The sequence below is a fragment of the Amblyomma maculatum genome, chromosome 5 (assembly GCF_055883805.1).
Source record: "Amblyomma maculatum isolate TAMU_Amacu chromosome 5, ASM5588380v1, whole genome shotgun sequence".
In the NCBI taxonomy this organism is placed as follows: Eukaryota; Metazoa; Arthropoda; class Arachnida; order Ixodida; family Ixodidae; genus Amblyomma; species Amblyomma maculatum.
Window position 1 is genome coordinate 59951449 of NC_139348.1, and position 69836 is coordinate 60021284.

The 69836-nt window shown below is 46.6% G+C and overlaps 1 protein-coding gene across 1 annotated transcript; it reads right to left on the reverse strand.

Moving 5' to 3' along the window:
- Window positions 1-38851: 38851 nt before the first annotated feature.
- LOC146188393 (uncharacterized) lies at window positions 38852-40836 on the reverse strand. Its single transcript, XM_084603759.1, has 2 exons — window positions 40606-40836; window positions 38852-39266 (listed from the first exon to the last, which is right to left on the reverse strand). The coding sequence occupies exon 2, from the start codon at window positions 39251-39253 to the stop codon at window positions 38876-38878; it is 378 nt and encodes a 125-aa protein (XP_084459885.1). The 5' UTR covers window positions 39254-39266; window positions 40606-40836; the 3' UTR covers window positions 38852-38875.
- Window positions 40837-69836: the final 29000 nt, after the last annotated feature.

The following is a 69836-nucleotide window of genomic DNA, read 5'->3' on the forward strand; positions in this document are numbered from 1 at the left end:
ACAACTGAGTAGAAATATTTGCTTCTGACTTGTAGCGACGAATATGTCTACAGAGATTACAATTGATTACAAATCACTAAAATATTTAGTAATAGTAGTAATGACTAAAATGACTCTCAATGACACCTGCTACTACTACTAGGCTTTCGGTGTTCACGTATTAAGAAGTTCCTTAAAAGACACTGTAATTTATTCTTCTTGTGATCTTGTAATATATACAAGGAGGAGAGGATAACAAGTGGGCCGAGTAGTTATATAGGGGCAAGTGCAGTGAGTTAAGCCAATTACAACGGCATTGTGATGTGCAGATATGAATGATCATATACTTTCTACGCTGTGTACAGTGCATGCTTTGGGTGTAGAGTGACTGCTGGAATGCCAACGATATATAAATTTGAAAGACGAAGGGAGTGGTGTACTGAGCAAAGCTTTAGTGAAAAATGCCGTTTTGACAATGATTGAGCAGCATCGAGCGCACTTTCTCTTGAGTAGTAAACTTTATAAGATTATGCTCAAGCGGACAAAAATGGCGTCATTAGATGTAGCTGCGCCGTTTGAAATGCGATGATTTGAAAGATAAATTGTTCACCCAGATTATCTGATAATATTCCTTTCTAGACAAATAGTTTTCATATCGCGAATATTACAGGAAGCTAAAGTTTACGCAATTCATTTTTATTTTTTAGCTGAATATTTTATGTGCTCATATCATTGCATTCAGAGATTCTGGCTGATTTGACTGGATAATTTTTCTCTATATTGTAAAGAGGCCAATATGCATCTGTTTTATTTCAAGCTGCAGGACTGTGCTTGTAAATAGAAATAATGACTTCGTTTCGTGGAATCCACAACTGCAGTACCAACACCTTGTTATATATTTCTTAAAAAAATTTTTTTTAAATCCAGTACCTCAAAGCTGGGTGCAAAAAATTTAGGGTTTGTTACAAACTAATTAGAAGAACAGTTGAAAGCGGACAGTTCAAAATTGAACCTCACGCATTTAAGTTTGGAACAAATCCTCACGTCTAACGTTTTGAGAGGAAATGAGTTGTAAATGAAGTGCAATGAAGGGCTAATTGGCGGTTTTTTTGCACAGTGTAGCATCGAAGCTTCTCTTTGTGCATGTCATTGCGTTGTTTCATGATTATGCACAACGAACTTTTGTGTCACTACTTTCTGTCAGCGACCGCAGCGCTGTGACGGCTCATTTGCTTTTAGAAATGTTTATATTCATAACAACATTTACTGTGAAATCTACCTTTTCTTGTTGATATCACTGATGCACCTTCCTTATCCCTTGTGGAAAAATTGTAATTTGAATTCTCTTCTCAAGTCTGTAGAAGCATGGGATGTGATGTTATGGTGAAATGAGTAGCGTTATAGGCATTGCACGAGATTGTCAGTATGGCGTGGTTTCAAGCTTTTTGTGTTTTTTGTGCGACATACCTTAAAATTTAAATGGAAAATGGACAGTGCTTTTGAGATTTTGCTTGAGAATAGTACTGTTTATTGGAGTCATATTTTGTTGCGCCTAATAATGTTTTTTTTTGACAGTTTCTAGACACATTCTATTATATTTTTAATTTCTCTAGAATTGCTGCAAAGTAATAACTGCAATCTCCATCCCCTTTATCTTGTTGGAGCATTGAGAAACCTTGATGAGTGTTTATCAGAACTTGGCTGCGATTTTTAATGCATCTGTACCTTATGAGTAATGTCAAAACCAAGATAATGTAAGTACAGCGGTAAATACATGTTCTCAACTATCCGTGAAGATGTTTCTTACACTTGGCGTAGTTCAATGCACAAATAGTTGAGAAGAAATCAGAAACAGCAGCAAACTTTAAGAATAGATACATAAATTCAAAGTGCAAAATGCATATGCTTCAGGAATATATCTGCTTTTGCACGTATTCGAAACTGTTTATGCAAGTTGGGTAGACAATCTTCTACCGTGCATTAGTTGTAGAAGTTTTCAATTAAGTACCTCAGAGCCTTCGGCAAAACAGCGACACAGGATGAATCCCTCGCGTACGCCCCAGGGATGTCAATGAAGGTGCGCCGTACTACTTAATGCGTTACAAAGAACTGTAGTTAGTAATCAATGACCTTTACTTGCGTTTAACGTGCTTTCTAAGTAAGGATTACTTTTCCTGCATTTCATTTCTAGCAATCGATTAGTTTTTTCTCCAAAAATAATTTTTAATTTATAGTACGGCTGTGAGAATGTGAACTCGGCGTTAAACACTAGTGCTGATTTTTCGTTCCGGTAACAAGGAACGAATCAGCCGCATTTGATCAAAAGGCGCGATAACATTCCCGCGCCTGGTTCTTTCCCCGCTATCTCTGCAGCTGTTCCCATTCCGAGAAATAGAGCGCGCAGGAGTCGTCAGAAAACACATCAGCTTGCCTCTAACTCGGCTGCTTATATATGAAGCATCTGTACGCGCATAAATGACAAGGGGCGCGCTAAACATTCTGTTAAAAAAACAGCATAGCATTAGCGTCTAGGTAAATTGTAGCATATACGAAGAAACTCCCCACGAATACTCAACAGAAAGGTTTTAGCATGCATTGTGCCCTATAGTAGCTACCTATATCAGCGCATATTACCGCGAACCATTCACATGCACCGAGGCGATGCCTTTTTATAAAGGGAGACTACGCCGCGAGCCATTCAAACCTTTTTTTCTTTTTGGACAGCCACCAGCCTGTGGTCTTATCACCGTGATCATAGCGCAAATAATAACTATGTGCTCTTTGTGTGTTCATGCTCGATGTCGCGACACGCAACTTTATCACTTTCTTTATCACGGAAGCTTCGCCGAAATGTATCTACAATGATTCTAGGCACTTGCGCTCGTTCCCACAACATTTCGGGTTATGCTAGTCATCGTTCGGGGTTTTCGGTAGATGGGTTTTCGCAGATGTTAAATTGAGCGCTGACTAGTGCAACGGAAATTGGCAATTCGACTACCGCCGAGCACAATAGCTGCTGTCACCGCAGCAGAGTTGCTGTAATACTTCTGAGGGTGCAACTCAGAACAATACTTCCTTCGGGGCACTACCATGCAGACTCCAGATTTGTTGACATCGGGCTTGTCACCACCAGGTGACAATACATATCTATGTAACCTCAGGCTGTCCATGTTGTCTGAAGAGGTGCCACTATTGCTTTGTAAATTATGCAGCAAATTTGATGGCGGTACACCAGACAGTTTAAAAGCAATCGTCGTCATATTCACTTGTGGGTCTATCTGTACATAGATGGTTGTGGTTCTGGTCATTTTTGTGTCTCTGTTGGTGCTAATGAAAAAAAAAATGCTGGTAAAAGTTTGGGCTTCTAAGGTGTTATTAAGGAGACTGTTAGAGATCGCGAACTTCAAATTAACATGAACTTTTGAATTGTACTCGTTTGTGAAAATCTATATGCGATGAAACCGTTTTCTTCATTATTGAAGAGAATAACTACTAAGAATATATTTCATGTTTATCAGTGGGACCTTTAAATCAGAAGTTAGAAGCTAGTAATATTTTACATGTGAACCCTGAAGTACTTATTTTCACGTACCTTAAAAAAGTATGCATTCGGCATATGGCAATGAGTATTTCCTGCTTCTAGAGATTTAAACGAGGTAAAATAATAACGCGTAGTTATGGAAATTTGGAAGAACCGAGAAAATGTTGAAGAACGGGAAGAACCTACACCCTATTCGTCCTAATTACCAAATGGACGTTCGAAAGAGATGATTTCCGTTACAGTAGTGTGCTTATTAATTCTTTCCTTTGCTTCTTCGATTAGAGTGGTTTGCTCGCTTTTGAACAATTAAAATATTCTTAATTATTTAACTTTTAGGTACAATATAGGCATTCCAACAACGGACATAGGGCGATGTGTTTTCTGACATTTAATTTCTCTTTTCATAGTTCAAGATAAAAACGTAAACAGCAAATACTTCATTGTATGCGGTTACTAAACCATATCTAGCTGTTTTTTACGATGAAGTCATGACAGATATCGATGCGACGTTTTTTAATTAAGTATAAAACGACAAACTTGTTTACGTTGCAACTGTCAACGCTTATGATAAACGGACACCTGAACGGGGAGCTCAGATATGAACTGAAATAAACGTCGTTTTATTTTTATTACCTGTCCATATTATTAAAGTAATTAGCTATGCTTGTTGAGTTTAGAGGCAGCCCGTTAAAACCAGATATAACCGATGGTTGTTTCAAAACATGCCAAACAAAAAAAGAAAGCCTCGCATTTCCAAGATTCAAACGTGCTTTAGTTTCAGCAGTGAAGAGGGTTGTAGACACGTGGAACAGTTATTATGATTATGAGCTTTTTGGTTATTCGAATTTAAACTAATATCATTTGGGGTAGTCCCAACATAAATATATTGTGCCATGGTTATTTTAGCCTCGAAAAACAATATGAAGCAAGATATCCAATCTGAGGCACAAACTTTGCAGGAGGACTATTTTCTCTGGCTAATTTTAAAAAGTATTTTAAGCGGTATCTCTACGCAGATGGTTGCGGAGGGGTAACTGTTGGGTGGCAGCCGGCGAAGCTCTTCACGAACGACTTCGCGTACAAGGTCCCGAAGGCTGTCTCCGCTCGCTGATGCTCTGCTGTATTGGCTTGTAGTGCCGGTTGTAGTGGTCGATCACAGTGGCGCATCCGGGTGTCCATCGTCTTCTTCAAACTGGCCGCTTCGCATTCGAATGAAGCCACGGGTTTTGGCGGATTTTTGACAAGTCCTGCTTAATGCGATACTTTAACACCTCTCATAAAAATCTCACCTTCTTCCTTCCTGTCATGTTAGGGTCGGCACGGCGAAAAAGGCTCTTCATCTGCTCAACGTAAGGAACGACAGGCTCATTTGGGAGTCCAAGTCTTGAATGAAGTAGGACGTGAGCACTTTCCTTCCGGACAAAGCTTGCAAAAGCCGTCAAAGATTCACCTTGAATGTCTCCTAATCCTTCAAAAGGTGTCATGATTTTACAAACATATTCTGGTATATCCTTCCAGAGCAAAGTATACGCCCTAATTTCGCAACGTCGTTCCTGACATCGAACCCTGCTACGCTACCGCAAAAGGCCCATACAGTCTTCTGCATCTTCAATGGGCAGTCCTTGGCAGATGGGGGGGCTCCTGGGACTGCACGAAGACCAGGGGTTCTTTTAGTTCATCCGGCATATTCGAGTGTATTCCACGTTGATGAAATTGAGTACCTCCGCCCATAGAGTTCCTTACACTACCTAGAGGGAAAGCTGAGGGCGCTGCACTTCAGCCACCATGGGCGCGCTAAGAATCATGGGCCGGTGTGCTACTTGTTGCGGGACAGTCGGTTTTTCTCGGGTACGCGGAGTGGCGTTACTGCGATGTTTCTTTTTTGTCATCATAATCATCTGAAGGTGCGTACATAGACCGCGAAAGCCATAGTAGCGAAGGCGCTAAAGCAGACGTCGTCAATAAATGGTTTCTGTTTCCCGAAATTCCACTAAAAACTTTCTTAAGTGATTGTACAGCCATAAATATTTTCATAACGTTTTTTTATTTGAAAGTTTGCCTATTAAGTGCGAAATATTGGTATTTGTGCTTCTCAAAACTAAGCCAATAGGAGTAAGAGTCATCGCTTATATTGGATAAATCTCACACTGGCATTCTCTTTCTCTCTCTTTTTGTAATTTATAGTCACAATATTCAATCTTAGGACATTATTTACGGTAGAACAACGTTTATCTTTGCATTAGATTTGGCCAAAAGTTGTAGTTCTGCACTCGGTAGCTCTCCGGTAGCGCCCATGGTGGCTGAACTGGCGTCTGAAAACTCCATGTAAACTCCCATAGGCGGTGTTACATTTGGTGATCGCGAGTGCCGGGGTAGCGTACCGCTGCGGCGCGCGGCCCCTCGGTAGCGTTGGCCTGGCGGCTCCGTGGACGGCGGACGGCATCAAAGGTGCCAGCAAAGACGAGGCGTCTTCTAACGAAACAACCTTTACTGCAACATCATGAAGAAACGGGCAGTGAAGCTGACCCGGAGAGAATACCGACACTCTCACACAGCTGGTGTCTAGCGTCGTGCCAACGGCGCGTCAAAGTAGTCTCTGTCCCAGCGGAGTCGGCCGCTGCATTTTATAGGTTTTCCCGTTCACAGGGAAAGGGTAAACCCTCACAGGAAAGGGAAAGCCAAACATGTTGGTTCACGACGAATGACTCAATCGCAGGTGTTCCGACCTCATCTCCTCCACCTCCTGCAGACAGGAGAGGGCGACGCTCTCTCCCTCGAGCTCCAGGCTTGGCCAGCTTTTGCACACACACGCACGCACACACATTTGGCGCGTGGCAGGAACACGCTGAGACTTGTCGGCGGGAGGAAGCGTTGCGCGGCCGATGAACGGCGTCGAAATGGCCGATCCGCTCGCGGTTCTGCCTGTTGCTATGCGGTGGCCGCGTCAGCTGTCCCACTTCTCGGTGGAGAAACGTAACAGCGGCAGCACAGCTTTCCCTCTAGGTAAGAGTAAGAAACTCTATGCCTCCGCCAGCATTCACGTAGTGGTGAAAATGTTGTTGGCGACAAATGAAGAGGCTTGAAATTTACTGGAATAAACTCTATTTGCGGTTACATGCGCACGCAAAAGAACTAAGTAATCGGCGGCGGCGCTAGTAGCAAGCGACCTCGGCGGTCATCGATTAACGGTGACTATCGCACCCATCAGCGTTCAATTTAAAGACGGCAAAGAAACATCTAGATAAAGCTGCAAACGGTGACTAGCACAACTTGGAACATCGCAGAAACAAACGCGAGTGGCCGGAAGTTTCGAGACTCATCTCGGCGCACCTTGAGCGACAAGAAACAGAAAAAGCTCGACAAGGATCATGAACAAACAAAGGATGCAGAATTTATTCGCGCGCCATAATTTGAGTGATAAGATCGCATGCCGGCGGCTGCTCAGAAAGAACGAATAAAAGGCGAATGATTTGTGGCATTATTATGGCCACCTTCTCAAGATCGTTCTACAGGGACAGCGACGACTTCCAGCGCTGAGGCAATTTACGAGTTATGAAAAAGTCATTCATCCTAATAGCCTTTGACCTAGATTGTTTGAAAAAGTCATGATTTTAAACGCCTGTTGTAATATGGGAGTAGTTACTCATTGATGTACACTCAAGCACAGCATACCGGCTGCAAACGAAAGCTATACAGCTTCTCAAAACTTCGTAGGTAAAGAAAAATTCGTCCTGGGGATTGAATTCGTGGCAACCGCCTTCCCGAGGCACTCGCTCTACCACCTGAGCTATACAGGGCGCTCAGGAGATATACTGCACAACGGGGAATTCCCTTAATATATTCGAGTAAGCACCTTTTGTTTTGAAAGCATTCAAACAATAGAAATTCACTCTAAGACAACTCGGCATAAATTTAGTTACACTGAATGACTGAATTGTTCTTAATAATTCGGGTTAGAATTTTAAGTAACTTGTTCTTTCCGTATGCCAGTCTACATCTTAGAGTTTTTATCATTTAGGTCCTCACCTTAAAGACTTGTGACCTAAGGACTCCAAACCGAATGCTTTCACCCCTAAACACCTAATCATTGTCATTGATGATCATCACCAATATTTAGGAACGCACTTTTATTTCGACTTATACACTTATCAAGAAATAATCGGATTAGTATTTACGTTTTCGCTTTCGATTCGCTACCTATTGTGAACTGCTCTTAATATCCGGAGGTTGTTGAACACTACGTTAGTGTCCTGCATATTGATTTTCAAGCCTACCTTTCTGCTATTTCTATCTAGGTCAGCAATATTTTTTTTTCAGTTCATCTCCTGAGTTAGTCATAAAGGCAATATAATCAAAGAATCACCGATTACTGAGGTATTCTTCACCAACTCGTATCCCTGACTGCTCCTATTCCAAGTCTCTAATTACTTCTTCTAAACAAGCTGTGATATAATATCTCGGAGATCGTGTCTTCTTGTCTAACACCTTTCTTTATGAAAATTTTGTTACTTTCTTTATGCAGAACTGTACACACTGTGCAGTCTCTATTGATATCTTCCAGCACTTTCACAATTTTGCAATACCTGCATCACTGCCGAGGTTTGTACTGAGTCGAATGCTTTTTCGTAATCAATAAATACTATGTATAAAAGCTCGTTATTTTCTGATTACTTTTCAATCACCTGGTTGATAGTATGGATATAATTGACAGCAGGGTACCCTTTCCGAAACCTGCTTGATTCTTTGCTTCATTTAAATCTGTGCCTGTCCAGATTCTTTTGGTGATTACTTTAGTAAACACATTATACCTAACAAATAGTAAGCCGATTGGTCTGTAATTTTTCAAGTCCGTCCCTTTCTTATGAATTAAGATAATGCTAACTTTCTTCCATGATTCCGATACCTTTGATAGCACCAGGCATTACGTATACTGAGTGGTCAGGTTTTCTAGCATGATAACTAACCCCCCCCCCCCCTCATTACTTCAACAAATCTATAGTTACCTGATCCTCCCCAGCTTCTTTGCCCCTTTTCATAGTTTCTGAAGGTTTCAAAACCTCGTCCTGCGTCACTGGCGGTATGTCTGACTGCTTTTCACTTCTTCCTATCTTATTGCCCTGACCGCACCTTCCATTATACAGATCGGTATAGACCTCCTCGGCTATTTTGATTATCCTGTCATATTCGAGATGATATTGCCCGTCTTGTCTCTCTGCACATATATCTGATTTTTGCCTATGCCAAATTTCCTCTTCACCGCTTTAAGGTTGCCCCCATTCTTTAGAGCAGGCTCAATTTTCCCCATAACATACTTCCTTATGAAGACAATTTTACGCTTAGTGATTAGCTTTGATATCTCTACCAGTTCTGGCCTATCTGTTGGGTTGGAAGCTTTCAGACTTTGGTGTTTAATAAACAAACGTTTTGACTTTTTAAATACTTTACCAATAACCTCTCTATCTATCCTACCACATACCTCTACCGCGCATTCAATAATATCATCTCTGAAATTACTGTTTATTGCATTTACGCTAAGGTCATCGTATTTGGGTTAATCTGAATTTCTATTCAGTAGTGAGATCCCGAATTCTGCTTTCCTCCCCGTCACTGCTAGTTCTTAATGGGTGTCTTACTCAGTAATCTGTTCCATTTTCTTCTTCAGATCTAGACTAATTCGAGACATTACCATAGTGTGGTTACTGCATCGCAACTTTCAGATTAACTCTACATCCTGGATAATGCCTTTTTTAGAACGCAGTATGAGGGAATTTCATTTTTTGTCTCCCTGTTAGGACTTTTCTATGTCCACAACCGGTTCTTCTGTCCTCTGAAGAAGGTATTCGCAATTCTTAAGTTATTGCACTGAAAAGTCAACTACTAACTCCGCCCTCCCTCCGCTATTCCTAGAATCAATGCCATTATCACCCACTGCCTGGTCTGTAGCCTGTTTTTCCCTACATGTCATTGAAGCCATCCATTAATAAGGTATACTGCGTCTTTACCCCATTGCCATTTCTACATCTCCGTAGAAGCTTTCGACTGCCTGGTCACCATGACTAAATGTAGGCGCATAGGCGTGCACAACCCTCAGCCTATACCACTTATTAAGCTTAATTACGATGCCTGCCACGCTCTCATTATGCTAATTCATATTTAGTACCAGATGTATCCTTGTTGAAAAGGAGCCCTACCCTTAGTTCTCGTCTTTTCGGTAAACCTCGATAACACAATACTTTGGCCTCCTAACCTCACTATGCCTTATCAGATCCCAATTCATGCCCTCTAATTTCTCTAACAGAACTGCTCAACTACCTTTACTATAGCAACGGTTCTGTGTAAAGCATTGCAAGGTCAGTTTTCAATAGCGGCCAGTCCGGAGCAAGAGATTCTTCGCACTCTTTAATGCTTTGCAGTTCTCACCGGCGACATGAACAGCTGCTTCGCAGCTGCTGGGGACTGAGGGCCGAGGATTTGTTGGAGTAATCATAGGAGGGCGTGGCCAATTACTACACCAGGGTGATCAAAACTTGTTCTGGTGAGGGGGTGCATTTCCGGAGGTGTTCACCGGATAGGTTGCCTTGCCACTTTGGTCATCAGCAGAAAATCTGCAGCGTTGTTGGACATCACAGGACATGTTCTATCAAAACTGCAGGTCCACTGAAAATAATTCGGCGTGTCGGATACCTGTAAAACCTGTTTTTTGAATCGCGGATTCACTCTTTTGTCTGCCGGTCTTCCAGCCCTCTGTCATTGATAGAGTTTGCCTTAAGTTCATGCGCGTGTGTACTTTCATTTTATATCCCGCATACACTTGCCGTACATTGCTGAAGTCATTTTCTCGCTTCAAATACAAGCAGCAAAAAACACAAAGCTTCGAAAAATCAGACATCTGCAAACTATGCATAGCGGTATTTGACAACGAGAACGGCGTGTACGCGCGCTGAAGCTGAATCGCTCAGAAGGCCAGCGCCACCTTACACTCGCCGTCCGTTTCCTACAGCGCCTATACATACACAGCAAGGCCCAGTCGAAACGAACTACCATAAAGTAAAAAATCTGACAAAATATTCGGTAGTTCTGTCGTCAACGTCACATTTTTGTGCACTTCTGTAGAAATTTCCTGAATTTCTGTAGCTTTTTTCTGTACTTGCTGCTGTCTGCAGCTTTGTTGTATTTTTATGTTTTAACTACAGCACGTTTTATTCTATTGTCACAACAAATTTCTTGTCCAAAACCGCCCAGACATTCTGTCGTAATAACTGATAATGTTCTGTAGTTTTCCTTTTTTTTTTAGTGGGCAAGGGTTGCATGGTTTCTAACTCCGAAATTTACCGAGCGCAGCGACGCCGCGAGCTTTTCCTCGCCTTCTGACGAGTAGTAATAGTAATAATTTCGTAGCATTTGTTAAATCAGGAAGGCTTGCTGACCCTGAAATGGTAACCTGCAAGAACTTGCAGCTCCTTCTTGTCTCGCTCTTTTTACCAGTTGATTATCTGAGCCGCCTTAGTTGATATCGTTATTACTGGTAAGCTAATGTGTTAAGGTCGAAAGGTGAATAATATTTACGAGGAGCACTGCCATAAAGTCGCACTAACCATAACATTTTAAATCTTGCAGAACTGGGACTGCGGGACAGACCACTTCGTCTAAACCTTGGACCAAGCCGTTCAACTCTGGCTGATAATGCTGGTAGAGGCGACAGCTGGTTTTGTAATATTAAGAACGCTAAACGTTTGTGCGAGCTGATCACCCCTGTTAAGCAGGGAAGGGCGTGGCAGAGAAAGATCACAAGGAGAGCCGTCACGCACACGTAAGCACTTGATTGCGTGACAACTTCCCTCCTCGACGTTTTCTGCCACAACACATCTAAGTTTCGGTGAATATTTTATTTTTCGCGCTTGATTTTTAACGGAATGATTTATGAATGTGAGGTAAGTGAATTTGTCTCTTGTAAGTTCTGATTTTACCTGCTGAGCGATTACTGTTGCATCAAAGCGAAGTAGATTCAAGCCACTACATAGTGTAAGTCAAATGAAGGAATCAAAAGCAGTGGTATATGTAATCACTGTTCTCCGTCTATTTCATCATTGCGCTGAAATTGGGCTGCATCAGAAAAAGGAATGATAAAAAGTGAAGAAGAAACGATTGCAATATCTGGGTATGCAGGCTATAGTGAAATTAATATAGCAGGGTTCAGTATCATTTTAACCCTGACGTGACCAATACTCGCGGATAACGTTTCTTGTCCCACCAGCGAAGGCTAGAGGGGTGCGCTTTGTGCCGGTTTTGAGCAGGGGCTGCGATGTCGAGGGCGCGGCGCCAAATATTGTGTTCGCGGCGCCGCGCGAACGTTTTACTGGCGATGACGCCAACGGCATTGAAACCGAAACACGAATCTTAAAAAGCTTCTTGACTACATCCCTGTTTGCATATAACGCTTGGTTAAAATTCTAGGCTTCTTGTACTGATTGATGAGAGCACTTAACATATAGTGGTTGAAAATGCAAGAGAAATGCAGAACTTTCAACTTCTGCCAACTCATTCTTTGAACTGTCCATCAATCAGCATTAAAAAAAGAAAGAAACATTCCGGGCTGCACAACAAATCAACTCATTCGTTCTTACTTTCACTCACATTTTGTTCTGTGTTTTTAAGAAGGAAAACTGCTCAATACACTCTCCTCAGTATTTTGTTTCGCCGCACATCAACATATCTCTACTCAACATGTTTTGATAATGTACAATGAAAATTGTCTCTTTTTGGTCACACGTGATAACCATGTTGAAGAAATGAAATGCGGGATAAAAAATGCAGGCTTTGCCCGAGCGCAGTTTTTCGCGACAAAAAGTCTTGAATTTTCCGAACTGCAAACCGAAACTCAAATGACACTATTTAACCTACATACACTGAGTATGTGCAGATAATATCAAGTTTTATTTAGAGACGTAAGCTGCAAATGTGCAAATTGCTTCTTCGATATCCACAAGAACATGCTCGTACGGGCTGCTCGTGCCCGGGATAGCTAGAATCTTTCTCCAGACCCAAGAGTCATATCCCCATCCCCATAATAAATTAATACATAGTTGTAAGTGTGTCGTTTTTGTTTGATTTAGTTGTCGTTTCTCTCCCATAACAAAACGAATAATGATGATTCTATAGATTTGAGACAGGATAAAATATTAAGGCGAAAGCCTTAACAGGCTCATGACTTGCCAGCGTGTCCAGTCGTGTTTTTGTCACACTATAGCTGTCAATCAAACTGATGACGTCCTCATTGGTGTATTAGGCTTTTCTAGCGTCCTGCCAAGCGTGGTTGCCATGGAAACCGCCGCCACTGATGTCATCGCGCATTCTAGCAACAACTCGACGTCATGGGTGAGGGCGGAGGCGCACTGATGGGGGAAAGAGAAGTGGGGCGATGTAAAAACCTAGAAAGTTCGTGCATGTCGATTCCGCTTCATGCGCTTTTGGCTTGTGTCAAAATATCACGTGGCTGTGAGAATGCTGCGTTATAGGAGAGACGTCGTACCGCCATTTCCACACTTGAATGAGCACTTAGGATTTCATGTCTTCAAAGCTTCCCATAATATCATATGCCAGCTATACCCGATCAAATTTCTGCTTGTTTTATAGTGTCGCTTTGCCGCAGCCCTGATCTTTATTTCTTTTTTTTTAATTTCGCAAATACTCTTTAAGGCACCTGCATGCTTTGCCACAATTCTACTTTTGTTTTTAGTACCTTCAAGTGGCTTCTCAACGCTTCGCTGCCACGAAATTGACAATAGCAGCCCTTATTTTTTACAAAATTTTGGAGCTTTCTGCTTCACGCCGTCTCCTATAGCTTATTACTGTCAATTTAAAATCAGATAGATGTCTCTTATGAACAACTCCCTAATCTCACTAAATGAAAGTACCTTGAATGGGGGGTTTTTATTAGAAGTACTGTTATTAAGTGTTCTGGAAGAATCGGAATTTTATTATTTTTAGGAACCTGTTACTGCATTCGTACAGTTCTATTAAACGGTACGGAGGCAACACTTCTGCCAACGCCAACAGCCCTTAGAAGATTGCAAAGAATTGTTTTAGAAATAATATATTCTATGTCTGTCATCACAAAATAACTGCCCTAAATGTTTTTTAAATAACGCACAGTCATTCTCGCAAAAGAAATAGTTACCTTAATTGCAATTTTAAGTTTGGTGAGTAGTCTTACATACATACCCTCTAAGTACTGACATTTAGAATTTTTATCTGTTACAATAAGCTAGCCTGATTATTTCATATTTTGAAAGCTAAACGGAAAACAGAAATTATCTATAACATTTTCCGGACCGTCTTTTTAAGGCAAAATTATTATAAATCAATAATATATGAACAGTGCGATGCGTGTATTTTCATGGAGCCGTAACATAAAACTGCACTTTAATTAGCAGTATGTAACAATACGTGTTTTAACTTTTTTCTAAGTGTATTCGAAGGCGCACTTCTTTCAGGGCAAATGTATTGGACCAGCCGAGTGCGCATGTCTATTATTAAAAGTTATTTTCGTAATCATTTTCTTACTCCTAAAAGGCGTGTTAAAGGTGTTAATACATGCAGTTTAGAAGAACTTCTTGTTGGGCGAGTTGGTGCATACTATTGTAGAAACAAGTTGCGCACAGAAGGACACGCACAGGAAAAATAAACACAGGTAGGCAGAAAGAGCGCTCTTTCTGCCTACCTGTGTTTATTTTTCTTGTGTGTGTCCTTCTGTGCGCAACTTGTTTCTACAATAGTGTTAATACATCCCTGTATTACTTTTTAGAATTTTCTCAGTCGGAGTTTTTTGTTTTATTCTTGCAGAAGTTTTGTATACCCTAACTACTGGTACAATCCGGCAACTAAGATCTCCGTACTAACGTTGCTTCATATTGCTCAATATTTTAGGTTTGATTTGGTTTATGGAGTTTAACGTCCCAAAGCAGCTCAGGCTATGAGAGACGCCGTAGTGGAGGACTCCGGAAATTTCGACCACTTGGGGTTCTTTAACGTGCACTGACATCGCACAGCACACTGGCGCCTTCCTTTTGGCCTCCTTCGAAAAGCGGCCGCCGAGGCCGGAATTCGATCCCGCGTCCTTGGGAACGGTAGTCGAGCGCCGTAAATACTGCACCACCCCGGCGGGGTTCAATTGTTTACATACTCTCAATTATACCTCATGCTTATGTATTATATTGCAGATATATTTTCGCATTTCTTGAGCATCACTAATATGACGCTTTAGCAATGTCAGCTTTTCAGGTCAGTAAATGTTTCTAGTAATTGGAAATCAAAGGAAATATGTTCGTATGCTTTTACATCTTTAATATAGTCTATACGTAATGTGGTACGGTGTACTCTATTTCATTTATCTAGACGTTCACAGCATACTTGCAACTGGTATAGCGTTAGCGATCTCAACTAGGCTTCTATTCCAAGGTTGCCACTGCTGTGAAAGCGTTCGCATTAATTTGCATTTCTTTGCTGTTCCTTGGCCTGCTCACCACCCGGTGAATAATAGCAAAAAAAAAAACCGGCAGCTCTGAGCAGTATTTTGTTTTTGCTTTGCAGAGGGGCGGAGACTTAAACTTCTACAAATGAACTGAGCAGCTGCAGAGCAGCTGAATTTATTACTTCCACTTCACTGTCCACACAAGCGAGATGAATATCTCAGTCAAGAGCTCTGTCAGGTAAAGCAAGCGCCTGCATCGATCCACCACAGCAATGTATCCATTACCTAATATTTGCTGCATCGATTCACAGAAACCACTGTTACTCAGAACCTTCAGGGTATTCAAGGAATAATTATTGCTCCTTCCTCTGCTGTATGTCAAAATATGCGCGGAAAATGGCAGCAACGAAAATGAACGGCTGGTAACAGAGCACAGAGCGCAATGTTTCATTGCTCTATGTGTGCACGCGCAAATAATGAAGGGAAAGCGACTTCTGTGGAAAGTCAACTGTTCTCGAGCTAGATCTTTGAATAAAAACACATCAATTCATGACAACATATGTATATATTTTGTATTTATTGATAATACGTCCATTAAACTATCAGTTGAAGTTCAGCGTTTGTCCCTTGTCTTTCTCCTTTAGCCTGTCTTTAATTTTACGCTGACAAAATATGCACTCTACTTATCGAGACCAACTAGCCCGTCTTTCTACGTTAATATATGGAAGCACTGTTGTCTGAAAAGCGAATGTCATTGCTCAAAAGAGTGTTTATTTCGCGACAACAGCCAATAATCTAGCCCCTTAACTCGAAAGACCTCAAAGTAGGGTCTCCTAGTCCAAATTCCGGACATGAAAGAGAGCAGAATACGAAAAAAAGCATTAAGCACTTATTTTTATTCCTCACAGCGCATGTTCGTCTCTCAACAATCCTCCCTTATGTTTCAGTGACTAAGAAAGAAACACAGTTGTGAAGGCATCATAGTAATGGTACTGCTTCTTATGGAAAGTGCTTCCCTAGCCATTTTTCCAACACAATTGCTTTATCTGTGTGCAGCTGGTGGATACATCCTTAAATATAATATAAAGCTACCTTTCTGCTCTAACAGACGCAACATGATCATCTAAATATTTCGGGAATCTAGATAGATTGGTCTCACGTCTTCTCCTCTGTGTTTTGCTATTATAATGCACTATATCAGTAGTCACACACAGCCCCGTATATGATTGAAGCACAGCTATAAAGAAGAACGGAAATCTGAGCTAGTTGGTGCATTGCAAGATCAAAAAACAGCGCGGCTACTTGGGACAAACAGAGAGGAGAATAACGGACAAGCGCTGACTAACAACTGAAGTTTCTTCGAAAAAGGCACAGGTAATATACACTTTTTTCTCAAGAACCAGGACGCATGCGCTCCTAAACAAGCATCAGTCTAATCATGAGAATCCAAATATACAATCTCAGTGTCATGCAGAAGCACCGATGGCGTGCACACGCAACTATCCCCTTTTCTATGGATGTGATAGGCTTCCGATAACTCCCTGGTTAGTTGATCCTTATGCCTGTAGATTACATTAGTGTTTTAAAAAGAGGTGTGCATAGATTTTTATCAGGATATCTCGGATCATTACTTAAAGGGCAGTCCCTGTAGTGCAGGGCAAGGTTCGAAGATGGGGCATTTTTCAAAGATGCCTTATGTTGGCGTAGACGGGTGTTGATACATTTACCTGTTTGGCCTATATACCTCTTTCCGCAAGAAAATTCAATGTCATACACCACGCCTTCAGCACATGGTACAAACTTAACCTGGTGATTTATTTTACACGACCTCCTCTCGCTTATTTTTTGTTGATTCTTCATTCTTCTGTCCACTATGGCACATATCTTGGCAAGTTTTTTGGGGGCTGAAAATACTACATCAACAGCATGTCTTGATCCCATGTTCCTTAACCTATGCAACAACCGGTGTACGTACGGGATGACAGCGTACTTCTTTCTACTGCCCTGCTCCTGTGGCTGAGAGCTATCTACCGACTTTAGTTTTCCTAAAATTTTGTTACAGGCAAGCGAGATTACCTGATCCGGATATGCCGCCAATCTTAATCTGTCAATCTGCTGTCCAAAACTAGTAATCATTTCATGCTCACACGATTTTGAAAGGGCAGACCCCAAGTACGCGACAGCTATACCACATTTTACCAATTTTGAGTGGGCTGATTTGTAACTAAGTAATGGCTTCTCCGAACGCTGCCGGAAAGCCCAGCATACATGATCTAACTTTAATACTAACCTTAAATCTAAAAATTGCAACTCCTTTCCGCTCGGTAGCTCGAAAGTAAACTTCAAACCCTGCCCGCAATAATCAAAGACCCTCAAAGTTTCACCAACCTGCCCCATTAAGTCCCCCTGCACAAATATTAAATAATCATCAACATACCTAAAAACCTGTTTTACACCTACCCCCAAGCTACTTTTTATTGCCCTATCCACATAGCAAAGAAAAATATTACTTAGTACGGGTGCTACTTTTGAACCAATGCACACCCCCGCTTTTTGAGCGTACAGTTCACCCTCCCATTCCACAAAAGTCGACTGCAAATAAAACATTAACAGTTCCAAAAAAGATTCAACAGACACCCCACAAGCCGAAATAAACTCTTCTTCATCATTATCAATCGTTATACAATTTCTAACATACTGCAGGAGCCTATCCTGAAGAAGAGAATAAAACAAATCTTGGACGTCAGTGCTGAACATTCCACTTGAACCAGGGTTGTGACACTGCAAATACTCTACAATGGCCACTGAATTAGAAACCAAAAAAGGGTCATCAACTACAAGCGTGTCCAAACATTTCTGCAAGAAACCCGATACGGAGTGTTGCCAGGAGGGGCGTTCCGTAACTATGCATCTAAAAGGAATTCCCGGCTTGTGGGTTTTGGCAGAAAAGAAAATTTCTAAACAGTTTCTCTCTGACTTGTTAACAGACTCCCGAAGGCGTTCCAAATTCGTTTCCTGCAATAACCTCAAAGCTTTACTCTTTTGCCTATTAATGTTAAGTCGGACTTTTTTGAAGTTTTTTGCGACGGCAGCCCCTGCTTTTTCTGTGAAAATATTCCCTGGCACAACAACAAAATGACATTCCTTATCGGAAACCAATAGCCTCAAATCTTCAGATGACAGGAAATTCACCAGCGGGGCAAAGCTGTACCCCTTCACCTGCCCCCCCCCCCCCCCTCAGTCCCCTTCGTAGCCTCCACACAATCAACCATGCACCTCGGCTGCTCCTCTTTTTTGGCCTGGCGAGACACAGACCTTCCAAGCGACAACTTCTCTTCCTTGCCAAGGGTGGGCTGCACACAAAACTTTGGGCCTTGCTTCAGCACCTTTTGGAACTTTTCCGGCACGAGCGTGTCTCCCAAGATCAATAACTTGCCTTCAGTTCCGGATGGCGTCGTTCTCGCAGAAGTCCTTGCAGAAGTCCAGGGACGTGAAGAAGACCACATGAACTCTGTATGTCGCTTCGCTTGGTCACACCACGCCCTGAAGCACCGTACACGTTGCCTCTCCCTACCACAGGCCACCCAGAGACAATCATTGTAGTGCCTATGCTTGTGCCACCACTCTGATGCCATTACGCGGCACAACCGACGACTGGGGCCCTTTGACGGGAGAAGCCCTCCGCACCATAGCTGCACCTCAACAGGGCACAAGCCTCATCTAGCATGCCAGGTAGCCAGGCGAGCTTTGAAGGCCGTAACGGCGATTAGTGAAGCCAAGGCGACCTGGTCCTGAAAAAAAAGCTGTATTAGAACAAAAAAGAGAGCTCAGCGTACAAGAAATAAGGATGAAGAAGAGTTTATTTCGGCTTGTGGGGTGTCTGTTGAATCTTTTTTGGAACTGTTAATGTTTTATTTGCAGTCGACTTTTGTGGAATGGGAGGGTGAACTGTACGCTCAAAAAGCGGGGGTGTGCATTGGTTCAAAAGTAGCACCCGTACTAAGTAATATTTTTCTTTGCTATGTGGATAGGGCAACAAAAAGTAGCTTGTGGGTAGGTGTAAAACAGGTTTTTAGGTATGTTGATGATTATTTAATATTTGTGCAGGGGGACTTAATGGGGCAGGTTGGTGAAATTTTGAGAGTCTTTGATAGTTGCGGGCAGGGTTTGAAGTTTACTTTCGAGGTACCGAGCGGCAAGGAGTTGCAATTTTTAGATTTAAGGTTAGTATTAAAGTTAGATCATGTATTCTGGGCTTTCCGGCAGCGTTCGGAGAAGCCGTTACTTAGTTACAAATCAGCCCAATCAAAATTGGTAAAATGTGGTATAGCTGTCGCGTGCTTGGGGTCTGCCCTTTCAAAATTGTGTGAGCATGAAATGATTAGTAGTTTTGGACAGCAGACTGACAGATTAAGATTGGCGGCATATCCGGATCAGGTAATCTCGCTTGCCTGTAACAAAATTTTAGGAAAACTAAAGTCGGTAGATAGCTCTCAGCCACAGGAGCAGGGCAGTAGAAAGAAGTACGCTGTCATCCCGTACGTACACCGGTTGTTGCATAGGTTAAGGAACATGGGATCAAGACATGCTGTTGATGTAGTATTTTCAGCCCCCAAAAAACTTGCCAAGATATGTGCCATAGTGGACAGAAGAATGAAGAATCAACAAAAAATAAGCGAGAGGAGGTCGTGTAAAATAAATCACCAGGTTAAGTTCGTACCATGTGCTGAAGGCGTGGTGTAGGACATTGAATTTTCTTGCGGAAAGAGGTATATAGGCCAAACAGGTAAATGTATCAACACCCGTCTACGCCAACATAAGGCATCTTTGAAAAATGCCTCATCTTCGAACCTTGCCCTGCACTACAGGGACTGCCCTTTAAATAATGATCCGAGATATCTTGATAAAAAACTATGCATACCTCTTTTAAACAACACTAATGTAATCTACAGGCATAAGGATCAACTAACCAGGGAGTTATCGGAAGCCTATCACATCCATAGAAAAGGGGATAGTTGCGTGAGCACGCCATCGGTGCTTCTGCATGACACTGAGATTATATATTTGATTCACATGATTAGACTGATGCTTGTTTGGGAGCGCATGCGTCCTGGTTCTTGAGAAAAAAGTGTATATTACCTGTGCCTTTTTCGAAGAAACTTCAGTTGTTAGTCAGCGCTTGTCCGTTATTCTCCTCTCTGTTTGTCCCAAGTAGCCGCGCTGTTTTTCGATCTAGCTATAAAGAAACTTTCAGCTTTGTTTGAAGTCTTCCTCCTTTCTACAAAAACATTCGGTCACTAATTACACCCGAAATCTTTAAATCAGAGGGCTTAATGCCGTATTCACAAACAAGCCTTCACTCGAACTTCTACTTCAAGAGGCACTCGAAGCCTGGTTTGAGTCTCAGAAAGAAACCTCTATTCGAATCGCTTCTTCAGCGGCGAAGAAAACTCAAGTTTTCTCGAGAATCCCGAGTCGGCAACGTCGCTAGCGTTGCTCGACCGCCACTCCGCTAGTAAACGGGGCGCTCTTCACATCGTCCCCTCACTGAGTGGATTTCGTTCAATCTGTATACCAAGCTTCTCACGGAAGTGGACACAACGAGGATGCGCAAGAGCTTCTCTAAAGCATCGGCTGAACTTAAACCTTGTACGCTACACACTTGCGGATTCGGCCGTGGCTAGCCTCCTGCCGTTCCTATCGCTGACGCCGAGCACTGATAACCGTGATCCGCCGCCGACATCAGTGCTGTAGTTTATCTTGGCATTACTCTTCTGTGCACGGACGCATTTCCAGTCACCACCGGGTATGTGGTCATTTCAGAGCTCACAGAGGCCGATAGTGAGCTCGCCCTGCTCGGTGGCCTCCGCAGACGACGGTGAACTTGTGAGGGAAGTCCTGCTGCATGCAATAATCGGGGGGTGCCGGAAGTTCGGCCGAGCTGTGCGGCATGCTGTACTGCATTCTAAGCTGATAAGGATTGGAAGTTGCCTGAGGGTAAGTATGCCTTCGAACGCATGGCGCTGTCAACAAAATGCGTTGGTTTGCGCAAACCACGGTGACATCCGCGGTTGGTGAATGGCTTGACTTTTCAAGCATGCTTTTTAATTATTGCTCCCAACTTGTTTGGAAACCGCATTATTAATGGAGGCACGGTACGGGGTAGCTGGTACTTAGGAGGCCGAGGCAGTCTGCAATCTATGGAAGGAAGACAAAAGCCAGACTCTTGTTCTCTGCATAGCCGTTCGCTACACTTGTGTGTTAAGGGTTTTCTCGCTACGCCACCACCACCGCCGTTGTGTTCCGAGCCGATTCAAACATTTCGCGTTTCTCACTTCATGTCGGTGCAAGCTCCCGCTTAGACAGCGGCCGTCTGCTCTTTAGCATCCGCCGCTTGGAATTTTTGACGCCCTTCGTGTACCGTTTTTATGCAGGAATGCATCTAACGGCTATATTCGCAGCTTCCATTTTCCGTCACGGTTCCATTCACTAAGGTACATCAGCCTCTCAATGGAAACCGGCTTCTCCTAGAGGGACTTGAGAAACTCTTGGTGGCATTGTGGAAAGTGTTACTTCAAAATAATGGCAGGTGAATATGTGCAAGCGTGAATTGTCTATTTTAATTTGCTATCTCCAATAATGCACTGGGATGGTACAATGTTGTTGTGTGTTAGAAAGATTCAAGTCCGGTGTCAATAATTAGGCTGCCGCGATGTCAGCGCCCACGTTAAGAGTGGTGCCGTCCTTTGAAAGGCCCCACGCCGCCTCTTTCTCGCTGCGACGCCGTTTTTAATCACGGCGGGCGCTAGTAGGGGTCGCAGTTGCTTGTCAAGCTTGCGTTGTTTGAGGCTGCGGATGACTCGCTGGTGGTTCTACTTGTTTGAGAATGTTAGGCCGCATGACTAATGAGCTTGTTAGGTCCACCGAGTGAGCACTATAAGCGTTTGTGTGTGCCAATGTGTGCCGGAGGAACTCGCAAATTTTTTGTTCTTTCGCTTTCCCCGGTACCCAAATGAAAGAAATGGGAAGCCCAAATAGGATCGATGGGAAAGAGCTGACAGCTCATATTTCGCCGAGGTAAGTAACAAGGCACATCATTCCTAATGACCTATATTTTTAATACATCCAGTATTTCTGTACGCCGCTTCAGCGTTAGTAGCAAATATTTACGCGACTTCGTACGGGAGAAAGTGGCCGTGTTTTTCGTTTTGAACATTGTCTTCTGAAGCGCGTAGTCCTACAGTTGATGTACAGTGCAGTGAAGATGCTTTTTGTGGCGATGTCTCGTGGCTCTCGTATCAAGGGTCTTAGCTGATTTCTTTAGATAAGTATACACTGTACCATACTAATCGCAAGTGATGTAGCCGATGTTATCTTCGCGAATATATTTTCACTACGCTGTTCGTAACCTGGTAGTAGAAACGTTCATTCCCGGCAATGTTTCCTATTATTTGGCAGAGTTAAATGCGTAAGCATGATGGGCCACATGTGAACATGCACTGAACACATGTTTTGGTAGTCACGTTGTTCCTGGATTTTCTGTATCTGCATTCGTCGTAGGCTGCATACTGTTTAGAAACATATGAGGTTTCACAATATGCAGCAACATTTTTTCATGTAAACATTCTTTCAAGCATCTCAAATAGCTAGACAATTTTTTAAAAGTGTATGTCTCAATCTAAAGTAGCTCCAGTAACCACATTTGATGTTCTTTCTTTAGTACACCACTTTTATGAGGACGAGTTCGAGGGAAATCAATAGGAAGGAGGCTGGCTGTTAAAGTTTACAGCTTTGATCGTGCTCTTTTACTTTAGACGTAATAACTGTACTTCAGTGGATTATTTCCTCGATTACCAGTTATTCGAAAACAATAATGCTTGTTTTTATTAATAATGCAGCTAGTTATACGCCGATTAAACTCCCTGCTATACGGCCTGCCACATGTACACCTACTGGAGAGGGAGGCATCTACTCCTCTTCATATGTTGCGGCAAACACTAGCCAAGCGAGCCTGATGATTCTGATGACAGTTATGGGAGCTAGACTTCAGTTGGCATCAATTTTTATTGAGTGCTTGGTTTGACTCTTCTACCACACTGTACACATAACCTTTTTGCCACTCTTTTTGCTCGTTTATTTTGTGGTTTACATCTTTTTCTATATTTGTTGCCAAGAATACATAACACTGCGCACATCAAAATTATTGCTCTAAGTTTGATGGTATAGTTCATGGTTTGCATCTCTCCACACTTTGTTTTCATATGTTATCTAATTGGTTATACCCAACGTACATACACTATATTTATGTTTTTCTGACTCGGTCATTTATATATAGTCTCCATCTTTTCTATGTTCGACTGCACTCGACATTAAATAAATATTTTCCCTTTTCTTCGCTTTTGTTTTCTTTACTGTCTTTTAGGAATGAGGTTTATAAGTTTCTTGCCTAATTGTCTACAGCAGCAATAATGTTCGACCTTTAGGTGCCTAGCATTTATTCTATAATAGCCTGACCTTACCGTACCCAGTCCAACTGGCACGAAATGTATTCCAGGAACCGCCAAAATTAAACTTGCAGTTTTTTCAACTAAACATTTATAGTTGCTTTTTTTTGGAAATCAAGATTTTTCAAAGTATATTACTCCTATTTACCATGTTAAATTCTCAGAAAACAACATCTATAGTTAATGATGACCTTAAATGCACGTTTTCTGCAGCAAAGATCGCCATGAATAAAAAAATATATAATAATCAGTTGCGGAAATATTCCAGTACAGCAACCGCTCCATGTCCATTGGGCAAGCAAACTCTGCTTATGAGTGAATGCAAAGACTCTCCGACTCTGGCACAAGGAAAGAAATTGAAGGAAAAAAATGGCCCTGAAATATGATACCACGAAATGCGAAATTTGACCGCATCATTTCTTTTCGCAGCATTCTCAGGTAGTCAACTTCAGAATCGTGTTATTATACATGAACAGTTTTAGCCTACTTACCATCCTTATATAGTAATTCAGTTATTTTTCATTTCTTGATTCTCATAAAAGCGACGCTTTCATGGCACCTGCTTGCACCATGGCCATGTTCCGATGGCCTCGCAACGAGCCTGGTTTTTAGGCGAATGCATGGCGCGAGAGCAGCCCTGAGTTCCCTCAGCATCCGCACAATTTCTTTATTTTGCAGAAGAAGGACGTTCTGGACGGTATCGAGGTCGACGGGGAAGCGGAATTATCAAGACCAACATGATCTACGCGATGGCAATTCCACACGCCTTCTTCTTTCTAGAACGGCTTAAGGCGCTGCACATGAACAGTTTCACGGCCACGGCGTCGCAAATTGGAAGATGGCGTAAGTGGCTTAACAACATAGTTCACTGGTGAAGTGCGCTCGACGACGCGGTTTTTGGCGCCACTGAGAGTCGGTCTTGAATGTCCGTGCAATCTGGCGGCATTCTTTTGCGCGTGCTGGGCAGCTTCGGTCACTGTGGTACATTCTGATGCGTCAGGGTTGTAGGGGAGGACAGTGTCGAGGGGAGCAGATGGATGCCGACCGTAAAGCAAAAAGAACGGAGAGAAACCCGTGCTGGATTGCGTAGCAGTGTTGTACGCGTAGGTGATGTAAGGAAGGACAATGTCCCAGTTTGTGTGGTTGGATCCGACGTACTGCGCGAGCATGTCACCGAGGGTGTGATCAAATCGTTCAGTAAGGCCGTTTGTTCGCGGGTGGTAGGCGGTGCAAGTCCGCTGAATGATTTTGCACTGATCGAGCAGGGCTTGAACGACTTCGGATAAGAAAGCACGGCCTCTGTCGCTAAGTAATTCACGAGGAGCACCGTGACGTAGAATGAAATTCTGCAATAAGAAACCGGCCATCTCGGGCTGTTGAAGCTGGGAGGGCGGCGGTTTCGGCATATCGCGTCAGGTGGTCGACGGCGACAATGACCCAGCGATTGCCATCAGCTGTGTACGGAAGAGGGCCATAGAGGTCAATTCCAATGCGGTCGAAAGGTCTAAGCGGGCATGTGAGAGGCTGTAACTCACCAGCCGAACGGTGAGAAGCAGAATTGCGGCGTTGGCAAGTCAAGCACGATCAAACGTACCTAAGTACCGAGTTGTACATACCGCGCCAATAGTAGCGAAGGCGGATTCGGGTGTAGGTCTTGAAAACTCCGGCGTGACCACACTGCGGATCGGCGTGAAAAGCTGTACATATTTGAGTCCGTAGATGGCCCGGAATCACGAGGAGCCATTTCCGTCCACTCGAGTTTTAGTTGCGCCGGCAAAGGGGGTGATCCCGAATCTCATAGTGGGAAGCTTGACGGCGAAGTGCGCGCGAAGGGGTAATCGCTGAATTGTTGGAAAGGTAGTCAATAAGGGATGCGATCCATGGATCCTTTCGTTGTTCAGCGGGCATTTAAACATTAAAATTTTTCGGTAGCTTTCATTACTCTCAAGGACGCTACATGTGGCATGTGCGGTACTTCAGTGTCCTAATTGTGGTATTTTTTGCATTTCGTTTTTATGTGAACTGTATTTCTATATTTTTATATTTGTTGTTCCCAAAGCGCCGAAAACGTTATTCATTTATTTTTGCAAAAGGTGGTACTCCTGATAAAATTATTTTGTTTTTATTTTGCATTTAAACCGTTAAATAGAGTACATGTCTATAGCCAGACGTTCCACAGGAACAGTTCGTTCTTTAAAAAAAATGTAATATAGTGGAAGTACATACAGAAATAAAATTTTAACTTATTTTATTTTTTTTTGTTTTGCTTACGTTTGCTTTGGCACTCGGCCTGCAATAACGGGCGCTTTATACCTTTCTTTATAATAAACCCCCCGCCCTCAAGTGATGTGGTCTTAAACGTGTCAATTTTCTCATAAATCCATCGAGCAAAAAATGTTTTACTCACATTACATAATTATTAGACAAAATATCCTTTTAATTACTGGCCTGATTTGGAAACAAACATCAGGCCATTGTATCGGCCACCTTATCAGGTTCATCACCGGCAGAAAAAGGTATGCCCTTCAGTTAAACCATAGTGTCACTCGTGGGCTCTCGCAAATCAAAAAGGTGGTTTGTTTATGGCATTAGTGTGACAATTGTTTAAACTTTGGTTCTCTTCAGCGCACACTAGGTCTCCTACTCCAGTATGAGGCCTCCTACTCATCCTCATACTGATCTTTGTCTAGCTTAGTATTTCACGTCTGCGAAGCTTCCCATAAAATCACATCCCAGCTCTAACCAATCTAATTTCTGGCGTGTTTTATGGTGTCGCTTTTTCGCGACCCTGCTATTTAATGCCTTTATTAATTTCGCAAATATACTCTAAGGCGACGAAATGCTTTGACACCAATCTACCTATGTTGTGTGTATCTTATCGCGGCTTCTCAATGCTTTGCTGCCAATACCTTAACAACAGCACCACTTCTTTATAACCTTCTGGCCTGGCTTTCGTACGGTCTGCTATCATCGATTAAAGCCAATTCAAAACCAGATAAATGCCTGTTATGAGTAAGCCAAACATCACTGAAATAAAGTACCCGCGAATCCCGGCCTCGGCGGCAGCTTTTTGATGGAGGGGAAAAGCAAGGCGGCCGTGTGCTGTGCGATGTCAGTGCACGTTAAAGAACCCAAAGTGGTCGAAATTTCTGGAGTCTTCCACTACGGCGTCTCTCAAAACATGAGTTGCATTGGGAAGTTAAACCCCACAAATCAAACCTTAAATGGAGGGTTAATATTGTTACGGACGACAAGGAAGAAGAAGCAGGCAGTGGCGCGGGCAGGAGCGCTCGCGCTAGGCCCGCCAACATTCAATAAACGTCATCTACCATCGTCATCGGTCATGTTCTGTCTCCTGTCTTCATCGGCTTGCCGCTTCGTAACATTTGGTTGGAGGTGTGGCGTACGACATCCCCATCCTCGCCTTGGAGCATCGAGGCCATCTTCAAGCCGGGACCATCACCGAGGGCCCAGGGACATCGCCGAGCAGCTTCGCCCCAGCCCTTCAAGCCCAGACCTGAACAACTACCACAGCCCAACCCCGAGTCCGGACCTGAAGACAAGGAGAACAGACATACGAATAAGAACCGAGACGAAGGACCCGAAAGACCCGAATGACCCGAAGGAACCGATGGACACGAACACGCTACCCCCGCTTAAGCTGCCCGACGTGACCTCGAGCCATCTGTCCCATGGACTCTAGTGACGGATGGTTGACAGCTCCAAGGGAGGCGAATCACCCACGCATCAGACATCGTACCGGCAAGCCGTTCTATTCTTCCTTCTTCCTCTTCTTCTTCAAGCATCCAGACGCGCCCATCATCAGGCCCCGGGTCATGTTACGGACGACTAGGAAGAAGAAGCAGGCAGTGGCGCGGGTAGGAGCGCTCGCGCTAGGCCCGCGTCATCTACCATCGTCATCGGTCATGTTCTGTCTCCTGTCTTCACTGACTTGCCGCTTCGTAACAATATTGACACGTGCATTAGGGCTAGAAAAAGAAGGAGCGCAATGGGACGAAATAGACGATGTTGAAATTTGGGCCCGGTTCCTGTTGCCCTCGTTCGCTGGATCAGCTCTCTCGGTGCCCTCAGCGGCCACAGTAGTTGTTTCTGTGTAACACCTGTTAAACATCTGGTAACACGTCTGGGAACAGATAAGAACACGGACTTCACACCCGTTCATCAGCGCCCTAGCCGCCGCCTCCGCGGTCAGTCACCTGAATTCGGATCTCTTACAACCCTGACGAGGACGATGACCGACGAGGACCGACGGTCTCACCGGAAATGGCCACAGATAGTGCGTCCCAGCGCCCATCCTCTGCCACACGCCGCAAACACCGCCATCTTTTCACGGCGATGTATACGAAGATGCGGAGGACTGGCTGGACACCTTTGAGCGGGTCGCCCGCTATAACGGCTCCCGCGACGACCGTAAGGTTCATAACGGGCTTTTTGCGCTTACCGACTCCGCTAGGACATTGTTCGAGAACCGAGAGAACAACCTGTCCACCTGGGAGACATTTCGCCTAAATCTCCTAGCTGCATTCTCCAACGCAGGCCTCCGAGAGAAAGCGTAAGCTGGGCTTCACTCCCGCAACCAGCACACAAACGAAAGTGTCCGCATGTATGTGGAGGACATGACGCGCCTCTTCAAGCGTGCCGACCCCTCCGTCGCGGAGGAGAAGAAGCTTCGCCACCTCATACGTGATGGCAAGCCGGTGCTTTTTGCTGCTCTTGTGCGCAGTCCACCGCATACTGTTGCCGAATTCCTCAAAGAGATGACCACCATGGACACAACGCTCTTGCAACGAGCCCGGCAATACAATCGGCATGACAGCACGCTTGGCCCCGCTGTTTCTTCGGTGTCGGTAGTGAGCGATGTGGCCGCTTTACGTGACCTAATCAGGTCGATCATAAGGGAGGAACTACAAGCCCTCCAGCTGCCTTCCAACGCGCCTTCCATTACATCGCTGTCGGAAGTCGTCCTGAACGAGGTGCGCCTAGCAGCGCAGCAAAAACTCTGAGCGGTCTAGCCAGAATGAGGTCAGACCTACCTAAGCATCTGTTGTCTGCTGGGCGCCAGCACCTGGATGCGATGTCAATACTGTCAATACCACGGCTCAAGCAGTGCAGCAGTCTGGTTTGCCGAGGTGCCTGCTCGATCAGCCTATTAGCAGATACGGAAATGTGACGTGTGGCGTGCACCAGACCGGCGTACCCTCTACTACCACTATGGTGAGGCTGGTCATCTTTACAGGGCCTGCCCATAATGCCGAGGGGGCCTGCATGGTTTCACGCCCAATAAGCCTTGTCCAAGGAAAGCGAACGACCATTCGAAATCAAAACTCGCGTGTAGGCTCGTCAGAGGCCTGAAACATACGGCCGTTATGACTCTACGTCGTCGTCTCCTCGGCGTTACCGCTCCCCAAGTCCTCGCCGAGACGCCGGCTATCCTGAGCGGCTTTCTCCCTGTTCACGTCGAGAAAATTAATTCCAGCGGTTTCCGGAGGCAAGGCCGCTGCTGTCGGGAAAACCGAAGATCCTCCGTCGCCGATACGCCGAAACTTTGATTTCTCACAGGGGCAGGGTAGGGACAGCATCCAACGTGCTACCTCTAATTTGTGTGTGACAATTGACGGTACTGACGCTGCCGCTTTACTTGATACTGAGCCACGCCCTCGACTAGAACTTGAGCAACGTTTTGACGCCATGGTTTGAGCCACAGCATTCACACGGCTGGAGGTCACCTCATTAACACGGCCGGAAGGTGCACGGCACAAATCAGCATACGTGGTTTCGTCTACGCAGGCGAACTCGTCGTCTTGCGCGACTGTTCGAGAGATTTGATCCTGGGCCTTGACTTTCTACAGGCAAACGGTGCTGTGATCTACCTACACGCCGCGCGAGTCACATATTCGACAAAGCAAGCCGTGGCGCACAGTGACACAGAAGACCCAGAAGTACACGCTCTGCGTATTGTCGAAAACGACGTAATACTGTCATCACGGTTCAGTGTGCTGGTGTTAGTGAGGAACGACTGGTTTTACGACTACGAAGCTACTGCGGACAGTAACCCTTCGCTGTTGCTCGAGAAGGGAGTGGCTATTGCGCGGTTTTGTCGGCCTGAATGACGGCTGTGCGACAGTGTTCCTGACGAATTTCACCAATGAAATTCAGCACCTCGCGAAAGGAACGGCTGTCGCCATCCTCCACGATGTAGATGGGTTGCGGAATCTGTGCCCCGTGGAGACGAATATTCACGCCCTTCAGAAGACTAAAATCAACCCGGGTTTGTCATTTCATCAGAAGAACCTTCCGTTGTCCCTGCTACTTGATTTTAAAGATTGCTTCATGACGACCTCTAAGGTCGGACGTACGCCGGCAGCCAAGCATCGCATCGTCATCGCTTTGGCCACGCCACCAGTTTGTCAGTGTCGATAAAGTGTTTCGCCTAAAGAGCGGGAGGCTATTATAACGCAAGTCGATGAAATGCTTGCAGACGATGTTTTACAGCCGTCAACGAGTCCGTGGGCATCGCCGGTCGTCCTGGTGAAAACGAAAGACGACACGTTATGATTCTGCTTTGATAACAGGAAACTTAATCATGTTACTGAAAAGGACGTGTACCCACTCCCAATAAACGATGATGCACATGACCGACTCAGAGGCACCAAGTTTTTCTCTTCGTTAGATCTGAAAAGCGGATATTGGTAGATCGAGGTGGACGAGCGAAACCGCGAGAAAACAGCTTTCGTGACGCCCGACGGTCTGAACAAATATAAGGTGCTCCCGTTTGGGCTCTGCTCTGCGCCGGCCACGTTTCAACGCATGATGGACGTTTTAGCTGGTCTGAAGTGGCTGTCATGCCTTGTGTAGTTGTACGACGTGGTCATATTTTGTCTAGTTTCGAACAACACTTGCAGCGATTGCACATTGTCCTTCAGTCTCCAGTCTTCGCAATTAACTATCAAACCAGAGAAATGTCATTTGGTCTTCTAGGAGCTCCGTTTCTTGGGACCTGTGGTCAGCGCACAAGGTCTTCTCCCAGACCCCGACAAGACTTCAGCCGCCTCCAGTTTCCCACGCCCAACCAGCAAGAAGGCCCTCCCACGTTTTCTGGGCCTCTGCTCTTATTGCCGCCGCTTTGTTAAAGATTTTTCTCGCCTAACTGAGCCATTGACAACCTTGACTCGAGGTGACACACCCTTTTTATGAGGGAGTGCCCAAGACGAAGCCTTCAAGGAACTCCGTTGCCGCTAGCAAAGTCCACCGATACTAACCCATTTTGACGAGAATGCAGGCACAGATATCCATCCACACTGACGTCAGCAATGTCGGCCTCAGAGCAATCCTCATACAGTGGCAGGATGGGGCAGAACGTGTCTTCGCTTACGCGAGCCGCACAATTTCTCGTTCGTAAAGGAACTATTCGACGACAGAAAAAGAGTTGCCGTCATCTGGGCTCTCCGTAAGTTCCGACCGTACATCTACGGGCAACCGTTTCGTGTTGTCAATAATCATCACTCGCTATGCTGGCTAGCAACCATTAAAGATCCTTCTGGGCGGTTGGCCAGGTGAAGTCTCCGGTTACAGGAGTACGACTTGACAGTCGTCTGTCTATAAGTCGGGCCGGCAGCACCAAGACGCAGACTATTTATCACGAGCTCCCGTAGAACCAGCTACGAAAGACATCACCAAAGATTGCCCTATCCTTTGTGCCGCTAGCATCTCCTGTATGGCCCAGCTTCAACGAGCCGACTGTGAGTTGTCGCCACTCATTGAGTACCTGGAGGGTATTAATGCTATGTGTACCCCGTTTGTTTCGTTGTGGGCTGCGGTTCTTCACTCTGCAGCGGCAGCGTGGAGTGCTCTACAAGCGCAACTTTGACAGCACCAGGCAGACGTTTCTGCTTGTTGTGCCATCCTAGTTACGGCCCGAAACCTTTAGTGCTTCTCATAATGAACCATCCGCCGGCCGCTTGGGGGTCAGTCGCACACTGGCAAAGATTCGGCTGAAGTAATATTGGCCCAGTTTTCTACCATCAGTGCGTAAATAAGTAGCACATGCCGCGATTGCCAACGGCGCGATTCTCCTCTGAGACAAGCTGGCTTTCTGCAGCCTCGACATCGTCCTACGTCATGGCGCTCCTGCAGCTACCGTTAGCTACCGTGGAGCTGCATTTACGGCTCGCTTCACTCAGGCTGTGCTGAAGCTCACGCACACAAGCCATAGATTTACAACAGCCTACCACCCACAGACAAATGGCTATGTGGAACGCCGACGTGCTTTCCATGTATGTTGATGTCGAGCACAAAACATCCCAGTCGAAAAAAACTAGAGAACTGTGTCAAAAATACGACAAAATATCCTGTAGTTCTGTCGTAACCATCAGATTTTTCTGTAGTTCTGTAGTACTTTTCTGTAGTTCTGTAGTTTTTCTGTAGTATATTTCTATTGTCTGTAGTTCTGTAGCACTTTTCTGTTGTAACTACAGAAATTTCAGATGTTACTACAGAATGTTCTGTAGTCCCAACAGGTTTCCCGTCAAAAACCGCACAGAAATTCTGTCGTAACATCAGGAACTTTTCTGTAGTTTTTCCGACTGGGATGGGACCAAATTCTTCCATACGCAGCATTCGCGGATATTACCGCGCAACAAGAAACGACGCGGTTCACTCCATTTGAATTAGTCTTCGGTCGCCAGGTAACCACGCCCGTGGATGCTATGCTACCCGTGGACTTTCCTGACAGTGAGACGGAACCTGACGTACATGTCGTCACTTAGTTCAGCGCGCGGAAGAAGCGCCGCAACTGGGCATACTGCGTGTTCCCCGCCAGCAGCAGATCGATGCTGACCGCTACAACCTTGGACGCCGCTACGTTACCCTCAACCAGGGCGACTATGAATGGATCTGGACGCCCGTTCTTCGCCGCGGGCTGTCCGAAAAGTTACTGCGCCGCTACTTCGGCACTTACCTTGTTGTCCGCCGCCTCAGCGACGTAACGTATTAGTTGTACCACCCTCGCCGGCTCATTCATCGCAGAAGTGAAGTTGTACATGTGGTGCGAATGAAGCCATACTACGAGCGAACCCCCGACTGACGTTCAGGCTGCATGTAGTCCATTCCGTGATGCCAGACTCGTGGTGTAAGTCTTGAACGCTTTTTCTCCCCGCACCTCTTTCTGACGGTAACACTGCATCGGGGCGATGCTCCAGAGGAGGGGGCAGTGACACGTGTATTAGAGCTAGACAAGCAGGAGCGCGATGGGACGAAGTAGACGGCGTTGAAGTGTGGGCCCCGTTCCTAGTGCCCGCGTTCAATGCATTCGCTCAGCGGCCACAGTAGTTGCTTCTGTGTAATTACTAATAAAATATTTGGAAGGGCTGTTTTTGGGTGTTCTGGAAGAATCGGAATTTTTGTTATCTATAGGGACCTGTTACTATATGGTTACAGTTTTATTAAACTGCACACAGGCAACACTTGTGTCACAGCAATACCAGCTCTTAAACCTTATGAAAATTGCGACGAATAGACATCTCACGGCATACGTCATGAATGATGTTTCGGAGGAGGGGCGAATGGGGCGCCCGCCCCTTGGTGGGCAAAACATTCCGCTGCTGGCGGCATGATGCGGAGGATTTCATCTCGTCTGGTGACAACTAGCTGTGTTTTTCTCAACGCCGTCAAGACCCCGCGTTTTGTGATGCGATATTCGATTTCAGATGATCAACTACATGTTTCCTACGTCCTATACCTGGTCCAAATGTGTTTTTCAGCTATGCAAAGAGCCAAGCGAGAAACGTTGTCCGCCTGCAGGCCTCGACATTGTTCTCGACCATAAGCACATTTTTCTGGTTACAAGTGCGTTCGCCCAGTTCTTGGAAAAAGAACTAGAACTTTTTAGTTTCGTTCATCGCCCTTCCGAACGGATTGTGCTGAATGTTGGCCAATCGCGCTCTGCATGCGATCAATTGCAGCGCTTTTGGAGATTCTTGCTCAGCATTGCATTTATTCCAGTCTAGTAGGCCATATTGAAAGAGCTAGCTCTCTCACCATACGGCTCCCAAGGTCATGCCAGTGGTATCATCGCCGAAGTACAATAGCATCCCTTGGCGGAACCATTATATAGCTCGTTCAAAAGCTATCATGTCCCAAGCGAAAATCATTTAAGCGCCTTTATGAATATTTGTGCGCCTTGCATAAATATTTATTTGTGGTACAAATCGCGCTTTGTTACTTTCCATACCACGGGACTCATTCGCGTGTTATGGCTAGCTTCTTTGTAACACAGTTTTGGTGACAGTGCTACACGACTAGGCGGAAATACGTTTTTCTTCTTTGTCTGGCCGAACATAACAAAAACTAAAAATGTCTGTACTTGGGATAACTGTCCTTCCTCCCTGTCGTTCACCTCTTTGATTTACTCCTACCCGTCTCCTTGCTATCCCTTTATTTCCGCCGTCCCAGTTCAGATGATTCAGCTCATTTCGAAAACAAATACCGGGGCAGGCAAAATATCTTTTTTTCCTTCATTTATTATTTAAGCTCGCACGTGCGCTGCTGTTTTCGCTCATCACTGCCTACGCTTCGTGGGGCTCACAGTCGACTTTCCGAAGATTAAAAAAAAGGAAAAGAAAATGATGCGTTTAATATGCCTGCATTGAACTGTTTTCCAGCATGCTTACGTCTTATGAGTTTGAAGCATTTGGTAGGACTTCACGTCGTCCGCAAGCGGTTGCGGCAGCTCATTTAGCAAAAATAATTGTATGCATGCTTTCCGAGGCTCGTCTCTTTAAAGGCAAAAATTGCTTATATATGCGTGACCTAGGAAGTGTCGCATATTGTGCCGGATGCGAATCGCATCCGCCTATCGCAAGATTTGAAGCAAACATTGCGCAACAGCGGGCAGTTCCCTCCGCTCATTGCAGCAAGAAGACCCACCCGGCTCAAAGGACCGCTTTTGCCCACCAAGCCCGGCGCACCCCCATCGTCACGAGCCTCCCTGACGTCACAATTTTTTGCAAACAGGGAGAGGTCTATTATTCTCTAAGTAATATTTCATATTGGTTCCACTGAATAACTTCTCGAAACATTTTTCAAATATAGCACAGTCAATCTGGCAAAAGAACTGTTAACTTTGAAGGCTCCGCCTTCTAGAATATGGGTCCGCGAGCGATGGTCTCGCCTGACGAGTGAAAACCAAGTCTCTCTTAAAAACACAGGTTTATTCCGGATCAACAGAAAAGTATAAAATAGAAAAGAAACAGCATTGGTCAAAACTGCAGTTAAGACATGCCGTCGAAGTGCGCGACAATGGACTATGCAGAATAAAACGGAACATTAGTCAGGGCTTCACCGCGACAACACAAAACACACTGCGGCGCGGATAGGGGGAGCACAAAGCGTTGATTACGGTACAAAAAGCATTGCTACTCGCGTGGCAGCACTCACGCTAACACTCCCAAGGCTTTCTTGTAGGCGCCGCTTCCGTCTTTGCCTCGCAGGACCCCGCTCCGTCGTCCGTGTACATCCCGCCGGCTTGGGACGCTGCCACGCCGCCCCTCTGTGGCCGGCCTCCCGGTGAAAAAGCCCCGAGCCCTGCTTCCGACGCGCTTATTTACCCTCTGTCTCTCGCCGATAACATGCCGCCCCCGCTCCGGGCAGCTCGCTCATGCGTACTCGCGCTGCCCGGGCGGACACCAACACAAACAGAAAAAAGCGCGCGCGGTTCGAAACGCTAAAAGGGGCTGTGGGGCCCCACACTCCCCCCCTCTCAAGACGGGACACCTCCCGACGTGTAAAACAAAAATAACGCGGTATAAGGACGGAACTGGTACTGCTGCTGGCGGGGCGCATGCTTTGAGGTTATCCGCCGAGCGTGGGTACCCGTAGTGCCTGGTAGGTCAAGTGGTTCTATGTGGCTAGTGGACGGCCGTGGTAAGCTCGGAGATCGGCCACGTTGACTGGTCCGGCTTCTCGACCACCCTGCACATGGCGAATAAAGTAAGAAAGCCGAGACGCGCGCTTTGTTATCGTGTAAGGGCCAGTCCATCGTGGAGCGAGAGAAGCAGCAAACGCTTTTGCTGCATCACTTAGTGGGTGCGTGCGGCGAAGGACTTTGTCGCCGACTGTGAATTCCAAAGGTCGCCTTCCCTTGTTGTACTGGTTACAGTGTTCCAGGCGGGCAAGGTCCAAGTTTTCCCTTGCCTCCTTCAGAGTCTCGGCCAAGTGACTGGAAAGATCATGCGCAAATTTAGAATGGCTAACACCCGGTAAATCAGAGCCATTCAGAGCATGTTCAATAGGAAACCTGAGCTCACGACCAAGGAGAATGGCCGCTGGCGTAAAACCTGTTGACCGGTTTACCGTGGTTCTTGTGGCGAAGGCCATCTCCTGGATACGAGCATCCCAGTCCTTGTGCCGCTCCGTGAATGCCACCATCATAGTCTTGAGATTTCGATTCACTCGCTCTGTAATGTTTGCTTGAGGATGGTAGGGCGTAGTCTTTTTGTGCTGCACGCCAAGAACTTTGCAAGTGGCAGTGGTGAAATACGTGGCATTATCAGTGATAAGCTGAGCTGGGAAACCAAAGCGAGTGAATGTTTCTAGTAGCTTATCCCAAATTATTTTCGAGTTTAGCCTACTCAGGGGATACAATTCTACCCATTTCGAGAAATGATCAGTAATTACTAACAAGTAGCGATTCCCTTTCATCTTGGATAGGGACCCATTATGTCGCAAGCTACAATTTCCCATGGGTATCGTCTCTCTGCAGGTTTCATGAGGCCCGGTGGTTTTCCTCTCCTCGCTTTCGCGGTCTGGCAGGTATGACAAGTGCGGACGAATGTCAGGACATCCCTTCTCATGCGGGGCCATGTTGCAACGCGACACAATTTGTCATATGTTTTCTTGCCATCGCTGTGACCTGCGAGGCGTGTATCGTGGAAGTACTCTAGAAAATGCTTACGTAGGCCCTTAGGAACGACCACACGAAATGCGGACTCACCACTGTCGGTGTCCGCAGCAGGTATATACCGCAGGATCAAACCATCTTCTGCTTCCACGTAGCTGTCATAGCTTCCGTTAAGCGCCCGGCTACCTGCAGGGTTGGCGCTGTTCAGGCTTTGGCGTATCTGGTTGCACTGGTCGTCTGAAAGCTGAGCGTCAAGGAGCTGTTGTCGGGACACCAGTGTGCCCCAGGTGTCGGCAGGAGCTGTCACAGCATGGACCGCTGGTGCTCGCTCTCCCTCAACAGGACGTGGAGCTCGTGACAGGGCATCGGCCACTTTGTTGAAAGTGCCTCTTCTGTATTCTACCCTGTAATTATACTTTTGGAGAGCGAGTGACCAGCGGGCTAGACGGCCAGCTGGATTTTGCAACCTTGAAAGCCACGATAGGGCCTGGTGGTCGGTCTGAATAGTGAATTCTGCACCATCCAAATACATGTCAAATTTCTTGAGGGCAAACACAATCGCGAGACACTCTTTCTCTGTCACAGTATAGTTCCTTTCCGGTGCCGTCAGTGTATGACTAGCAAACGCCAATGGGCAAAGCTTTCCTTGATGTTCTTGAAGCAATACCGCCCCAATTCCGTACTCACTTGCATCCGTTTTTACCGTGAATGGCCGGTTAAGGTCTGGAAGCCGCAGGCGTGCAGTATCCGCGATGGCTGCAGACAGTGAATGGAATGATCCCTGCTCGGCTTCTGTCCATGACCAGCGGGCACCCTTCCGGAGGAGCTGTTGGAGGGGTCGCGCGAGGTCAGCGCAGTTCAGGATGAAGTTGCGGTAGAATCCCACCATTCCCAAGAAACTCTGGAGGCTCTTTATGTTGGTTGGTGGGTGGAGCTGCAGAATGTCTTGAAGCTTCTCTTCATCCGGGCGAACTGTGCTCTGTTCCACAATGAACCCAAGATTGCTTGTGCTTGTCACCAACTGAACCTTGCCGGGGTTAATGGTGATGCCCGCCTTCTGCATTCGTTGAAGGACATTCGTTAAATGACGGAGGTGCTCTTCTAAGCTTTCTGAGAACACTACTACGTCATCCATGTAGGCCATAGCGTAGTTAAATTTAGCGTCTTCGAGCACAATATCCATTACCCGTTGAAAAGTAGCAGGTGAATTGCACAACCCGAAAGGCAATCGCACAAATTCGAACAGTCCCCGGTGACAAGTGAAAGCCGTTTTCTCACTGTCGCAGTGGTCAATCGGGATTTGCAGAAATCCCCTACTGCAGTTAAGAGTTGTAAAAAATTTTGCTGACCCAAGTGAGTACATGACAGAGTCAACAGACGGCAAAGGGTAAGAGTCTCGCACTGTCACAGCATTCAGACGTCGATAATCGACACACAACCGTGCTGTTCCATCATTCTTAGGAGCGAGAACAACAGGAAACGCCCAGGGGCTTTTTGATGGTCTCACCACGCCGGTAGCCACCATTTCGCCGAGGGCCCCATCCAGCAGCGCTCGCTTGTGGACACTCAAGGGCCTTGGATTGAATCTGATAGGACGAGCATCGCCGGTGTCAATCCTGTGGGTTAGTACGTTGGCCTTCCCCGGAGCCTCCGTGAACATTGCTGCAAAGGGCCTGAGCATTGTCTCGATTCTGCTTTTTTCCGCTGGTGACCCCGTGAAGGAATTCAAAACGGTTAGAATACCACAGCCTGTGATATTTGCCGAATGGCCGTTCGTGGCAAGCAACTGTGACTGTGGCTCAGCGGCCTTAGTTTTGAACTGAAATGCTTCTGTACCGGTGCCATACCGGTAGGTTCTCTTACTGAGGTCTATCACGATTCCTGCTTTCACTATGAAGTTACGGCCTAGTATGACTGGCCAGGATAGTCCGGGGAGGTGTAAGAAACGCTGTCTAATCTTTCGACTATTTATAGTAACTGTTAGGCGGGCTGCTGAGGTTGCGGGTACTATGTGAGTCGACGCCATACGAAGGTTAGTGTTTACACTCCGCAACCGGACACGTTTTGTCTCACAGGAATTTTTCACCTGATCGCCGAAGACTGACACCGTAGACCCTGTGTCTAAAAGGGCTGGAAGCTCCAGCCCGGCCATTTTGACCAAGACCAGCGGGGTCTTGTCTGGTTGGCTTTCCTCAAAAGAAGTTGATGGGACTGCACTCACCGAGTGTCTGTAGGGTTTCTCGGGGTCTGCCTCATGCACAGCAGGTGGTGACAATGGCACCTGGGTCGGTGGCACCTGGTTCGATTCAGGCAGGAAAGGTAGCGACTGGATCAGCTCTCCCGGTGGTTGGCCTTGTCTGTGCGGCCTGGCCGCTGGATGGTGCGATGACCAAAACACCCTCTCCTGTGTTGTCCTGGATCTGCGAATCGGAGGACAAGTTGTGCCCGGGGGCGACGCCCACTTCTCACCTGATGGCGACACCGTTGCACCCGGTGGTGACACCCACGTTGCACCGGGTGGTGACACCCACGTTGCACCCGGTGGTGACACCCACGTTGCACCCGGTGGTGACACCCACGTTGCACCCGGTGGTGACACCCACGTTGCACCCGGTGGTGACGTCCACACTGCACCCGGTGGTGACGTCCACACTGCACTGGTAGGTGACGTCCACGTTGCACCCGGTGGTGACGTCCACGTTGCACCCGGTGGTGACACCCACGCTGCACCCGTAGGTGACACCCGCGCTGCACCCGCAGGTGAATGGTAGCCGGCAGCCGCTGTAGGAGATCTCTGGGATTTGCGTGCTCTGACGTGGGGTGTCCCAACTGCTACCACACATGGGGTACCAGCGCCTGCGTATGGCAAGAAGACACAGGGCCCCGTCTGACCTGTCACCCCATGAAATCGTCTCGTCACCTGAGTAGACGCATCAAGGCTTGCGACTCCGTGCAAGTCGCCAGCCCCCGTACGGCAGCTTGGCGTCTCCAGGCTGCGTGCTGCCTATGATCCAGGCCACGCACAGGACGGCTCAAGGCAAGTCTCTGCAGGGGGAGGTGGTTTGTATTGGAACTCCGCCAGGAAAGATGCCTCGACGCGGGATGCTCCTCTAGCCATGTCATCGAAGTCCGCGAACTGGCGACGCCGGCGATATGGCTGGTACCTTGGATGGCACCGATGTATAGCATGAGCCACCTTCTCTGGTTCGGGAACTGCAGGATCTGCCCGCTCATGCAACTCTTGAAAACTGCGCAAAAACTTCAGCAAACCCTCGTTTTTGCCTTGCGTCCTGGTGCAAAGTTCGTCTTTCATACGGATGTCATAGTCAGGCGGAAAAAACTCTTCTCGAAAACGGTCTATAAAATCCTGCTTTGTTGTGAACGGCCGCTGTCTACGCCTCCAGGTTGCTGCGGAACCTACCAAAGCTACGGGAAGCACACACGTGACCAGAGCGCTGTCCGAAATTGCCATTGCCATCTGATAATAGTCGATTTCATAAAGAAAATCGCAAACAGATTTCTTGGCGTATCCTTCAAACGTTGGCACGGCCAAATTCAGCCGCAGCTGATTATCGCGATACAAGGGAGTGGGCGTTAACGAAACTGCCTCGCTTCCTACCATTTCTCTGAAATGTGCCTTTGATTCAAGTAGCTCGAACAGGAGGCCGAGAATTCCGCTACAAATGTCTGACGATTCGCTTTTCCTGTCTTCTGATTGCTCATGTCCGGAACCCGTCTGTGTGGGAGGCCGAACTGTCTCTGTTAACTGGGCGCTTGCACCCGGTAAGTCCGACATCGCTACGCACGAAACGGCATAAACCTCAAATTGCTACACTCGCGGGGCAAGCCAAAGCTCGAGTAGAAATCACGTTGGGCTCGAAATGAAGGCTCCGCCTTCTAGAATACGGGTCCGCGAGCGATGGTCTCGCCCGACGAGTGAAAACCAAGTCTCTCTTAAAAACACAGGTTTATTCCGGATCAACAGAAAAGTATAAAATAGAAAAGAAACAGCATTGGTCAAAACTGCGCTGAAAACATGCCGTCGAAGTGCGCGACAATGGACTATGCAGAATAAAACGGAACATGGGTCAGGGCTTCACCGCGAGAACACAAAACACACTGCGGCGTGGATAGGGGGAGCACAAAGCGTTGATTACGGTACAAATAGCATTGCTACTCGCGTGGCAGCACTCACGCTAACACTCCTAAGGCTTTCTTGTAGGCGCCGCGTCCATCTTTGCCTCGCAGGACTCCGCTCCGTCGTCCGTGTACATCCCGCCGGCTTGGGACGCTGCCACGCCGCCCTTCTGTGGCCGGCCTCCCGGCGAAAAAGCCCCGAGCCCTGCTTCCGACGCGCTTATCTACCCTCTGTCTCGCGCCGATAACATGCCGCCCCCGCTCCGGGCAGCTCGCTCATGCGTACTCGCGCTGCCCGGGCGGGCAGCAACACAAACAGAAAAAAGCGCGCGTGGTTCGAAACGCTAAAAGGGGCTGTGGGGCCCCACAACTTTAATTTAAATTTTAAGGGTGGCGCGTGGTCTACGACTGATTTCTTCAAATTACATATATTTAGAATTTTTATTTCGTACAATGAACTAACCTTATTACCTCATATTCGTAACGCAAAACAGCCAACAATAAAATTCTTCAAAGCGTATTTAAAGGCAAAATATTGTTAGTCAAGAATTTATGGACAACAGTGCAATGCAGGTATTTTCATGGAACCATAACATAAATCAGCATATTAATGACCAGTAAGTAATCGTTAGATTTTTACCTATTTTCTAAGTGTACCCGAAGGCGCACTTATTGGACAAATGTACTGGACCAGCAGAGTGCGCATGGTTATTATTAAAAATTGTTTCCGTATTCATTCTGTTATTCCCAGGAGGCATATAAAAGCTATTAATACATCCTTATAATGTTTGTAGCATTTGTTCTATGGAAGTTTTCTTTTTTATCCTTACTGAAGTTTTTTTTTTATTCCCTAAACATTGCTACTAACAGGCCACTAAGCTTTTGTTACTTATTTTTGTTTAATATTGCTCTATATTTAACATATTCTTTAATATTATCTCATGCAATTATATCTTAAATTACAGTTACATATTCAAATCTTTTTAGCATCACTATTATGGCGCTTTAACCATGTAAGATTTTTAGATGAGTAAATGTTTCCAATAACTGAAATTCATACGAAGAATGTTCGTATCATTTTACATTCTTTATTATTATATACGCAATGCTGAAAGGTTTACGTTATTCCATTTATCTAGTACTTCACATGTTCATAACTGCTATCTTCCACTGAGTTGTCCCAAAATTGCGGCTGCTGTTAAAGCGTTCGCAATAATTTGCATTTCTTTTTGCTGTTTTTTGATCTGCTTGACGCCGAGTGGAACATTGAAACATCAACCGCACAAGGTTCTTTAATGCGCACTGACATCGCACAGTACACGGGCTTGCTTTTCACCTCCATCGAGTCCCAGTCTCGGCGGCCGCTTTTCGATGGAGACGAAAAGCAAGGTAACTGTGTACTGTGCGATATCAGTGTACGCTAAATAACCCCCAGGTGGTCTAAATTTCCGGAGTCCTCCACTACGGCGTCTCTCGTAGCCTAGGTTACTTTGGGACATTTAACCGCACAAACCAAACCAAACTAAGAGAGACGCGGACGAAGCGAGTTGGCCGGAAAGCAGGTGTCCACTGATTATTTTGCTCTGCGCGTGAGTCCGCGCATTCTTAGCCATGCGGCGCCGCACTGTTGACGACAATAATAATAATTGTGTCACAGGAAGAGAAAGGCGCAGTATCTCTCACACTTGTTTCTATGTGAGGAAGGTGGCAGTGAAAGTGGAAAGAGAGAAAGAGGAGCCGTAGTGGAGGGCTACGGAGTAATTTCGACCACCTGGGCATCTTTAACGTGCGCTGACATCGCACAGCACACGGAAGCCTCTTCGTTTCGCCTCCATCGAAACGGAGCCCCCGAGGTCGGGTTCGAACCCGGGTACTCCGGCACAGTAGTCGGGCGTCTTACCACTGCACCACCTCGGCGGGGCCGACGATGGTGCCGCTACAGCGTTCATCCAACACACCTACGCGCTCACATACAGCAGTAATGTCGGACGTCTTGGGCCCCGGTTCAGTTGTTGCGGCTGTAGGAAGAAAGAAACGAAAATGCACTGCCCTGTTACTGGCTGTATAGATGAGCCACCTCCGCTGCCTCGTGCGGACAGAAGAGAAAATAGACAAGAAAGAAAAAAAGAAGAGGGAGAGAAAGACGCGCACCGCAACAACAGCCGTCGTTCGCCACCACCTAAGCGGTGGCAGGTGCAATGACGGCCTACAACATATAAAAATCAGTGGCTGGCTAGTCTCCGCCGCAGGCGGCGTTGACCTACCGTCCCAGCCCCGTACGGCCAGGAAATACCAACCGCACCGGTTTAGAGTGAATCGATTGGAAGTAGCTTTGGGCTCCTGAAGAAAAGAATATTTTTCTTGTTTACACTGAGGAGAGTTTTGATAAGTGATTACATGTAACTAAGTTCCCAATAGCTAAATCTATGTCGTGAAAGAAATAAATTAGGCAACGGAATGGACGGAGGCTGCCTATGAGGAAAGAGATTTCTAGAAACTATGCGCGCAATCTGGATTGGCGTATTTTGATTGGTTCATGAAGCAAGCTTGGCACGGAGCGGTAAGCCCCAGTTTAAACGGGCCTGGGATATATGAACGCTATTGCAGCAAGAATTTGTGTTCGGTTTGAAACATATACTCTGAGCTTATTGATTACCGCTAGAGTTACCAGAGGAAAGTTGCGGTGAAAAGTATCATTACACGTCTTGTTAATTATGTCGTAGCAGTCGGATCCGCTAGTGGGAGATGTCGAGAATGCCACTTGTCAGATATCTCGTGATTGCCATAAAGTAGTGGATATCGTCTTAGGGTAAGTGTTCTTCTAGTGTGAAACAGAAAGCGGCCAGTATTAACATAAAAGCCACTTGTTCATATAGCCTATAGGGGAATTGAACAAAATTGTTTCAAAACCATATACTCTGAGCAGCCTACCAGTGGAACCGCTGAATGTATGACAACTACGCTGCTGTCTACACGAGCGAGATGAATAGCTTAGACAGGTGCGCTGTCAGCTAAATGAACCGCTTCCATCGATCCACCACAGCAATGTATCCATCACCTAATATTTGCTGCATCGATTCACAGAAACCACAGTTGTATTTTGTGAACCTTCAGGGTATTCAAGGAAGAAATACGGCTCCTTCCTCCGCTGTCTGTCAAAATGTGTGCGGCAAACAGCAACTACGAAGATGAAGCGGTGATAACACAGCACCCAGCGCAATATTTCAGGGCTTATGTAAACACGCATAAATAATGAAGGGAGAGCGACTTGTCTATAGAAAGTCAACTCTTCTGGAGCTAGATCTGCGAATGAAAACATTCATTTACGACTGTTATCTGAAAACCGCCTATCATTGCTCAAAACAGTTTATTTCATGACAACAGTCAATAATCCAGTCCCAAAGCTCTAAATGCCTCACATTAGTGGCTCCTAGTTCAACTTCGGACATAAAAAAGAGCAGCATACGAAAAAAACCTTTTATGCACTCAGTTTTATGTTCCACAGCGCATGTTCTTCTCTCAACAAATCTCCTTTAGGTTTCTGTGACTGAGAAAGAAACTTCTCAATAGTCAGGGCAACATGGCAATTTAATTTTTTCTGACTGAAAGTGCTTCAATTGTGATTTTTTTAACAGCGCTTTGTCCGTATGCAGTCGGTAGATACATTCCTAAACAATAGATACAGCTGCCGCTCCGCTCTAAGCGAGTCAACATGCTCCACCACAATATATTTCGGGAATCGAGATAGTTTGCCCCGCCGAGTTAGTGCAGTGGTAAGACGCCCAACTACTTGCGTGCAAAAAAAAAAAAAATATGTAAACCGTGAAATAAGCGAGCAAAAAAAGTGGTACAAAGTTGATGTGTACACTGTAGTAGAAGAGTAAAACAAAGCACTCGACAGAAAATTGACGCCAGCCGAAGGCTAGCTGTGATAACTGTTGTTAGAGTCATCAGGCTCGCTTATCCATTGTCTGCAGCAACAGATTAGGAGGAGTGGATGTCTTTCTCTCCAGCAGGTGTACACGTGGCAGGCCGTCTCGCAGGGAGTTTATTCGGCGTCTGATGAGCTGAATGAAGAATAAAACAAGTCTTATGGTTTTCTAATCATTAGAAATTCAGGGACTAATGCAGTCAAGTTCCATTATTACGTCTACAGTCAAAGAACGTGGTCAAAGCTGTAAACTTTAACAGGCGGCTTCCATCCTGTCGATTTCTCTTGTACTCGTCCTCATCAAAGTGGTATACTAAGGAAAGATAGAACACCAAATCTGATTACTGCCGCTAGTTCATACTGATACAAACACTAGAACGTTATCCAGTTACTCAAGTTCCTGAAAGAATGCTTTCATAAAAAATGTTGCTGCCCATTATCAAACCTCGCATGTTTCCAAACAATGCGCGGCATACGTCGGATGTCAATCCAGAAGACCAAGGAGAAATGTTGGTACCATAATATGGGTTGACTGCATGTTTACATGTGGCACATCTCATCATGCTTTGGCATTTAGCTCTGCCAAATAATAGGAAGCACTGTCGGGAATGAACGTTGCTACAACCGAGGTACGAAGAGCGTTGAGAAAATATACCCACGAACATAACACCGGCTACATCGCTTGCGATGTGTATGCTAAAATATATACTTATATAAAGAAACATGTCAAGCCTTGGAGCCTTGACATGAGATCCGCGAGACATCGAGACCAAAAATTACCGACGATTACGTTACTTCCTAATGCAAAATTTGAGCGCAGCAAATAAGCTGTTTCACCTTTTCGATAGATTGAGGCAAAGAAATCGAGCAACACATGTATGCGCTATCACAGAATTTTTTTTCACACTTATTCCTTTAACAAAGACTCCCTTCTCGGCGGCGGCGATGAGCTTCTGCTTCGGCCTCGCTTACACCTGGTTGTTCTCGACGGTGGCGATGAGCCTCCGCTTCGGCGGTGCGAACGGCAGGGTGTTCTGGACGGCGGCGATGACCTTCTGCTTCAGCCTCGCTTACTGCTCTGGAATCTGGCGGAGACGGCGCTGGGCCTCTGTTCTGACAGCTCGTTTAGCAGCAGCAGCAGACGGAGGACTTCCACCGGTCTTCTCGCTCATGGCTCAGAAAGAACTGGCAGATAATTTCGCAGTGGCGAACGGCAGTGGCAATTTCGGCTCGGGCGGTGCACATATACAGATCCGCCGACACCCATCTGGCTCTCTGATTGCCACCGCACAGGGGTTGCATTGGAGGAGGAGCGAAGAAAGGAATTAAGTTAAAGCCGGCGCTTTGACAACCGGAGACTCGCAGGAAGAGGGGGGAGGGGGGCGGCGTGTACACCCAGCGGCAAACGATGGGGGCAGAAGCGCGCGCAGCAAGCGGACAACGCGATAAAGGGAGGAGGGAAGAGATAGCAGCGACTGACTGATGCTGCTGACGCCGATAGTGAGTCAACCCCAGCTGCGGAGTTGGTTTCAGGGACAACGCCGCCGATGCGGGGGGGACCCTCCCCTCCTCTTTCTGCATGACGGCGACGGTGTTCTATGCAGTCACGTTATCTTGACTCTCTAGCGGCGTCAGCGGCATCCAGCGGTATCAGTCGGTCGCTGCTAGCGCTGGGGGGATGAAAGGGGGCGGAGCTGGTTACGAGGCCGACGCCGACGCGAAACCCAGGAACGGACGCCAAAGAGCTGCGCTCTAAAAACATGTTCACTCGACTGCAGGTTCATGCGACTCGAGGTGCAGGACTACGCGCTTAGAAAAACAATGTTCAAACCGAACAACACGTACGATCTCTTCCGTATAAATTCGCGCATGTATGTGTTACTCATATGTAAACTATACTGTTTTGTATAGTGCTTTATTTTGTGAGTAATGTGCATTTTTGTATGTATGTATGTACCCAATAAATTCTCTTTTTGTATAGCGGAGTACAGAGTGTACTTTGTTTATTCAAAAATAAAGGTAATTAAGAATGTATACAATCTGTAGATTAGGTCGGCTTCAGTTGTTTCCCGTCGATCTGTTTTTACTAGGGCTTCTCACTTCTTCCCTTTTGAGTAGGGGGAAAGCGAAAACAATTAGAAAATTTACAACTTCCTCCTGCGCACATTGGCCCACAAAAAACTATTAATGCTTGCTTGCTTTACCTGACCAGCTCGTAAGTCACGCGGTCTACCATTCTCACACAAGTAGAACAACCAGCGAGCCATCCACAGCCTCAAACCACACCAGCTTAGCTGCTTGAACCAAGCAACTGCGACCGCTCCGAGCGCCGGCCGTGATTCAAGATGGCGTAGCATCGAGAAAGAGGCGGCGTGGTACAGTTCTCTAGCGTGGGGCCGGTCAAAGAATGCCACCTCCCTGAACGGTGGCGTTGACATCGAGGCACCCTAATTATTGGCACCGGGCTTGAATTTTTTAAGACACAACAACCTTGTACCATCGCAATGCAATATTGGAGATAGTAAATTAAAGTCTATTCACGTTAGGAGGTATTCATCTGCATTTATTCTGATCTGACACTTTATACAGTAACACAAAATAGTTTCTAAAATCCCTCTGGTAGTAGCCGGTTGGCATTGCGAGGATGATGTGCCTGAGTGGGAGGAGCTGTGACTGACAATGGGAGTTGCAACTGTAATCGTTAGATGGATTATTTAATTAAAAATGGCACTCAGAAATGGCCCACATGACCAAAGTGCGTAAAGGTTCATGGAGGGTGTCAACTAACTGCCGCAAGCAAGCCATATGATTAGCGCACGCCAAAAGTCTAACGGCCGCTTTCTATAGCGGGAACTTGCACCGGGATGGTCAGAAATACGAACATAATTGTATCGGCGCGGTACAAAACGTCGGTGGTGGCAGCCTAGCGAGAAAAACCGTGGCGCACACTTGTATCGAAGGCTAGCTAGGAAACAGGAGGCGGGGGTTTTCTCCGTTCAATATATTGTAGACTTCCTCTGAGGCCTCAATACCAGCGACCCCGCGCCGTATCTCCATTGATAATGCTGTTTACAAACCAGCTGTGAAACGCGATTAAAAGCGTGCTTGGGAAGGTATGTTTTTCTCCCACTGCGACTGTCATCCATGGAACGAGCAAACCAACGCGCTACTTTGAGAGCGCCTCGCGTTCTAAGACGTACAGGTGCGGACATAAGTAAACGGAGCACGCTTTTCTGTTCAAATACAATCACGCCTTCTGCACTGGATAAAAAGAAACAATATTTGTCCATGCGAAAGGGCATTTGCGTCTGCTACCTGTTTGTACATATCATGACTGGCGGTTTTAAGTATGCAATGCGTGAAAACTTTTAGAAGAAAACTGCGTGCTCCGTTTATGTTTGCCAGCATCGGTACTTACTCTCAGGTAATGGTCTATCCCTTATGCTTGGAATGCAGCACAGATGTCCGCACAGCTCAACTCCGATTCCGGTGCCCCATTGTACTGCATGCAGCAAGATGTTCCCGTCTGCGGAAGCCATCACGCAGGGCGAGCTCACTATCAAACGTCAAATGCGCGCATCAGCACTGCACTCTGAAGGCTCTGAAACGTTGAGATACCCTGTGCCGACTTGAAATGTTCCCGGACACAGATTGTTAGGGACACCAGCAGGCTAGCCACGGTCGAACCCTCGAATCTCTAGGCTGACAGAATTAAGTTCAGCCGATGCTTTAGAGAAAGGGCCTGCACATCCTTGTTATATCCACTTCCGTGAAAAGCTTGGTATACGGGATAAACTAAGTCCATACAGTGAGCGCTCGATGCGAAGTCCGCCACGTTTACTAGCAGAGGGGGGGGGGGGGGGGTTGAGGAGCGCTAGAGATGTTGCCCACTCGAGATTCTCGAAAAAACTCGAGTTCTTTCCGCCCTTGGAGAAGCGATTCGAATGGAAGCTTCTCTCAAAGGCGGAAAACAGGCTTTGAGGACCACTTGGAGTAGACGTTCAAATGCAGGTGCGTTCGTGAATATGGCAGTAAGCCTTTTAATTTAAAGATTTCTAGTGGAACGTTTGACGGAATATGTTTGCAGAAAACTTAAAAGTTGAAAGTTTCGATACAACTGCGCTTCAGTCATGTATGCCGCTGCGTCTGAGTGCTGATATAGTGCATCATAACAAAAAAAAAAACACAAAGGAGAAGACGTAAGTACATTAAAAAAATAAATAATTGGTTCACTAAAGAGGAACGCGCAATATCTATCACACGTGTTTCTGTGGACACCTGGCCCGCGCCGTAAGGGAAGGGATGACGGTGGGAATAAAATTGGAAAGAGAGAACTCGAAGCCGTAGTGGAATGCTATGAAGTAATTTCGACCGTGCGCTGACATCACTAGGGTGGCTGTTCCTGGCCCTACGGGGCTGGGACGGTAGATCAATGCCGCTTGAGGCGGGGGCTAGCCAGCTACCAAATGTTTACCTGTTGTAGGCCGTCATTGCACTCGCCACTGCTTCGGTGGTGGACGACGCCCGTTGTTGCCGGCGTGCGTCTTTCTCTCCTTGTTCTTTTTCTTTCTTCTCTATTTTTTTTTCTGCGTGCACGAGGCAGCGGAGGTGGCTCAGCTACAGAACCAGTAGCAGGCCCGTGCATTTTCTTTTCCTTCTCCCTACCGCCACAACAACAACACATCACACAGCACACGGACGCGTCTTCGTTTCACCTCCATCGAAACTCGGCCGCCGTGGTCGGGATCGAACCCGGGTATTCCGGCATAGTAGTTGGGCGTCTTACCACTGCACTAACTCGGCGGGTCAAACTATCTCGATTTCAGAAAGATATTGTGGAGGAGCATGCTGACTCCCTTAGAGCGGAGCGGCAGCTGTATCTATTGTTTAGGAATGTATCTACCGACTGCATACGGACAAAGCGCTGTTAAAAAATCACAATTGAACCACTTTCAGTACGAAAAAGTAAATTGCCATGTTGCCCTGACTATTGAGAAGTTTCTTTCTCAGTTACTGAAACCTAAAGGAGATTTGTTGAGAGAAGAACATGCGCTGTGGAACATAAAACTGAGTGCATAAAAGGTTTTTTTCGTATGCTGCTCTTTTTTATGTCCGAAGTTGAACTAGGAGCCACTAATGTGAGGCATTTAGAGCTTTGGGACTGGATTATTGACTGTTGTCATGAAATAAACTGTTTTGAGCAATGATAGGCGCTTTTCAGATAACAGTCGTAAATGAATGTTTTCATTCGCAGATCTAGCTCCAGAAGAGTGGACTTTCTATAGACAAGTCACTCTCCCTTCATTATTTATGCGTGTTCACTTAAGCCCTGAAATATTACGCTGGGTGCTGTGTTTTCACCGCTTCATATTCGTAGTTGCTGTTTGCCGCACACATTTTGACAGACAGCGGAGGAAGGAGCCATATTTCTTCCTTGATTACCCTGAAGGTTCACAATATATAACTGTGGTTTCTGTGAATCGATGCAGCCAATATTAGGTGATGGATACATTGCTGTGGTGGATCGATGGAAGCGGTTCATTTAGCTGACAGCGCACCTGTCTAAGCTATTCATCTCGCTTGTGTAGACAGCAACGTAGTTCTCATAAATTCAGCTGTGCCACTGGTAGGCTGCTCAGAGTATATGGTTTTGAAACAATTTTGTTCAATTCCCCTATAAGCTAGATGAACAAGTGGTTTTTGACATAGATTTAGATATTGGGAACTTAGTTACATGTAATCACTTAACAAAACTCTCCTCAGTGTAAAAGAGAAAAACATGCTTTTCTTCAGGAGCCCAAAGCTTCTTCCAATCGATTCGCTCTTATCCGGTGCCCAAGACAACCAACATTACTGCTTTATGTGAGCGCATAGGTGCGTTGGAAGAAAGCTGTAGCGGCACTATCGTCGGCCCCGCCGGGGTGGTGCAGTGGTAAGACGCCCGACCACTGTGCCGAAGTACCCGGGTTCGAACCCGACCACGGCGGCTGCGTTTCGATGGAGGCAAAACGAAGAGGCGTCCGTGTGCTGTGCGATGTCAGCGCACGTTAAAGATCCCCAGGTGGTCGAACTTGCTTCGTAGCCGTCCACTACGGCTCCTCTTTCTCTCTTTCCACTTTAAGTCCCACCTTCCTCCCTTCCCTTACGGCACGGTTAGGTGTCCGCAGAAACAAGTGTGAGAAATACTGCGCCTTTCCCTTCCTGTGACCCAATTATTATTATCGTCGTCAATAGTGCGGCGCCGCCTCGCTAAGAATGCGCGGACCCACGCCCAGAGTGAAATGAAAATAAGTTGACACTTGCTTTCCGGCCAATTCGCTTCGTCCGCCTCACTCTTTTACGGTTGATTTTTTCATGATCCACTGGGGGGCCAAGAAGATCAAGAAACAGCAAAATATTGCCAACGCTTTCGCAGCAGTCGCAAAACTGGAACAACTTAGTGGGAAGATAGCTAACGCTATGGCAGTTATGAAGATGTGAAGTACTAGATAAATGGAATAACGTAAACCTTCCAGCATTGCGTATATATTAATAAAGAATGTAAAATGATACGAACATTCTTCGTATGAATTTCAGTTATTGGAAACATTTACTCATCTAAAAATCTAACATGGTTAAAGCGTCATAATAGTGACGCTAAAAAAATGTGAATATGTAATTGTAGTTTAATATATGATTGCATGACATACTATTCAAGAATATGTTAAATACTGAACAATTTTAAACACAAATAAGTACCGAAAGCTTAGTTGCCGGTTAGTAGCAATGTTTAGGGAATAAAGAGAGCTTCAGTAAGGATAAAAAGAAACCTTTCATAGAAAATATGTTACAAACATTATAGGGTTATATGCTTCCTGGGAATGTCACAAGGAATACGGAAATAATTTTTAATAATAAGCATGCGCACTGTGCTGGTCCAGTACACTTGTCCGCAAAGTGCGCCTTTAGGTACACTTAGAAAATGGGGGAAAAAGCTAATGATTACATACTGCTCATTAATATACTGATTTATGCTACGGCTCCATGAAAATATCCGCATCGAACTGTTGTCCATAGATTATTGACTAAAAATATTTTGTCTTTAAATACGCTCCGAAGAAGTTTATAGATGATTTTTGTTTGCTGTTATGCGTTACAGACATGAGGTAATAAGGTTAGTTCATTGCACGAAATAGAAATTCTAAATGTCTGTAATTAGAAGGAATCTGTCGGAGACCACGCGCCACCCTTAAAACTTACTTAAAGTTACCAATTCTTTTTGCCAGAATGACTGTGTTAATCTGAAAAAATGTTTCGAGCAGTTATTTAGTGGAACCAACAAGAAACATTATTTAGCAAAAAATAGACCTCTCCCTGTTTGCAAAAAAATGTGACGTCAGGGAGGCTCGTGACGATGGGGGTGCGCCGGTCTTGGTGGGCAAAAGCGGTCGTTTGAGCCGGGTGGGTCTCCTTGCTGCAATGAGCGGCGGGAAGTGCCCACTGCTGTGCAATGTTTTCTTCAAATCTTGCGATAGGCGGATGCGATACGCATCCGGCACAATATGCGACACTTCCTAGGTCACGCATATATAAGCAATTTTTGCCTTAAAAAAGATGACAGTCTCGGAAAGCATGCATGCAATTATTTTTGCTAAATGAGCTGGCACGACCGCTTGTGGACGACCTGAAGTCCTACCAGACGCTTGAAACAAATATAAAGTAAGAATGCTGGAAAACAGGTCAATGCAGGTATAATAAACTCATAATTTTCTTTTCCTTTGTTTTAATCTTCGGAAAATCGACTGTGAGCCCCACGAAGCGTAGGCAGTAATGAGCGAAAACAGCAGCGCACGTGCAAGCTTCGTGCTTGGCTGGATGATTTCCATCCCACGTAGTAGCAGTAAGTGTTCTTATTATAGAATAAAATAAAAACAATAAATGAAGTAAAAAAGATTTTTTTGCTTAGCCCGGTATCTGCTTTCGAATTGAGCTGAAGTACCTGAACTGGGGCGGCGGAAATAAAAGGATAGCAAGAAGACGGATAGGAGAAATGGAAGAGGTGAAGGACAGGAAGAAAGGACAGTTATCCCAAGTACATACATTTTTAGTTTTTGTTATGGTCGGCCATACAAAGAAAAAAAAGTATTTCGTGTAGTACTGTCACCAAAACTGTGTTACAAAGAAGCTAGCCATAACACGTGAATGAGTCTCTTGGTATTGAAAGCACCAAAGCGCGATTTGTACCACAAAATAATATTCATGCAATGCGCACAAATATTCATAAGGGCGCTTAAATGATTTTCTCTTAGGACACACTTTTTGCTTGGGACACGATAGCTTATGAACGAGCTATATAATGATTCTAGCCGCTGCGGCCTTCAATGCTCCCCACAGAAATCGGAACTTGTGCTCATCCGCCCCTCTCCAAAATGCACTACTAAAATTCAACTTACTCTTCAATCAGGTCCAATTCCAGAAACACAAGAAGTCCGAGTACTGGGACTCTTCATTCACCAACACCGCAGGCCAGACACCACATTGGCTAAACTCCGCAAGGTGGGGGACCAGGTTGGCCACATGGTCCGCCGGGTTTCCAATAAACGCGAGGGGTTACGAAGCAAGGATGCCTTGCGGCTGGCAAACGCCTTCATAACCAGTCGAATCCTTTATTCGACTCCATATCTCCACCTGCGGAAGCAAGATGAGGATGCCCTCGAGGTCATTGTCCGCAAAATCTATAAGCGGGCCATCGATATTCCGGTGACTACCTGAAACCAGCGCCTCATGGCACTGGGAATGGTGAACACCTTCAGGGAATTGAGGGAAGCGCACCTCACAAAGCAATATACGCGTTTGTCGCAGACGCAGTCGGGCCGCCGCCTTCTTGCCCGGCTCCACATCAAACATACGACACTTATGGAAGAACGGGCACGCATTCCAGCGCCGTGGAGATTCGCCCTCCGCGTACGCCCTCTTCCCGCCAAAATGGCACGCGAAGACCATGATGGCAGACGCCTGGCGCGGGCGGAAGCCCTGGCACGCCATTATGGTTCTAAACCCGGCGTTTTTTATGTGGACGCCTCTGGCCCGCACCATGGGGGGTGGTACACGGCCGCAGTCGTCCACGAGGCGAAAACAGTCAACGGTCTTAGCTTCAGGGCCCGCAACATAACTCATGCGGAGGAGGTCGCCATAGCATTGGCTGCTTCCCACTCTGACTCGAAATATATAATTTCCGACTCGCGAGGGGCCTGTCGGAATGTCGAACAGGGCTGGACCCCTTATCTAGCCTACCGAATACTTCAAAATAGCTCCTACATTGGGGACCCCGCTACCCGATATATTATTTGGGCTCCTGCTCATCAGGGGCTGGCTGGAAACGAGGCTGCCGACGCCGCCGCCCGCGCGCTCTCTCTCCGGGAAGTTTCCTCCTCCTCCCCCTCCGACCAGGACGCTGATCCTAATCCGGCTTATACATTCAAAGATATCGTAAATTACTACCAATCTAGCCACAGCCTTTACCCCCGCCCATGTAAAGGCCTTTCAAAGGCGGATGAGCGGCTCTTACTCCGCCTCTATACAAACACACTACTGTGCCCGGCAGTTCTAAAACACTTCGACCCTGCTTTCTCTGGCAGCTGCCCGCACTGTGGGGTGGTGTCTTCGGACATCTACCACATGGTGTGGGCCTGCCCCTCAAATCCGGCTATCCCCCCTCACCCCAACCCAACCCGGGAGGACTGGGAGGCGACCCTGCTCGGCTGCTCCGACCTGAAGGCCCAACGGGCCTTAGTCGGGCGACTCCGAGCGGCGGCAGACGCCACTGGGGTCCCGAACTAGGGACCTCCACCTAGTGTTTGTGAGGGTTGGCCCCTTCAGGGTCAGCCCACGCATAACCTCCTGCATTTGTCCTATATAAATGTTTTCTACCACCACCAAGGGATGCTGTTGTGCATCAGCTACTATGCTGCTGGCATGACCTTGGGAGCCGTATGGTGAGATAGCTAGCTCTTTCAATATGACCTACTAGACTGGAATAAATGCAATGTCGAGCAAGAGAATCTCTAAGAGCGCTGCAATTGATCGCATGCAGAGCGCGATTGGCGAGCATTCAGCACGATTCGTTCGGAAGGGTGATAAAGCAAACTAATAAGTGCTTGTTCTTTTTCCGAGAATTACGCGAACGCACTTGTACACCAGAAAAATGTGCTTATGGTCGAGAACAATGTCGAGGCCTGCAGGCGGACAACGTTTCTCGCTTGGCTCTTTGCATAGCTGAAAAACACATTTGGACCAGGTATAGGACGAAGGAAACATGTAGTTGATCATCTGAAATCGAATATCGCATCACAACACGCGGGGTCTTGACGGCGTTGAGAAAAACACAGCTATTCGTCACCAGACGAGATGAAATCCTCCGCATCATGCCGCCAGCAGCGGAATGTTTTGCCCACCAAGTGGCGGGCGCCCCATTCGCTCCTCCTCCGAAACGTCGTTCGTGACGTAGGCCGGGAAATGTCTTTTCGTTGCAATTTTCAAAGGGTTTAGGAGCGGTGTTGCTGTGACACAAGTGTTGCCTCCGCGCAGTTTAATAAAACTAACTATATAGTAACAGATCCCTAAAAATTATGAAACTTCCGATTCTTCCAGAACACCTAATAACAGCACTTCTAATATTGCAGCAGCTGTTACACAGAAATAACTGCTGTGGCCGCTGAGCGAGAGCAGCAATCGAGGGCACCAGGGACAGGACCCACATTTTTTTTCTGCTAACCTCCGCTATAATCTCATCATCGCTCCAATCCGCAAGAAAATGCACCCTGAGCGAGACCAGGGCCACAGGATAGCCAGGGCGCATGCCCTTCACAGACAATATAGTGAGGACCAAGAGGTGGTCTACGTGGGCGCAGCAGAATATACGTCAGGCTCCCGTAAGGTCCTGGCTGTAGCCGACAATCAAGCAAAGCTGCTTACTTCCAGCTGTACAATCACCAATTCTACCACAAAGGCCTAGGGGGCAGCCATCGCGCTTGCTCTCACTTCTACATCTGCTACGAAAATTATCTCTGACTCCAAATCTGCGATTCTAAATTATGCCAACGGCTATATATCCAGCACCGTTGCTCTCATATTACGCGTCTGGCAGCCGCGGCACACCATAAGCCTCATTTGGATGTCAGCACATGCCGGCCTCGCTGGCTGCGAAGAGGTTAATTCCCTAACCCGAGGTCTTACATTCTGGGCTAGTGAAATGGAGCCCTCTCTACAGGCCGGGGAGCGCCTTCTCTCTTTCAGTGATATTCTCTTGTACTAACCGGACAAACGAAGGGAATATACACCCCCAGCCCACTCTCCCACCATAGCGCAGGCCCTATACTGGCGAAGCTTGCAGACTCGGACTGCTCCATACCCTACACTACTACATGCCCGATACAAAGACCAGTTTTCGTCATCATGCAGGCGCTGTGGCAAACCAGGACACTTCCTACACATCCTTCTTACATGCCCCACATTTCCTCATCCCCCATAACCAAACTTAGCAGTCCTACTGGGAGTCTCTCATGAAGAGCACCTCAAGTCAAGACCAACGGAAGATCATTTCCAGTGCTATTAGGAGGATTGCTTTTCAAGGACTTTCTTTTCCCTTATAATGGTGTCTTCCAGATAGTATTAGAGCACCCAAGTGCCATAAAGGGAGCTTCGCCCCACTGTTCTTCAATGGCAATAAAATGTTTCTACCACCCACCTTCAACATCGGCTACTTCATCCCATTGCGCTCCTTCTCCTTCTAGCTGAAATGCACGCGTCACTGCCCCCTCCTCAGGAGCATCGCCCCGATGAGGTGTTACCGTCACGCAGAAGAGCGGGGAGAAAAAGCGTTCAAGAGTTACACCACGAGTCTGGCATCACGAAACAGACTACATGCAGCCTGAAAGTCAGTCAGGGGTTCGCTCGTAGTATGGCTTCATTCGCACCACATGTACAACTTCACTGCGCTTGCTGTTGTGCGATGAATGAGCCGGCGAGGCTGGTGTAACTTTATACGTTTTGTCGCTGAGGCGGCGGACAACAAAGTAAGGGCCGACGTAACGGCGCCTTAACTTTTCGGACAACCCGAGGTGACGAACGGGCGTCCAGATCCGCACATAGTCGCTCTGGTTGTGAGTAACGTAGCGGCGTACAAGGTTGTAACGATCAGCCTCAATCTGCTGCTGGCGGTGAATACGCTGTATGGCCAGTTGCCGCACTTCCGCGCGCTGAACATAAGTTGCGACATCGACGTCAAGTTCAGTCTCACTGTCAGCGAAGGAGGGGGGGGATACATCCGATCTGGCGACCTGCTCGTGGTCCCCCCTGCACGTTGAGTGGGTGAAGGTGGTTTCGTGTGCCTGGCGTTGCTCAATGACTGACAGCCAGCGGTCGGTATGGGTTCAGCCGGGGCCCATAATGAGGGGTGGCAAATCCCCGGGGAGCTCCCAGCGTACTCCCTTGGCATTGCAAGCGTGTCATGCACACGTTAGCCGTTGCCGGAGCGGCGGCAGGTCCAGAGTGGGTCTGGGCGGGGCGCGTGTAATTCGGAAAAGAGTCCCGTTTTGGAGTCGGTTGGCAGGCCAAGGGAACGCCCTGCCCGCTGCCAAGTGAACGGCGGCGTAGCTGCGGAAACGCGGCTAGCTGAGTTCATTCTGGGCTCTCTTTCAGCATCCAAGTTGGTCGGCAGGCCAAAGGAAAGCCCTGTCCGCTGCCAATAACGGCGGCGTAGCTGCGGAGTACGGCCAGGAAACGCAGTTGGTTAAGTTTGGATGCTGAACAAAGACCAACATGCGGAGCGGTCGGCAGGCCGAGGGAAAGCCCTGCCCGCTGCCTAGGGAACGGTGGCGTAGCTGTGGAGTACGGTTAGGAAACACAGCTAGCTGACTCTGTATGTTGGACCAAAAATTCCCCTCGTGCCTAAAGGTGTTCCCAGCCACAAACGCGTTGGTTTCCGTTCCGAAGGGAACTGGGCCTTGACCGAAGCCTGGCGGCTGGGGCAAACCTAGTTCGGGTTGTGGGGAACTCACCTCTGGCTTAAAAGAGTGGAAAGGAGATGTAGAGTAGCTATAAGCTAGTAATGCTGAAACTTGGGAAAAGACTGGTGGAACACAGGTGGAAGCACCTAGTACGGAAAGGCCTAAAGGCTGAGTACACACCCTGAAGGGTGCAGGAACGGTGTGAAAGTGTACCTCTGAAACGGCTAGTAGCCGGTGAACAAATCACCAAGTGCTCACGTGGGAAGTATCTTCTGGAGGATACAAGGATCTCCAGCACTAGAGCGGACATAAGCATTGGATGGGATTAAAGCGTTTCTTCAGTTCCAAGGACGCCGATGAAATGTACCATCCAGCATGCCCTGCCGAGAGAAAACCGTGAAAGACTATCCATCAGTGTGCTCCAGATTGAAGTCTGGCCACTTGCGGAGTATCTTGAAGTAGGCATGAACGTTGCAAAATCTATCTCTCAGTACTTCAACTAGAGTCGGGGTGGGGGAACCGAGCTGGGTGGACGGGGAACCTCAAACGGCTTCAAGTAGGGAACCTGTCTCAGAAGCCGGAGACCCGGCAAACGCATTGCGGTGGTGGAATGATCCAAGGGCCGAGGGCCGCATATTCGGCTAAGATGAGTGCTCGCCCTCTACGGAGGCCCATATGGGAGCTCGACTCGAATTGTCTGACAGTAAATCCTACGCTGTCCACATTCCTCTCCAACTTCCCATAACCCTATCCTAATTCCTATTTCCCATTACCGTACAACCCATCCCTTCCGCCACTTCCCAGGGCAGATACGTGGGGTCTCCCCGGGCCCGCTTCCTCGGCTGTGGGTCGCTTTAGTAGCACCTCCCCCTTTTATTTAATAACTTCATATCAAAAACTTTTGCCTTATTGACCTGTTCATTTATTTTTCGAATTGCGGAACTTTCTCTCCCCGCGATACATTAGTGGTGCGGGCGGAGTCTGACTTTGGACTCCATCTTACCTTATGTCAGGGAAGGAGCAACGGGTAGCATAGCATCCAGGTGGGTGGTTACTTGGCGACCGAATACTAATTCAAAGGGATTGAACCGCGTCCTTTCTTGTTGCGCGGTATTATACACGAATGCTGCGTATGAAAGAATTTTTTCCCATGTTTTGGGCTCAACATCACCATACATTGAAAGCATGTCGGTCAAGATCCTGTTGAGGCGTTCCACCAAGCCATTTGTCTGTTGGTGGTAGGCTGCTGTACGTCTATGGCTGGTGTGCGTGAGCTTTATTACAGTCTCAGTGAAGCGAGCCATAAATGCAGCTCCACGTTTGGTAACGATAGCTGCAGGAGCGCCATGACGCAGGACGATGTCGTGGAGACCGAATTCGGCGACGTCAACAGCAGTACCACTTACAAGTGACGCAGTTTCAGCGTACCGTGTCAAGTAATTCGTCGCGACCACAATCCACTGTTTTGCAGTGGGCGACTTCAGAAAAGGGCCGAAGAAGTCTATGCCAATTTGCTCAAAAGGGGTCTCTGGGGGTGCTATAGGCTGCAGAAAGCCAGCTGGTACAGAGGAGGAGATTTGCGCCGTCGGCAATCACGGCATGTTGCTACGTATTTACACACTGATGGTAATAAGTGGGGCCTGTAGTACTTCAGCCGAATCTTTGCCAGCGTGCGACTGACACCCAAGTGGCCGGCAGATGGTTCATCATGACAAGCGCTCAAGATTTCGGGCCGTAACGTGGATGGCACAAGTTGAAACGTCTCCCTGGTGGTGTAAAAGTTGCGCTTGTAGAGCACTACACGGTGCAGAGTGAAGAACCGCAGCCCACGACGAAACAAACTGGGTACGCTAGCGTTAACACTCAATGAGTGGCGACAACTTACAGTCGGTCCGTTGAAGCTCGGCTATACGGGAGATGCTAACGGCACAAAGGATAGGACAATCTTCGCTGATGTCTTGCGTATCCGGTTCTACGGGCGCTCGTGATAAACAGTCTGCGCCTAGGTGCTGCCAGCCCGACTTATAGACCACTTTCATGTCGTACTCCTGTAACCGGAGGCTCCACCTGGCCAACCGCCCAGAACTATCTTTAATGCTGGCTAGCCAGCATAGAGAGTGAGGATCACTGACAAGACGGAATGGTCGCCCACAGATGTACGGTTGGAACTTACTCAGAGCCCGGATGACGGCAAAAACTCTTCTTCTGTGGTCGAATAGTTCCTTTCTGAGCGAGAAAGTCTACGCTCGTGAAGGCGACGACTCGTTCAGCACCATCCTGCCACTGTATGAGGATTGCTCTGAGGCCGACATTGCTGACGTCATTGTGGATATCTGTGTCTGCAATCTCGTCAAAATGAGCTAGTATCGGTGGAATTTGCAGGCGGCGCGGAGTTGCTTGAACGGTTCGTCTTGGGCACTCCCTCATGAAAAGCGTGTGTCACCTCGAGTCAAGGCTGTTAATGGCTCAGTTAGGCGAGAACAATCTTCAACAAAGCGGCGGCAATATGAGCAGAGGCCCAGAAAACATCGGAAGGCCTTCTTGTCGGTTATGCGTGGGAAACTGGGGGCGGCTGAAGTCTTGTCGGGGTCTGGGAGAAGACCTTGTGTGCTGACCACATGTCCCAAGAAACGGAGCTCTTCGAAGGCGAAATGACATTTCTCTGGCTTGATAGTTAATTGTGCAGACGGGAGAGCTTGAAGGACAATGCGCAATGGCTGCAAGTGTTGTTCGAAACTAGACGAAAATGTGACCACGTCATCCAGGTACACAAGGCACGACTGCCACTTCAGACCAGCTTAAATAAGGGCCCATCAGGTGTTGAAACGTGAACGGCGCAGAGCAGAGCCCGAACGGGAGCACCTTATATTTGTTCAGACCGTCGGGCGTCACAAAAGCTGTTTTGTCGCGGTCTCGCTCGTCCACCTCGATCTGCCAATATCCGCTTTTCAGATCTAAGGAAGAGAAGAACCTGGCGTCTCCGAATCGGTCAAGCGCATCATCGATTCTGAGGAGTGGGTACACATCATTTTTATTACCATGATTCAGGTTCCTGTAATGAACGCAGAATCGTAACGTGTTGTCTTTCTTTTTCACCAGGATGATCGGCGACGCCCACGGACTTGTTGACGGCTGTATAACATCGTCTGCAACCATTTCATCGATTTGCGTTGTAATAGCCTCCCGCTCTGTAGGCGAAACACGGTATGGACGCTCACAAACTGGTGGAGTGGCCGAATCGATGACGATGCGATGCTTGGCTACCGGCGTACGTCCGACCTTGTAGCTCGTCGCGAAGGAATCTTTAAAATCAAGTAGCAGGGACAACAGAAGGTTCTTCTCATGAGGTGACAAACCCGGGTTGATTTTAGCCTCCTGAAGGGCGTTGCGTGATGCGGATTTGTCGTGAATATTCGTCTCCAGAGGGCAGATTCCGCAACTCATTCACATTGTGGAGGATGGCGACAGCAGTTCCTTTCGCGAGGTGGTGAATTTTATTGGTGAAATTGGTAAGGAAAACTGTCGCACAGCCGTCATTCAGGTCGACACGACCGCGCGCAATAGCCACTCCCTTCTCGAGCAACAGCGAAGGGTTACCGTCCGCAATACCTTAGTAGTCGTGAAACTAGTCGTTCCTGACTAACACCAGCATATTGCACCATGGTGGCAGCATTACGTCGTCTTCGACAATACACAGAGTGTTGACGCCTGAGTCTTCTGTGTCACTGTGCGCCAGGGCTTGCTTTGTCGAAAATGTGACTCGCGCCTCGTGTAAGTCGATCACAGCAGCGTTCGCCTGTAGAAAGTTGAGGCACGGGATCAAATCTCTCGAACACTAGCGCAAGACGACGAATTCAGCTACGTAGACGAAACTACGGATGCTGATTCGGACTGTGCACCTTCCGGCCGGGCTAATGAGGTGACCTCGCGCCGTGCGAATGCTAGGGCCCATCCATGGCGTCAAAACTTTGCTCAAGTCCTGGTCGAGGGCGTGGGTAATTAGCGAAGAATGTGCACCTGTATCAAGTAAACCGACAGCGTCAGTACCGTAAATTGTCACACAAAAATCCGAGGTAGCACGTCGGATGTTGTCGCTACCCTGCCGCTGTGAGAAATCAACGTTTCGGCGTCTCGGCGACGGAGGATCTTCGGTTTTCCCGAGAGCAGCAGCCTTGTATCCGGAGACCGCTGGAATTTTTTCCCGACGTGGACTTTGAGAACGCCGCTCTAGCCGTAGTCTCGGCGAGGACTTGGGGAACGGTAATGCCGGGGTGACGGCGATCTAGAGTCATAACGGCCGTATGTTCCGAACCACTAACGAGCCGACAGGAGAGCTTCGATTTGAAATGGTCGTTCGCCATTCCGTGGACAAAGATCGTCGGGCGCAAAATCATGCAGGCCCCGTTGGCGATATGGGTAGGCACTGTAAAGATGACCCGCCTCCCCACAGTGGTAGCAGAGGGTACGCCGGTCTGGTGCACGCCACACTTCACATTTCCGTGGCCGATAATAGGCTGGTCGAACAGGCACCCGGGAAAAACCGGACTGCTGCACTGCTTGAGTCGTGGTATTCACGTCGTAGCCGGGTACTGGCGCTCGGCGGAGAACAGATGCATAGGTAGATCTGACCTCATTCTGGCTAGGACTTTCAGGGAGTTGTTGCTGCGCTGCTAGGCACAGCTCGTCCCGGACGACTTCCGACAGCGATGTCCTCCAGCGCTGGAAGGCAGCTGGAGGACTTGTAGTTCCTTCCTGACGATCGACCTGATTAGATCACGTAAAGCGGCCACATCGCTCCCTAGCGACACCGAAGAAACAGCGGGGCCAAGCGTGCTCTCATGCCGATTGTATTTCCGGGCTCGTCGTAATAGCGTGTTTCCATGGTGGTCACCTCAGTGAGGAATTCGGCAACAGTACGTGGTGGACTGCGGATAAGACCAGCAAAAAGCTCCTGCTTGACCCCACGCATGAGGTGGCCAATCTTCTCCTCCGCCATGGAGAGGTCGGCACGCTTGAAGAGGCGCGTCATGTCCTCCACATACATGCGGGCGCTTTAGTTGTGCTGGTTGCGGGAGTGAAGCGCAGCTACCGCTTTCTCTCGGAGGCCTGCGTTAGAGAATGTAGCTAGGAGATTTAGGCGAAATGTCTCCCAAGTGGACAGGTTGTTCTCGTGGTTCTCGAACAATGTCCTAGCGGAGTCGGTAAGCGCAAAAAGCCCTTATGGAGCTTACGGTTGTCGCGGCAGCCGTTGTAGCGGGCGACCCGCTCAAAGGTGTCCAGCCAGTCCTCCGCATCTTCGTATACATCGCCGTGAAACGATTGCGGTGTCCGCGGCGTGTGGCAGAGGATGGGCGCCGGGGACGCACTATCAGTGGCCATTTCCGGAGGGACCGCCGGTCGAGGCTGCATCGTCCTCATTGGGGTGGTAAGAGCTCCGAATTCAGGTGACTGGCCATGGAGGCGGCGGCTAGGGCGCTTATGAACCGGTGTGAGCTCCATGTTCTTATCTCGTAGGCGTGCACAGGTCGGGAAGCGTATGCCCAGCACGACTCCACCAGATGTGTAACAGTTGTTACACAGAAACAACAACTATGGCCGCTGAGCGAGAGCACCGAGAGAGCTGATCCAGTGAACGAGGGCACCAGGAACAGGGCCCACATTTCAACGTCATCTACTTCGTCCCATTGCGCTCCTTCTTCTTGTAGCCCTAATGCACGTGCCAGTATAAACCTCCCATTTAAGGTACTTTATTTCAGTGACGTTTGGCTTATTCATAACAGAAAGTTTTCTGGTTTTGAAATGGCAGTAATGATTGATAGCAGACTGTACAAAAGAGAGGCCAGAAAGTTATAAAGAAGTGGTGCTATTGTCAATGTATTGGCAGCAAAGCATTGAGAAGCCGCGAAAAGGTATATACAACATAGGTCGATTTGCGTCAAATCACTTAGCCGCCTTAAAATACAATTGCACAATTAATAAAAGCAATAAATGGAAGGTTTGCGACAAAACGCCCCATAAAACATGCCAGAAATAAGATCGGTTTTAGCTGGGATGTGATTTTATAGGAAGCTTCACAGACGTGAAATTCTAAGCTAGACACAGACCAGTACACCAGAGGATACAAAATTAGGAGGCCTAGTGTGTGCTGAATAGAACCAAAGTTTAAGCAATTATTACAATAATGCCGAAAACAACAACTTATTTATTTGCGAGAGCACACGAAGGACAATATGGTTTAACTGAAGGGCATACCTTTTTCTGCCGCTGATGAACCTGATAAGGTGGCCGATACAGTGGCCTCATGTTTGTTTCGAAATGAGGATAGTAGTTTGAAGGACGTTGTGTCTAGTAATATGTAATGTGAATAAAACGTTTGTTGCCCGATTCATTTATGAGGAAATTGCCATATTTAGGACCGCATCGCTTGAAGGCGGGGGTTTATTATTATAAAGAAAAGTATAAAGCACCCGTTATAGCAAGCAGAGTGCCAAAGCAAACGTACGCGAAATAAAAAACTAAAATAAGTTAAAAATTTTGTTTCTGCATGTAATTCCATGATATTACATTTTTTTTTAAAGAACGAACAGTTCCTGTGGAACGTCTGGCTATAGACATGTCCTCTATTTAACGGTATTAGATGCAAAATAAAAACAAAATGTTTTATCAGCAGTACCACCTTTTGCAAAAATAAATGATTATCTTTATCGGCGCCTTTGGGAACAACAATTGTAGAAATATAGAAATACAGTTCACAGAAAAACGAACAGCAAAAAATACCAAAATTAGAACACTGGTGTACCGCACATGCCACATGTAGCATTATTGAGATCAATGAAAATTAGCGAAAAAGTGAAATGTTTATATGAATATACGGAAACAATTTACTCACTATACAGAGCTTTGAAATAGGATTACTCTGGCAATGTATTGTCACCGACAAAGGGGGCAAGCAGCAGGACCGCCTAGCTAGTCCTGTCAATGATGTAAATCTGGAGAGATGAGAAGACGATGCTCGGCCATCTGCTAAAACATGGTTCGGTCACTTGATGGCGTCAGAAGATGGAAAGCGGTGTGGCAATATAACCAAAACCTTTTAATATATACGACAGAGGTACTGAAGCTTCATATCGCTGTTGTAATATCAGGTCCTAATCTGTCACATACCATGTTAGTCTATTTAACCATTTCTATTGTACACAATTTCTGTCTTCAGTACTTAAAGTTCGCACTTCTGGGTTCATTTCCGAAGCTTCGTTTCCGGATTATGAACCTGATTTTTGGTTTCCAACAGAAATCCAAGGGCTTTCGCCAATTACACGGATATTCCTTTGTACTCCATTAGCTGTTGTTATCTTGGCACTATGTTAAGGTGGTTATTTTGGCAGTCAAAGGTTTGTGCAGTGGCTTAGTCCTTTTAATGTATTTTTACTTCTGTAATCAGTAGCGCAGTTAGACAGAAAGACGATTAAACAAACAAACAAACCTTGCTATCTGAAAGCAGTACTAATACTGACTGTGTAGGAATCGGCCTTTCAGTGCGAAAGCACTATTACAATCGTCACAACCGAGCAAAAAGTTGTTTGTACATCGCGGTTGCCATACCTCCGGTTCCGCGAGAAGTTGTCAAGCAACCGAAGTGACTAATGGTACGACTGCATGCAAAACAGATAACGTCATACAGCACTACTCACGAACCTCCACATGCAACTGGGTGTTCCCGATTTCGTGTCAGAGTTGGTGCGCAATCGGCCTGCGTGCAGCGTTTAGCTTTTCAACAAACTTTTTCGCTCCCCATTGAGATTCATCGGGTAGTGGAGTATATTTTATTTTTTCAGTTAACTAATCGCAAATAGTGCTGTATCGATTGGAGGGGAGACATAACAGGAGTAGAAAAATAAAATAGCAGAAACAAATAATATCGGTAACACAAAATTAGATAGTAACATAAAAGTATGCTAAACAGATCAACAGTCAAATTGTTAGGCAAGTGAACAACGAACTGTTCAACTGAAAATGAGTGAATTGGGCCGTCCAATCAATTTTAGATTTCAACATTTAGTGGGAAAAAAAGTTAAAGCTATCTATACAAGGTTTGAAACAAAGAATGTTTAATGGGTGGTCCGGTCAGGTCACACATGCGCTTGAGGGCACAAATGAGAAGCGTGCCCTGATGACAGATGACATGTGAACAATCTTGTGCAGCATGACGAGGCGTTAACGTGTTCGCTTATGTTCTAACGTTTGCAATGATAAAGTGTGCATATGTGAAGAAGGTGAAAAGTAGTTATCGTACCGGGCGGCGATGAATCGAATTGCTTTTTTTTAACTGATTCCAAACTGTCAAGTTCGCGAACGTGATAAGAGGACCAAAGAGTTGAGGCGTACTCCAGGATCGGCCAAATTCATCATCATCATCATCATCATCATCAGCCTGATTATACCTACTGCAGGGCGAAGGCCTCTCCCATATTTCTCCACTTAACCCGGTTCTGTGCTAGCTGCATCCACTTGACCCCTACGAACTTCTTAATCTCATCCGCCCACCTAACTTTCTGCCGCCCCCTGCTACGCTTTCCTTCCCTTGGATTCCAGTTTGTTACCCTCTGCGACCATCGGTTATCCTCTCTTCGACCTACATGTCCTGCCCATGTCCATTTCTTCTTCTTAATTTCTGCTAGAATGTCGGTAACTTGAGTTATTTCTCTGACCCACTCTGCACGCTTTCTATCTCTTAATGTTACCCCTACCATTTTTCGTTCCATAGCCCTCTGGGTTGTCCTCAACTTAAGTAGAACTCTCTTGGTTAGCCTCCACATTTCAGCCCCATAGGTGAGTACAGGCAAGATGCAACTATTGTATACTTTCCTCTTGAGCGATACCGGTAAGCTGCTAGTCATAGTCTGCGAGTGCTTGCCAAATGCGCTGCATCCCAATCTTATTCTTCTTGTTATTTCCTTTTCATGGTACGGATCTGCGGTTACCACCTGTCCTAAGTAGACATATTCGCCTACTACTTCCAGTATTTCGCTACCTAATGTAAACTGCTGTTCCTTCCCGAGGCTGTTGAACATTACCTTAGTCTTCTGCATATTGATTTTCAAGCCTACCTTTCTACTTTTCTTGTCTAGGTCATCAATCATTATTTGCAGTTCATCCCCGAGTTGCTTAGCAAGACAATGTCATCAGCAAATCGCAGATTACTGAGGTATTCTCCATCTACCCTTATCCCTAACTGCTCCCATTCCAAGTCTCTGAATACTTCCTCTAAACAAGCTGTGAATAGTACTGGGGAGATTGTGTATCCTTGCCTAACACCTTTCTTTATGGGAATTTTGTTACTTTCTTTATGCAGAACTATGGTTGCTGTGCAGCCACTATATATATCTTCCAGCACTTTCACGTACGGCTCGTCTACCCCCTTATTTCGCATTGCTTGCATCACCACCGAGTTTTCAAGTGAGTCAAATGCTTTTTCGTAATCAATGAGTACTATGTATAAGGGCTGGTTATATTCCGAGCATTTTTCGATCACCTGATTGATGGTATGGATATGATCGATAGTAGAGTACCGTTTCCGAAACCCTGCTTGATCCTTTGCTTTATTGCAGTCTAAGGTTGTCCTGATTTCTATTAGCGATTACCTTAGTAAATACCTTATACGTAACAGACAGTAAGCTGATTGGTCTGTAATATTTAAGGTCCTTAGAGTCCCCTTTCTTGTGAATGAGGATAATGTTCGCATTCTTCCAAGGTTCCGGTACCGTCGATGACATTAGGCACTGCGTATACAGGGTGGCCAGTTTTTCGAGCACGATATCCCCCCCGTCCTTCAGCAAATCTGTAGTTATCTAATCCTCTCCAGTTGATTTCCCCCTTTTCACAGTTTCTAGTGCTTTCTTAACCTCGTCCTTCGTCACTGGTGGAACGTCTGACTGTTTTTCCCTACCGCCAATCTCATTATGGTCCTGACTACTTTGGCTACTGTAGAGATTTGTATAGAACTCCTCGGCTATTTTTACTATCTTTTCCATATTAGTGATGACGTTGCCCGCCTTGTCCCTTATCGCATACATCTGGTTTTTGCCTATGCCCAATTTATTCTTTGCCGCTTTAAGACTTCCCCCCGTTCTTCACAGCGTGCTCAATTTTCTCCACGTTATACTTCCTTATATCGGCCACCTTGCGCTTATTGATTACCTTTGATATCTCGGCCAATTCGATCTGGTCTGTTGGATTTGAAGCTTTCATACTCTGGCGTTTCTTAATCAAATCTTTCGTCTCCTTAGACAGCTTACCGGTATCCTCTCTAACTATCCTGCCGCCTACTTCTACCGCGCACTCAGTAATGATATCTCTGAAATTATTGTTCCTTGCCTCTAGGGTAATGTCGCCATCCTCAGTTACAGCTGAATACCTATTCTGTAGCGAGATCCTGAACTCTTCTGCCCTCCCCCTCACCGCTAATTCGTTGATAGGTTTCTTTCTTACTAATCTGTTACGTTCCTTCTTCAGATTTAGGCTAATTCGGGACCTCACCATCCTGTGGTCACTGCATCGCACTTTTCCGATTACCTCTACATCTTGCATAATGGCGGGGGTTGAACACATTATGAAGTCTATTTCATTTTTAGTCTCTCCGTTAGGACTTTTCCATGTCCATTTCCGGTTCTTCCGTTTGCTGAAGAAGGTATTCATGATTCGTAAGTTATTGCGCTCTGCAAACTCAACTAGTAACTCCCCCGTGCTATTCCTAGAACCAATGCCATAGTCACCTACTGCCTTGTCTCCTGCCTGTTTTTTCCCTACCTTGGCATTGAAGTCGCCCATTAGTACAGTATACTGCGTCTTTACTTTTCGCATTGACGATTCTACATCTTCATAGAAGCTTTCAACTGCCTGGTCATCATAACTACATGTAGGTGCAGAGGCCTGTACAACCTTCAGTTTATACCGCTTATTAAGAGTAATTACGATGCCTGTAACCCTCTCATTAATACTATAGAATTCATCTATATTACCCGCTATATACTTATTGACAAGGAAACCTACACCTAGTTGTCGCCTCTCTGGTAAACCTCGATAACACAGTACATGCCCATCCTTCAGTACAGTATATGCGTCATTCGGCCTCCTCACCTCACTAAGCCCTATGACATCCCATTTCATGCCCTCTAGTTCCTCTAACAGCACTGCTAAACTAGCTTTACTAGCTAGGGTTCTAGCATTAAACGTTGCCAGGGTCAGTTTCCAGTGGCGGCTTGTCCAGCGGAGCCAGGCTTTCTTAGCACCCCCTGCTGCGTCACAGGTCTGACCGCCGCCGTGGTCAGTTGTTCCGCAGCCGCTGGTGACTGAGGGCCGGGGTTTTATGGAGCTTATCATAGAAGGTTGCGGCCACTTACTGCACCAGGGTGGCCAACTCCTGTTCTGGTGAGGGAGTGCGTTGCCGGTGGTGTTCACCGGCATCAGGTCGCACCCCAAGCCGGTTTATGCAATTCCATCCACACGCGGATTTTTTTTTCATGCGGTGGAGAATTGCGCGGCACCGGGATTTGAGCCCCGGTCCTCTTGCATGCGAGGCGGATGTTCTACCGCTACGCCACCGCTGCACCCCAAATTAGGGATTAGTAAGCAGTAAATTCAGATTCCTTGGTGGCATTTTTTAAGGTTTGTTTGAGATAGCGAAGTTCGCGAAGTGCCTTTCATGTAATATCAATAATGTGGGCATTCCATATGAAGTTATAGGAAAAAGTTACACCTAGGTATCTGAACTCACTGACATGGGTCAAGCAATTACTGTTATAACTGTAAGATAATTGCAGCAGATTCGTTTTCGTACCGAAGATCATCACAACTGTTTTAGTGAAATTATTTTCATGTGGTACTCTATTCAGAGAACAAAGAAAACACTTTGTTTAGTTTCTGCTGATCCTGGACGTGAGCAATGTTGCGATGCGTGATTCCGTTCTCCCAACGGTAGGTTCCTCGAGCAACGTCACCTGGCGACAGATAGCGGACATATTATAAAACTGAATCAGCGCATTTAAAGCCTACTATACCCGTTTATTGAGTGGCGCGGAGAAAGAAGAAGACGTCGTATCATGTGGTAACGTTTCACGTGCCATATGCACTGAAGGAGAAAAAGAAGATGCTCTCCGCTACAAAGGTTCAATCGGCCTCCGGCTGAGGCACTGCTCAGGTTAATGCCAGCAGTAATGATTCCCGCTTGTCCTTCCCGGTTTCCCAACTGATAAGCTTGTCGTCGACTCTATTTTTTTGCATGTTGACCTCGCCGGCCGCCCCTACCATGCCCAAGACTTCAAAGACGCCTTTCGGAACGTGGTGGATTTGGAATAAATAAGCTGGTTGAAGAGG

What these genes read in the sequence shown, in the direction of transcription:
- LOC146188393 (XM_084603759.1), bottom strand. Translation starts at nt 39,253, where the DNA reads ATGTGTGGTAGCAGTTGGGACACCCCACGTCAGAGCACGCAAATCCCA.